The sequence below is a fragment of the Xenopus laevis genome, chromosome 4S, assembly GCF_017654675.1.
Source record: "Xenopus laevis strain J_2021 chromosome 4S, Xenopus_laevis_v10.1, whole genome shotgun sequence".
NCBI lineage: Eukaryota > Metazoa > Chordata > Amphibia > Anura > Pipidae > Xenopus > Xenopus laevis.
The window spans coordinates 5,956,337-6,017,284 of NC_054378.1; the positions used below are offsets into that span (position 1 = coordinate 5,956,337).

The window sequence follows — 60,948 nt, forward strand, 5'->3', positions numbered from 1 at the left end:
CACCAACAGCCCTCCAGTTTAACTCCACCACTTTCGTTTTGGGCCTACCTAATATCACCTAATATATCACCTGAAGATTCATTTACCACCATGTTTTTGCACTGTATACATGTATGTGTCCCCTCTCACACCCCTACCCATCATTGAAATGAAAGTTAGAGGGCACTGGTGCTAGGCACAGAGTACAGCCACACTTCGGACGCAAATTCAGTTTTGGCACCTCTCCCTGGAATGTTTAATAACTAGTGATGGGCAAATTTATTCGCCAGGCGCGAATTTTTGGGAAATTACCATGTTTCGCAGCCGGCGAATAAATTCTCGAAATAGCCGGAAAAATTCCCAAAAACATACAGGCCCGGATTTGTGGCAAGGCCCGGGCCTAGGGCGGCACATTTTTGGGGGCGGCATGCCGCCCAGCCGCTCTGTGGAGAGCCTGTGCTCCCCAGTGCACTGGCGCTCACACGCTGGCGCTTTTACGCCAGCGTGTGGAAGTGCGGGCGGGCACTAGGACCGCGCGGAGCGCACAGCCTAGGGGCTCCCGCCCAGCGAATCCGGCGCTGAAAACATATTTGCGTTTCGCGACTTTTTTAGCATTTCGCGAATTTTGACCGAAATCCGTCGCCAAATACAGTCAAAAGGTTGAACTTGATGGACGTGTGTCTTTTCTCAACCTAACTTACTATGTTACTATGCTGATTGGAGCAGCATTCAAGGGTACTTATTCCAAAAAGATCTTGGTTACAAGTCATTCTGAATCATCTTCAAGAAAAAAACCACAGCAAGTCCAGCTGATTTGACCTATTTCTACAGATGCGCCATGACCTGGATGAATGAGAATCTTCACTTGAATGCAAAATGCTACTTAAATGAACCCATCAGTGTTCTACACTTCAACCCAGGATCATTGTAACTGTATAAAATATATATTTAATACCTACTCACACAGTTCTCAACCATTCTCAACTCCTGGAAGACCACCGGCTGTGCAAGTTTTTAGGAAAGAGCAGAGGCAGTCTAATGATTTCTACTGATGTCTACTGATGTCTACTGATGTCTACTGATGTCTACTGATGTCTACTGATGTCTACTGATATTTGTGCGGGACTGGTGATATCCTGGATCCTTTAACTGCTCCTGATCCTGGAGGAAAAAAGTTGTGAGACAACGTTTGTTCTGAATTTGAGGTTCATTCACCCTTCAATTGTGGTTATATGCCTTTAAAAGTGTGAGTTAAGCTGGGCATACACTATAAGAGGTGTTTTTATGTTATGTTATTATTACAGGAGAAAGATAAAAATGTAGAAATTCTGGGTTTTTTTTCCAGGAATGGTGGCAACCCTAATTGTTTGGCCCACGGGCCAACATTTGGATCATGATTGGAAGCCCAGGGAGATACACTAATGCGGTTCCCATTCGACAGGATAATCTATAGGTGGCCATAGACGTATCAATTATGATCTTTCTTGGAAAAGATGTTTCCAAGAAAGATCGTTCGTTTCAATACACACGTGTAGAGCTGAATGGTCAGATATACATATAGAAACAATAGAATTCTACCTGTATCTGACCATTCAGCACTAACAATGGCCCATGTTCAGGGTGTTTTCAAAGGCACTCGATCAATACCAATATCCAAGTCTTTTGTCGATATTGGTTGGCTCTTCTCCCACCATAAACGCAGCAAATATCATACGGAAATTAGTTTCGTACAATATTATCTGTGCACAGTGTCTGTCACGATCGCCGCCCGGAGCAGGACCAGGAGCTCTGGGCGGCGCAACTACCTCTTCCGACGCCGCTCCCAAAATGGTGGCGCCCATGGCCGCCACGTGGGTAGCGGCGCCGGCGCGAAGACGTCACAACGGCGCGACGGACGCAGGCGCAGCGCGTCGGTCGCAGACGTGCTGACGCCGACGCAAGGGCGCCAAAAAACCCCTTTAAAAGGACGCCTGAGGCGCCAAGATGGCGCCCGAAAATAGGATCTTGTTCCTGAGTAGATTCCTGGGTTCCCTGTTACTATTCCTGTTATCCCTGAGGATATTCTTGATTGATCTCTTGTTGTTTACTACCTGCCTGGACTTTGGACTCTGTTTGTATTCTGCCTGCCTTTTGACCAGTTGCCCGAACTTGACTACCCCTTCTGCTTAATCCCTGGATACCACGTTCCTGATCCCTCCTGAGGGGCTTCCTCCTAGATCCAGACAACCTCCCCAGAGGGAACTCCCAGTTCCCTGACATTATTTTCGGGCCATGGATCCCACTGAGGAAGCTCAGCCTGATTTCGGCAGGGCCTTTCGGGGCCTGCATTCCCGCGTGGAGGCGTATGAAGCCCGGCAGAATTACGTGGGACACACGCTGGAGGCGATCCTGGAAAAGCTCTCCTTGTTGACACCAGCGACCCCCCTGCCGGCACCTCCTCCGCAAGCGGCTGCTGCCAAGGCTACCCAGTCCTCCACTTCTGGTGCACATACCCCTGCTCCGCCTCTCTACGATGGCGATCCTCAAGCCTGTCGAGGATTCGTGAATCAGTGCCAGATTCGATTTGCCCTACACCCCACTGAATTTGACTCTGAACGTGCCAAGGTGGGGTTCGTGATTACTCGTCTGGCAGGGAAAGCTCTCGAGTGGGCATCTCCACACTGGGAGAAGCAGTCCCCACTGATGGATGACGCAGAAGCATTTCTCAAAGAATTCCGGGTCGTCTTCGATGCTCCCGGCCGGGTGACATCCGCTGCTTCCCGCCTGTTCCAAATCCGCCAAGGGAGTCGCAGTGTAGCGGAGTATGCTATCGAATTCCATACACTTGCTGCTGAGACTTGTTGGAACAACGACGCATACCATACTGCATTTTATAATGGTCTCTCCCTCCGCATCAAAGATGACCTGGTCTCCCGTGAATTACCCACGCAAGTTGAAGACCTCATCGCCTTGGCTGTCAAGGTGGACACTCTTCTGAGAGAGCATCAAACCCTGAGAGATCGTGTCAGGAGGTTTCAACCCATGTTGGCACCCCGCTTCAAAAGGCATTTCCTGCAGGCTCCTGTCACCTCACCTGCTCAAGCATCCATTTCTCTCCAGGAGGAACCCATGCAAGTGGGAAGAACTCGCCTCACTGAACAAGAGAGACTCCGCAGACGGATGTCAGGCCTGTGTCTGTATTGTGGCGGACATTCCCACTTCGCCAATGCCTGTCCTGCAAAGGCTAAGAGTTTTGTACCCCAAGGTATGTCTATGGTAACTCATGTAGGGGGCACTACTCAAAAGTCTCGAGATAGGTCTCAGGGGAAGACCCAAGGAAACTCACACAGGTTTCTCCTTCCCTTCCAGATTCGTCTGACTGAAAAGACCATCTTCGGGAATGCTTTCATCGATTCCGGAGCCGGGGGTAACTTCATGGACGCTCTCTTTGCTAAGTACATGGGAATTCCCCTATTTCCTTTGCCTTCTCCCATGAGGATCGTCGCCATAGATGATAAACCCCTGGAGTCTGTAATCACGATGACCACTGGCGAACTACTTGTGCAGGTTGGGACCCTGCATAAAGAGAGACTTTCGTTTCTTATTATTCCTTGTCCCGCTGTTCCAGTTGTTTTGGGTCTCCCCTGGCTGCGCCTGCACAATCCCACCATAGACTGGTCCACAGGGCAGGTTTCTCGTTGGAGCCCATTCTGCCTACAGCATTGCCTTCCTGCTAAACCCCTCAAGAAGGTAACTATCTCCTCAACCGAGTTAAAGTCTCTTCCCTCCTGTTATAAAGAATTCTCCGATGTGTTCTGTAAGAAGTCTGCGGAATTCCTTCCTCCACATCGCTCCTACGACTGTCCTGTCGAACTCCTGCCAGGAGCCATGCCCCCCAGAGGCCGCACTTACCCTCTCTCTCCTGCTGAGACTACCGCAATGAAGGAATACATCCAAGAAAATCTCCAGCGGGGGTTTATCCGCCCTTCCACCTCTCCTGCAGGGGCTGGGTTCTTCTTCGTGGAGAAGAAGGACGGAGGCCTTCGGCCATGCATAGACTACCGGGGCCTGAATAAAATCACTGTAAAGAACAGGTACCCTCTGCCCTTGATCGTAGAGCTCTTCGACCAGCTGAAGGGGGCGAAGATATTCTCTAAGTTGGATCTCCGGGGGGCGTACAACCTCATTCGCATCTGTGAGGGTGATAAATGGAAGACGGCTTTCAACACTCGTGACGGGCACTATGAATATCTCGTTATGCCCTTCGGCCTCTGCAATGCCCCTGCCGTCTTCCAGGAGTTTGTTAACGATGTGTTCCGGGATCTCCTAGGAAGGTTCGTAGTCGTGTACCTGGACGACATCCTGATCTTTTCTAAAGACCTAGAAAGCCATCGCTCCCAGGTGAAGGAGGTACTCTCTCGTCTGAGGAAGAACTCTCTCTTCGCCAAGTTGGAGAAGTGCGTCTTCGAGGTGTCCAAGATCCCCTTCCTAGGATACATTATCTCTCCTGAGGGATTTGAGATGGATCCCGTGAAAGTGTCTGCCATCCAGGAGTGGCCTCTCCCGCTGAGTACCAAGGCAATCCAGAGATTTATCGGATTTGCTAACTACTATCGGCAGTTCATCCGGGGGTTCTCTTCCCGCATTGCACCTATCCTGGCCCTCATCCGGAAAGGGGGTAAACCCAGCTTGTGGCCTCCATCTGCCATTGAAGCTTTTCAGTCCTTGAAAGAGGCCTTCACGTCCGCTTCTGTCCTCCGACACCCCAATCCCGAACTACCCTTCTGCATCGAAGTTGATGCTTCTGAAGTCGGAGCCGGAGCCATCCTGTCTCAGAGACACCCCACTGATGGGAAGTTGCATCCCTGTGCGTATTTCTCCAAGAAGTTCTCGTCCGCGGAGCAGAACTACGATGTCGGGAACCGAGAACTCTTGGCTGTTAAACTTGCCCTTGAAGAGTGGCGTCACCTCCTGGAGGGTTCTCTGATTCCTGTTCAGATTTACACCGATCATAAGAATCTCGAGTTCATCCAGTCCCTCAAGAGGCTAAACCCCAGACAAGCAAGGTGGGCTCTCTTCTTCTCTCGATTTAATTTTATCTTGTCTTATCGCCCAGGCTCCAAGAATCAGAAGGCCGATGCCTTGTCTCGTAGCTTCACTCCGGTGGACCGCTCTCCTGAGAGACAAGAGACAATCATCCCTCCAATCAAGATTATTGCCTCCCTGTATCCACAGTTTGCTGACCAAATCCTGGCTGGTCAGTCTTCTGCTCCTTCAGATACACCCATTGGAATGGCATTTGTTCCTCCTGAGCTGCGTCTGCCTATACTGCAACAGACCCATTGCTCCAGGCAAGCCGGACATCCAGGCCCAGCTAAGACTCTTGAACTCTTACGACGCCTGGTTTGGTGGCCTGATATCCGCAAAGATGTGAAGGACTTTGTTGCTGCTTGTAATGATTGTGCCACATCTAAGTCAAGCCACTCTCGCCCCAGTGGGTTACTACAGCCTTTGCCGGTTCCTTCCCGTCCCTGGACCCACCTGTCCATGGACTTCATTGTCGAACTTCCTCCCTCTTGTGGGAACACTGTGATCTGGGTTGTCATTGATCGATTCTCCAAAATGGCCCATTTCATCCCTTTGAAGAAGTTGCCCTCTGCGGTGGAGTTGTCCCAGCTATTTATCCAGTACATCTTCCGCCTGCATGGTTTCCCGGTGGAGATCGTCTCCGATAGAGGCACCCAGTTTACTGCCAAATTCTGGCGTTCACTATGCAAAGACTTGGGAATTGTTCTTCAGTTTTCTTCTGCATACCATCCGCAGACGAATGGGGCAGCTGAACGTGTCAACCAAGCCCTGGAACAGTTCCTGAGGAACCACGTATCCCTCTGCCAGGATGACTGGTCTGATCTCCTCCCATGGGCGGAATTCGCTCATAATAATGCTTGTCATTCCTCTACAGGAAGGTCTCCGTTCATGTCGGTGTATGGTCAGCATCCTCAAGCTTTTCCCCAAGACTTTGTGTTATCTGACGTCCCGGCTGCTGACGATTCCGCAGTCCATATGTCTGCTATTTGGGCTGCTACCAAGTTGAACCTAGAGAAGAGCTCTCTTGTTCATAAGACTTTCGCGGATCGTCGTCGAAGATCCTCCCCTCCCTACAAGGTGGGTGATAATGTCTGGCTCTCTTCCAGGAATATCCGCTTGAAGATACCATCTCCCAAGTTGGGTCCAAAATTCGTGGGTCCATTTCCCATCTTGGAGATAATCAACCCTGTGGCTGTCAGACTCCAGCTTCCACCAGAGATGAGAATCCCCAACGTGTTCCACGTGTCTCTGGTGAAACCCGCCATCACCAACCGGTTCTCTGGCGGTCAGTCTCCTCCTCCTGCCATCTCTGTGGAGGGTCAACTCGAGTACGAGGTGGAGAAAATCCTAGACTCCAGGATCTCCAGAGGGTCCCTTCAGTACCTCATTCAGTGGAGGGGCTTTGGCCCTGAAGAATGCTCCTGGGAAGGACACCGTGATGTTCACGCTCCTCGTCTGGTGAGGGATTTTCACGCCAAGTTTCCCCAGAAGCCTTGTCCCGGTGGTCCTGAGGCCCCCCGTGAGGGGGGGGTACTGTCACGATCGCCGCCCGGAGCAGGACCAGGAGCTCCGGGCGGCGCAACTACCTCTTCCGACGCCGCTCCCAAAATGGCGGCGCCCATGGCCGCCACGTGGGTAGCGGCGCCGGCGCAGAGACGCCTGCGCGCAAGTGCGCAGGCGCGAAGACGTCACAACGACGCGACGGACGCAGGCGCAGCGCGTCGGTCGCAGACGTGCTGACGCCGACGCAAGGGCGCCAAAAAACCCCTTTAAAAGGACGCCAAGATGGCGCCCGAAAATAGGATCTTGTTCCTGAGTAGATTCCTGGGTTCCCTGTTACTATTCCTGTTATCCCTGAGGAAATTCTTGATTGATCTCTTGTTGTTGACTACCTGCCTGGACTTTGGACTCTGTTTGTATTCTGCCTGCCTTTTGACCAGTTGCCCGAACTTGACTACCCCTTCTGCTTAATCCCTGGATACCACGTTCCTGATCCCTCCTGAGGGGCTTCCTCCTAGATCCAGACAACCTCCCCAGAGGGAACTCCCAGTTCCCTGACAGTGTCGGACTGGGACACCAGGGGCCCACCCAAAAATCTTAGACCAGGGGCCCACTCTCAGTACTAATATAATTCCTCTCCTCACTCAACCTCATTCTCCTAGTCTCTTTTCTTTACATACTATAACCTATTATTCCATCTATTTCGTCTCTTTTTTCTCATAGAAATAGGGAATGGCCATGAAATAGCTCAAACGTTTTGAAGCAGGAGGGTCCACTGACACCTGGGCCCCCCGGGAGTTTTCCTGGTTCCCTGTGGGCCAGTCCGACACTGTCCGTGCATCTATGGCCACCTTAACCTACTGAAAATCAGCAGGCTGTTGGGAAGGCACCATACACAGGCCAACATGTTGCCACCAAAATTGCAGAAAAATTGGTAGGACCAATGCTTTGGTGAGTAGACACTTTTACCAAAGGGGCCGATAAAAGCTGCAGACCAAGTTGGCAGCTTATCGGCCCATGTGTAGAGCCCTCTAAAGGCCTTTCCCGATCAATAAGTCGGCCAGATGCTGATTGGGCAGGATAAAAAATCCCGTCGGATCGCAGCCACATCTTTTCGTTGGTGCAGTCCCGGTTTTCATTGGCCTCCATTCTGATCCTATCTTTGGGCCCTAAGGCCCATGATTGGATCAGCCTATCACCCACTTCAATTTGGGCATATCGGGGAGAGATCCGCTCATTTGGCGACCTTGGCAAACGAGTGGATCTCCCTGTGTCTGGCCACCTTAAGGCAATAATGCAAGGGGGCTTTGGCCAGATGTGTTAAGGCCATCATATTGTCTTTCGTTTGACATGGGTATGGTAAAACAAAATTAGCATACATATTTTTGTGAAAGTTTTAAGCTGGTGTCACATAATGCCTAAATGTTATTGTTCATACTTATTCAGTGCAGTGTGGCCTTTATAGAAAGTCACTAATCTCTGTAAAAGAACAAAATACCCTCCAAAATGTGTCACTGGGGTTAATGTAAAGAAGTGTTTTTGGTTTTTTTTTTTGCAGGAATGTGACTAACAACACTCTGGACTGGAGAAAGCTGGAGTGACCTGCAAGTTAAATTCCGAAGCTCTTGTTTGTGAGCTGCACCAGGGGTCAATACACCGTGCCCCTTTCTCTTTCAAAGCTTTTGTGTCCTTGGATGCGATTGTTGTTGTTGAAAGGACACGATTCTTTCAGTTATATACAAAGAAGATCTGGTTTGTACTGGTCAGATTTTTAAACCTTCTCATCTCTGCTGAGGAGAAACAATTGGAGTAGTTTAACGAGGCAATATTCCCCTTCAGTCAGTTCAATGGACGGGGCTTTTGCTCAACATACTTTCCTCAAATATACACATCCCAGTTCACAAGTATTTGCATCTGATTCGCCAGGACAACGCTAAAAATCCGAAGTTGCGTCCAGGGCGGAATGCTGGCGAAGTTGCGTTAGAGTTACTGCGCCAATCGAAGGGAAGTTTCGCTAGCGTTGCCTAATTTGCATACTGCGGGAAGTTAAAGTTGAATGGACGTAGCAAATACATTACATTACACAAGCCTGGGAAACCTTAATAAAAATAAATAAAGTCGTTATATTGCCCTACACATGAGCCCAGTGTATAGTTTATGTGACGTATGTTAGGAAATGTAGGGGGGAAGCCGATTACCCCAAAAAAGAGTTTTAATGTTTCTCTTTTTTTATTATTTCTTATTGTTTGACCTTAGAAAATCAAGATTCACTCACGATCAGCATTTGGAAACTGCCTTCTGCCCCCAGCATTCCATGTGACTGCATATAACCCGCATATAACCCGCCTACATGAAAAAGCTCAAGTCAGAAAATGTGAAACAAAAGGGGTTGTGTGTCTGGTGAAAGTTAAGTTTCCAGGCAACATGTGAAAGTGGAGGCCTTTAACAAAAGAGTAAAACCGGCCTTAAAGGTCCAGATTTTAATAGAGCTTCTTGGTGGTTTGGGCACATATGTGACCTAAGGGTGGAGACACGCGCTGCTACTTCGGGAGATCAGTCGCCCAGCGACAAATTGATTCTTCTTCGGGCAACTTATATCTCCTGCCTTTCCGTCTGGCTAGAATGTAAATTGGCAGCGGGGTGGCACTTGGAGCGATTTCGCTTTCTGAAGTTGTCCGAAGTTTCCTTTGGGCGACTTCGGAAAACAAAGCAAAGATTTAAATTCTAGCTGGCGGGAAGGCAGTTCTGGGAGATTAGTCGCAAGAAGCGATTTGTCGCTGGGCGACTAATCTCCCGAAATAGCAGCGTGTGTCTCTACCCTAAGGGAGGTACTTTGCAGACTGCAGTTGGTCTTTCAAAATCATTTTTCGTGCATGATTTATGGCAACAATGGTTTTTCCCTATACATAACATTGGCATCAAGCAACATTTTTACCAGCCAGGCCGGTAAAATACTAGCCAGGTGGCAACCCTAATGCCAACGAGGAAACATTTCAAGCCCTAAATCCACAGTCCCACCAGATAGAATCCTCCCCCTATCTGCCCGCTTTCTGTCCAATTCTACCCATTCAACCTTAGCCACAAGATTAAAACCCATTAGGTATTTACCCTAGAGGTGGCCATAGACGTAGAGATCCACTCGTTTGGCTGATCCAAGCATGGACCCTAGGGCCCAACAATCGGATCATAATGGATCCGATACGGGCTGTTGGATCACGGGACTGCATAGACGAACAGATGCGGCAGCGATCTGACTGGATTTTTTAACCAGCCCGATCGAGATCTGGGGATCAGATATCGATCGGGGAAGCCCATTAGATGGCCCCACATGGGTCAATAAGCTGCCAATTAGGTCTGTCGGCAGCTTTTATTGGCCCATGTATGGGGCGTTTAGGCTAGAAGCAGAGGCTATTTGCATGCCAGGGATATTAGCCAGCCTTTAGCTGGCTTATATTAGGCAAAAAATTAGGCAATTTAGACCTGATATTTCACCAATCCAAAAATAGGTAAAACGGCAGAAAATGCTAACACAACCAGACCAGATATTACAAAAGGGTTTTCTGACAGACGAACTCCAAACTGCAAGTTAGAAATGTACTTTATCACATATTTAAGTAAACATTACATGTGTGGACCATTACATGGACTTTGCTCAGATATCGGCTGTTAGTAACTCAGTTGATATAGTCAGGTGCACATAGAAACTATGGTTTTAAAAAAAAACAAACTCACGGTTGTACATTGATGTATAAAAACAAACTAAAGGGGTAGTTCACCTTTATGTTTATTTGTTGTAGCAACTCTTTTATTGATCTTGTTTTTTTTTTTAATTTATTTGTCTTTTCTACCCTTTTCCAGCTTTCAGGGCAGAGACACACGCTCAGATTCGGGGATATTAGTCGCCCAGCGACAAATCTCCTCTTCTTCAGGGCGACTAATCTCCCCGAACAGCCCCCCGCCGACTGTAAATTGATGGCGGGATGGCAATCAATGTGATTTGTTTTCCCGAAGTGTCACTAGGAAACTTCGGGCGACTTTGGAAAACGAAGCGCTCCGACTGCCATGCCGCCGACGGTTTAGATTCTAGCCGCCGGGCACTAAATCTCCCCGAATCTGAGCAGGTGTCTCTGCCCTCAAATGGAGGTCACTCTAGCAGACAATAAAAGCTCTGCTTGTTACTGGTCATTCTATTACTATTTTAAACACTAGGAGACATCAAAAGAGGCCGGCACAAGCCTGGATACCCACAAAGTAGAAGAGCCAAAGTCAAATTGTAAAAGGTTAAAAGCTTACATTTTATTCTCCATAATTAAGAACCAAGGCCTGACGCGTTTCGTGTCTACCAAGGACACTTAATCATAGGCTATGACTAAAGGTGGCCATAGACGAAAAGATCCGCTCGTCTGGCGACATCGCCAAACGAGCCGATCTTTCCCCCATATGCCACTAACGGGCATGGCTATATTGGGGGTAATCTGGCAATGTTGCCAAACGAATGGATCTCTCTACAACCTTGAGGTTGATCCAATCGTGGGCACCAGACTTGATAAAAGGCCACATGGCCTGAAACGTTGCTGTGATGCCCCAAAGCTGAAATAAAGGCTTTTTAACAAGAAGGCTACAAGTCTGGTATTGTTCTTAAAACGTTTTTCATCCTGAAATCCGTTATCCAGAAAGCTCAGAATTACGGAAACGCCGTCTTCCCATAGACGCCATTAGAATCAAATGAATTTTTTTTTAAAATGAGTCCCCTTTTCTGTGTAATAATAAAACAGTCGCTTGTACTTGATCCCAACTAGGATATAATTAATCCTTATTAGATGTCAAATAATCCTATTGGTTTTAATCAATGTTTACATGATTTTCTAGTAGACTTAAGGCATGGAGATCCAAATTATGGAAAGATCCCTTATCTGGGTCCCAAGCATTCTGGATAACAGGTCCCATACCTGTAATGCATAAAACAGAAGGGCTGCTAAGTGTACAAGTCAGTTCTGTAGACAGGTGAAGATTTAGCAGCTAATATCTACTGACCTTCCTGTCCCTGTTATAGGGTATCAAGTCCTGTTTTTATTGGCTGGTCTGGAAAAATATGTCAGATGTCATCCCTAATGCAGCTCTGCCGGCCCAGAATCCAAACCATTATAGGTTTCCCATGCGTGTTGACTGCAGAATGTGCAGACACAATAAAACTGCGATAGACTGATTTAATTGGAGACTTACAGCAGATTATGCCCATAGATCTTAGCAACAGCTGTCCTCTGAAATAAGATTTAATATGATTCTCTAAGCTTCTTTCACCCATTGACCTTTTCCACTCACTTTCTTAGGTCTCTATAGATGTAACAACTATGTACAATAAAAGAAAATGGTCCTTATTATTTTAATACAGTTAAAAGTGACTGGCCTGACTACCAACCCCACTTTCAACTGCACCCCCCAATCAGTCTGTAACATATAAACATTTATTTGTATTATTTTGTATTGTAGAGCACTTGTGGGTCTTTGTGTAGTCTGTGGGATCTTATGCTAGACAAGGTTGCCAAACAAGTGCATTTTTGCTCAATTTGGCCAAAATACTGGACTCTTTTGTGCCAACTGGCAGATTTTAATTAAATGGAGCATTGGAAGACGTGTGCAAATGCAGTCGTTGATTAGCTACGGGTATGTGCGGACAGGGGGCAGGTGATGGTGTGTGCAGCAGGGGGCCTAGGGGCAAAAAAAGCATTTATGAGCCATTGTGGCCACTTTTGTGCTGAAGCAGATCATAGAAACCGGTGTTCCACTTGGAGCCATTGTAAGGAGTCCTTACCTGTGTTCCATTGTCTTCCATCGCCATAGACAAGATGGAGGCACCCAGGTCTTCCACGCGACTCGTTCTGACGCCAATGCGTCAAAACGTGCGCAACTTCATGACGCCAGCGCGTCAAAATGTGCAGCGTGATGCATGACGTCATCACGCTCCTTTGGCGCGAAAATAGGCCTATATAAGACGCCAGAACCTTGCAGACCTTGCCCAATAATAGGTTCTACTTATTGTTTTCCTGGGTGTGATTTCCTGATTGTTGATCTTGATTCCTGTATTTGACTTCGGCCTGTTATATCGACTAAGAAACCTTGTATTGATTGACAAAGTTGCCTGTATTGATCGTTTGCTTGAACTTGACTATTCTTCTTCTTCAACCCTTCGGATACCGTGAACTGTGTTGGACTGCTTGCTTCCTCCTAGGTCTGCAAATCCTAGCGGAGCCTTCGGGCCAGGGCAGCCATTAAAGAACGAATATCTCAGCATTATAAACAAAATTATAAACATCATTAAGGGGCACCAGAACTGTAGGGCCTGAAATCTAGGGTAGCAGATGTTAATAAATTTAACAGAGGGATAAGTTTAATGCAAGGGGCTGTATAGTGTACAAGCCAGCTCTGCACATAGGCCTGGATTTGTGGAAACATATAATAATATATTGTACTGGCAACTGTTGAGCAATAACATTAAACAATGAAAAAAAAGCAGATAACAAGAACTGATCTAATGTATTCTTTAGTAACTGGGTAACAGGCTTCAGGTATCAAGCAGAGAATTTAGGCTATCCATAAGATCTGTGTTCCAAGACTGTGGAGTTGCCCCCCATGTGGTGTCTGAATCAGTGAAGTGGTGCCCAAGCCAGGTAGAGAAAAATGTATATTATCTGGGAAATTTCTGGATGACAATGATTTCATTTTTTTTTTTTGTTGCAATCTTGACAAATCTTTGGGTTTGATTCTACAAACCTGGAAACTATTCTTAAATGTGCCTGACATGCCAAGATTTTGTAGGAAGTTTTGGTCTATTTTGATCTTTCTCCCTTGCCATCATCTGCCTGCAGGAATGGCCACCTTCTATCCTGTAGCTTAGCTGGCATAACACTATCCAAAATTCTCTCTAATTTCCAGTAAGTTGTGTGTACGGGAGATATATATTCAGTATTCATACTTTTAAAATATAGCAGATATCTCATACCTCCCAACTGTCTCATTTTCTGCAGGACAGTCCTGATGTCGCCAGTTACGTATTTTTATTAAAAAGTCCCGTTTCTCTTTGATCTCCCGCACTGATGCCAGAAAAAGATGTAAGCGATCTTAGAGGTTACATTAGTGATAGTTGAAACAGTTTGCCCTTTGCTATGCTTTTAGCAGAAATGTGCTCCGTATACAGGCCCGGATTTGTGGCGAGGCCCTAAAGGCCCAGCCCTAGTCGCCGTTCACCAGTGCATACTCTCTTGTGCTCATGGGTAGGGGAGGGGCTTAGTGCTGGTGGGCGCAAAGACTGCGCACCTGGGCGATAGGATGAAATTAAAAAGTTAATCCATGCAGTAAATGAGGATGGCATGCAGGTCCACCATCAGAAATCATGGTGCCCCATACAACAAAATGATCTAGGGTGAAACTGTGCTCCATCTTATAGTGAGTGACATAGAGGCAGGGGCGATCCTGCCCAATTTGCCGCCCGAGGCGGCTGTAGTTTTTGCCAGCCTCCGGCCTCTCACCTTCAGCACCAGACAGGTCCTTGTCGCTAGTGCAGAGAGTGCAATTGAAATTGCGCTCTCTGCACTAGCGAAAAATTGAAAACCGGAAATTCGGTTCTTAGTTACCAGGAGCGCCATTTTTGCTGCCCCTGGCAACCAGGGGGGTGCTGCCGCCTGAGGCGAGTGCCTCAACTCGCCTCATTGGCGGAGCGCTCCTGCATAGAGGGGCAGATTTTTAACTGGCTCAGTGCTGGGGGGCAGTAGCCTGTGTTATTGAATCATTATGGTCTCAGTGGCACAAAAACTTTGAGGGTCCAGTGCACAGCGATACCTGCCCAAAGACTTAGGGTCAAAGCAGATTCGGGGAGATTTGTCGCCTGGCAACTGATCTCCCCGAATCTGCCTGTGTGCACTGACCCTTACAGGCATATGAAAACATATATAACACATAAAAGGCATGGGATAGTGGGTTGTGAGTTAACTCAAAAGCTGCAGGAGCTGTTTGTTTATCCACCATTTGGGTGTATTTGGCCAAAAAACAGAATCCAGGTTTGGGTTGCAGACATAACTGTAGCATGGGCCACAGTCCATATCCCATCCCCACTGATGACATCACCGTCAAACCCTGGCCATCTCTGACATCATTTTAGAGGGCGGGCCTGGCTTTAAAACATCAGGAAACACTGGTCCAGGTTGGTTGGTGGTTGGGAAGGAGAATGGACAGGTTGACTTTACGTTATCTGGTTGCTAGGGTTTGTAACCCTAAACATAACGAGACAGGGAACAGACTGCTAATGAATAAAAAGCAATAGTAAACATAAAAACGACCTTTTACCAGAAGTACACTATAAGCTGGACCTAGAGGGAGAGTTAATGTTTACAACACTACAGTGAAGAAGATTGTGTCTGGCTGTAGAGTAGCGATCAGAACGTTCTGACAAAGATGCCCGGCAGCACGTGCCCCTGGAACGTTTCTTTTTATTCCCACCCTTAGTGGCCCATTCACATGCTGAGGGCAGGCACAGTGTTGCTTGTTTATTTCTGTCAGGCTCTCACTGCCAACTCTCACTGCCAACTCCAACTGCCAGTTCCCCGCCCGCTGCTTGTTGTACAGTGTCACCACCAGTCCTTCACATGCACCGTCTGTACTGCCCAACAAGGGGGATCTCTGCCTTATTAAGAACTGGGACTGGTAACCACAAAGCAGCAAACCCATAACAACAACACTAACAATACAATCAAGGTCACAAGCTGGGGCCATTAATCCAGTAGCTCTTGTTGTGACACACACTAGCGGCTTTGCTGAATGAAATTCCAGCCCTGTACCACTTTGCCTGTAGGGGGAGGAGGAAACAACTGTCACATTTCAGGAAACCGGCTTGGCTCCTCCCCTCTGAGGGGCTGGTACTGGCAGTTTCCAGTTTCCATTCTGTGAGGAGGAGAGAGGCTGGGGATACACAGAGGAGCAGCTCACACAGGTAAATGGGACTCTTTTTCTGCACAGCAGCGTATTGTGAGTGTGAGGGTCATTCTACCTCTGAGCTTGTGTCATAATAACAATAATAATAATAACTTCCATATGGCAAAGTGGGTTCTATATGTGCAGGGGGTTATTATGGATCAACCTGTTTATTCCTATAGATAGAGATATATACTTATTTATAGAGATATATTCCTATAAATAGAGATATATTCCTATAGATACCGATATATACTTATTTATAGAGATATATTCCTCTAAATAGAGATATATACTTATAGATAGAGATATATTCCTATAAATAGAGATATATTCCTATAAATAGAGATATATTCTTATATATAGAGATATATTCCTATAGATAGAGATATATTCTTATAAATAGAGATATATTCCTATAAATAGAGTTATAAAGTTATATATAGAGATATATTCCTATAAATAGAGATGTATTCCTATAGATAGAGATATATTCCTAAAATAGAGATATATACTTATATATAGAGATATATTCCTATAAATAGAGATATAGTCCTATAAATAGAGATATATTCTTATAGATAGAGATATATTCCTATAGATGCCATTGCAGCACTGAATCATGGGATATTTAACCTCGGCGGGGGTGGGGCACACTTTACATTTAATAACACACAGCTGACGCCTGTATCTGGGTTCTACGTTAAAGGGAAAGTCTGCTTTCATTTCATTACTGTGCGTACTTAAGCCCCATTTTAGGTTTTTTTCAGGGGGCCGGAAGAAAATGGTGTAAAATCTGGGAAAATGTAAAATCAGGGAAATGTATAATATATAGGTGGGAACACAAAACAACAATGTAAAATGAGGGAAAACTTAAAATCAGGGGATGTAAAATGGGGGTTCTACTGTATTTATCTTTTTTTACCCTATTAATAACATTGGGATCAACCGTCATTTTTAAAAAATAAATACCGGCCAGGTGGCAACCCGAGCTGTAGATCATTATGGGGATGTTCGGGATTTCGGAATCAAGAAAAAGGATTTATTATAAATGTTTAGTCTGTGTTCATTGATACGGAGAGGGAGCTGCCATACTGCTTATACTGCATGGTAAAGTCCATCATAGAATATTGCAGAAGCATGAAAAGGCATGCAAAAAATATTGTCACTTGTATTCGTGTCTTTTCTATCAGGGTCGGACAGGAGCCTTAAGGGGCCCACTGGGGCTGCAAATCCAATTCCCTGCGCTTCGCAGATCGCATGCAATAACTTGGTGCGCTGCACGCATGCACAATCACAGTGCGCTGCATGCATAACACGGTGCGCAGCACACATGCACAAACACAGTGTGCTGCACACATGCAATAACATGATGCGCAGCACGCATGCACGAACACAACAGCGCCGTTCATTACTTTATGGGGAGCTGGAGGTCTGGGTTGGCGGGGGCCCATGAGGACAGGGTTTTTTCCCGGTGTCCCGCCAGCCCAGTCCGACCCTGCCTTATATTCATGTCCCTTTAATAATGTTGTAACCTCAGAGGAAGCAGACCCTGCGGCTGCAGGGGAGGGGCCAGGAGGTATAGGGGCCACATGAGGCCCTAAACAGGACAACCTCTGGGTACTTTGGGGGCCCTAAAATGTATTTCTTGTGGGGACTGGGAAACTCTAGTTACACCACTGAATGTATGTACCAAAAAACTCAGTATTTTCATGTACAATCTGCAGATAATTGTCGGGGCAGACACAAAAGGAAGGCGACGCGCGGGGCTGTTGAGCTTTGCACTGAATCCAATGTTCTGTCTCTCTGCAGAATGAGACGTCCCACAAGCAGCAGGGCTATTTCCATGCAGTGACCTTTTACCTACTTTCTCCCAGGCAGCTGGTCATGTGATGTAGTAGTGGCAGTTTGGGGGTTGGGAGTAAAACTGACAGTTGGGGGCGGGTTTTTGAATGGGGAAAATCTGATGGCTGAAAATGCAGTGTGTACGGACTGTGTGAGGAGGCGACATGTAATAATAAAGATCTGTATCTTTGCTACATATACGGGTATGGGATCTGTTATCCAGAAACCCGTTATCCAGAAAGTTCCGAATTACGGAAAGACCGTCTCCCATAAACGCCATTATAATCAAATAATCCAAATTTTTAAAAATGATTTCCTTTTTCTGTGTAATAATAAAACAGTCGCTTGTACTTGATCCCAACTAAGATATAATTAATCCTTATTGGAAACAAAACCGGCCTATTGGGTTTATTTAATGTTTATATGATTTCCTAGTAGACTTTAAGGTATGAAGATCCAAATTACAGAAAGACCTGTTATCCGGAAAGCCCGGATATTCTGGATAATAGGTCCCATACCTGTGTATTTCAGCAAACACCCGGCAAGCCTGTCCTCCACGTGAAAGTAATTGTGAAATTATGGACCGAGAATATTTGGGTGGAAAAAAGAAAAAGCAGCGTTCCTTCTGGATTTTTGTTTAATCGTGGATTTTTTTTCTATTGTAGATTCTAATGATAATTAATAAACCATAATTAGACACGGTCGAGTCATAGAATCTCCTATCCAGAAAGCTCAGGGTTTTCCGGAAAAGAGATCTTTCCATAGTTTGGAACACTGTACCTGAAATATCATTTAAACATGAAATGAACCCGATAGGATGGTTTTGCCACCAATATGGATACATGCGGCGTAGTTAGGATCAAGCACTAGGTAGTGTTTTATTATTAAAGAGAAGGAACTTTTTCCCCCTCTGAGGCAAATTGGAGAGGATTCAAATGTTTTTTTTTGTCTTCCTCTGGATCAACTGACAGTTAGGCAGGTTAAAAAAAAAAGTTAAAAGGTTGAACTTGATGGACGTGTGTTTTTTCAACCTAACTTACTATATTACTATGTGAATTATGTGCTTAAAGTGATACTGATACTAAAAAACTAAAAGTTGATTCATGTTGATTGTATTTAAAATGTTGATTGTATTTAAAATGGACTCTCTGAGTGATGGACTGTAGGCAGCCTGGTCATGTGCTTTCAGAAAGAGCCAGCACTTTAGGATGGAACTGCTTTCTGGCAGGCTGTTGTTTCTCCTACTCAATGTAACTGAATGTGTCTCAGTGGGACCTGGATTTTACTATTGAGTTCTGTTCTTAGATCTACCAGGCAGCTGTTATCTTGTGTTAGGGAGCTGCTATCTGGTTACCTTCCCATTGTTCTGTTGTTAGGCTGCTGGGGGGGAAAGGGAGGGGGTGATATCACTACAACTTGCAGTACAGCAGTAAAGAGTGACTGAAGATCATCAGAGCACAAGTCACATGACTGGGGGCAGCTGGGAAACTGACAATATGTCTAGCCCCATGTCAGATTTCAAAATTAAATATAAAAACATCTGTTTGCTCTTTTGAAAAACTTATTTCAGTGCAGAATTCTGCTGGAGCAGCACTATTAACTGATTCATTTTGAATTTTTTTTTTCCCATGACAGTATCCCTTTAACTCAGCTGGAATTCTCCACGCATATTGCTTGTGTCAAGTGACTCTTGTGCTCTATTGATATTAGTGGGACGGTCACATTTCCACTTTATTGAGTTTGAGAATCGATAGCACTTTTAATTAACGTACGGCGCAAGGTCAAAACATATCTTAGCAAAGTACTTCTGGGCATCTGTGTGTGTGCCAGCTCTTTCCAAGATGAGTTTGCTTGGATGGAATCATTAGGAAAACTGTAAAGTCGTGTTTTGGACTGATCGGAAATATTCCCTGACTTTTACTGCAGATAGAAGTGAGTTCCTACAATTAACGGACAGAGTTAAAGCTGTCTTATCTAGAATCCAGGATTCGGTTCAGGGTTTGGCCAGGATTTGGCCGAATCCTTCTGCCGGCCGAACCAAATTTGAATCCTAATTTGCATATGCAAATTAGGGGCGGGGAGGGAAATTGCATGCCTTTTTGTCACAAAACAAGGAAGTGAAAATGTTTTCCCCTTCCCATCCCTAATTTGCATATGCAAATTAGGACTCGGATTCGCCCCGAATCTTTCGCAAAGAATTTGGGGGTTAGCCCAAAAAAGTGGATTCGGTGCATCCCTAGTCTTATCATACGAGGCCTTCAGTGAACTGCAACTTTTTTCAAATAAATAAGGGTGGCTAAATGCACTGCCAATTAATCTAAAGCCTGGATAACCCAAATCTGGGAGGTGCTAAGGCTGGAAATCAATTAGTAGTAATTTAACTTTTGGTCACCAGCAACCAAGCACAGAAGCCATAAATACAGCACTCTCCAGGGTACCTTTAAAGGGAATGTAAAGGCAAAGAAATAAAATCCCATTTTTACTTTCTTGAAAAAGAAACCTATCTCCAATATACTTTAATTAAAAAATGTGTACAGTTTTTATAAGAAACCTGACTGTATGCAGTGAAATTCTCCCTTCATTTACTGCTGTGGATAGGAATTGTCAGACGGTCCCTAACTGCTCTGCAGGGAAACAATCATACTTATGAACAGCAGGGGGAGCCCCCGCCTTACTTCCCAGCCAGGCAGAACTCAAGCAGCTTTGTTTGATTCCCTGTAGAGCAGTCGGCGACTGTGTAGAGATTTTTATTGGATTTTATTTTTGCCTTTTCATCCGCTTTACTGTTTCCAACTCCAGCTACAGGGACAAAGATCATGGAGCCAGATTTAAACAGATAAACTGGGATTCTATTTGGAGGATTATTTTGCTGCAGCCACTGGTTCTGCAGAGTTGGAGAGTGTTTGTATTAAACAATACAAAAACTATAAAATCCACATTAGATTACATGAAAACACAGGACCCAGTGCAGTCTGTATATTCTGATTATTAATCGGTCTTGTTGTATCGGCTTCTGGCAGATATTATTTGACTTGTGCTGTTTTGATCATTTATGACGATCCCTAAGCAGCCCAGACGACACTGAGCATGTGCAGAGTCTTGGTCTTGCAAAGATGTATAAGAAAGTTACAAGATGGTGACCCCCTGAAAGCATAAATCATTTGTTTGTTTGTGGTGCAGTAAGTTCATGTTTATGTTTATTATACAAATACGTCCTCTACTGGTTGAAGCTCAAGAATAAGAAAATTATATATTAGATGAGGTTAAAATAAGAAAAAAGATCCATCAAGTTAAGTGAACGTTTCATTGTTGTTTTTGTATAAATACTGTTTTACTCATAGCATTCTGCTTGCCAAGCTGTATTATCTGATTCAACTCTTTGCTGTGCCCGAGGTCAAGTGGGTAATTACAGTATTCACTAATAAATATATACCTTTGACCGATTTCAATTTTAGTCAAATATCTTCTGTGTTTTAAAGGAACAGTAACATCCAAAAATCCAAGTATATTAAAGGAGAACTAAAGCTTAACTAAAGAAGTAGCTAGACATGTTGTACATGATGTTTTGTCCTTCTGTACCAGCCCAAGGCAACTACAGCCCTTTAGCAGTAAAGATCTGTGTCTCCAAAGATGCCCCAGTAGCTCCCCATCTTCTTTTCTGCTGATTCACTGCACATGCTCTGTGCTGCTGTCACTTACTGAGCTTAGGGACCCACTCACAATATACAGTACACATAGAATAGAAATGGAACAATATAAGGCTGATTAGTCATTAATACACATAATTAGTGCTGAGTCCTCTATGGAACGAATTAAAACGTAACTTTTAATTCCACTCTACAAAAGTGTGTCCAGATTATTAAAACTGCCTTAGGCAATGGCACCTAAGGAAAATCACGCTGGGGCATAGGGTCAGCTGCTATGAAGTGCTTGAGTAACTAATTGTACCGCTAAAAGGATCCGGGCAACATCCGGTAGTCTCGACTGGAAGACTGGCCGGCTGCCTAATGCATTCACTGGGTCCAGCCACAGTCCCCCGCCAAGTTCCGACGCCCTGCCTATTAGATCTAAAATAACAGAGTTGCGCCTGACACGCGTTTCGCTCTGTGTACCCGAGCTTTATCAAAGTCCCTTATCAAAGGTGGGTGCAAGCAGCCCTATCCCCAAATGTTACTGGGGCCCCCAACATATCCAGAGGTTACTTGTATTACCAGTATATATTATTAATGCTCATTAATTAGGGCCTCATGGGGCCTACACCTACTAGCTCTCCTAAACCAGCATGCCTTAATGATGCACGACCACATGTTCTATTTTATAAAATCAAAGTATTGACGTTAATTAAAATTATTTCCCTCTGCCGCTTTAAAAAAAAAAGAAAATTGCGTGAATCATTTGTTTTTGTTATTCTTAGGTGCGGCAAGTAAAGATGGCAGAAGCTCACCAGGCCGTCGCATTCCAGTTCACAGTAACGCCCGACGGAATCGATTTAAGGTTAAGCCACGAAGCTCTGAGACAGATCTATCTCTCCGGCCTCCACTCCTGGAAGAAGAAGTTCATTAGGTTTAAGGTGATGAGAGCATTGAAAGATTAGTATTTTGAAGACATTGATCTGATTTTACGTTTCAGGAATCAAAAAGCATTTAAAGGGATCCTGTCATCTGAAAACATGTTTTTTTTCTAAAACACATCATTTAATAGTGCTGCTCCAGCAGAATTCTGCACTGAAATCCATTTCTCAAAAGAGCAAACAGATTTTTTTATATTCAATTTTGAAATCTGACATTTTGTCAATTTCCCAGCTGCCCCCAGTCATGTGACTTGTGCCTGCACTTTAGGAGAGAAATGCTTTCTGGCCGGCTGCTGTTTTTCCTCCTCAATGTAACTGAATGTGTCTCAGTGGGACATGGGTTTTTACTATTGAGTGCTGTTCTTAGATCTACCAGGCAGCTGTTATCTTGTGTTAGGGAGCTGTTATCTGGTTACCTTCCCATTGTTCTGTTGTTAGGCTGCTGGGGGGGAAAAGGGAGGGGGGTGATATCACTCCAACTTGCAGTACAGCAGTAAAGAGTGATTGAAGTTTATCAGAGCACAAGTCACATGACTGGGGCAGCTGGGAAATTGACAATATGTCTAGCCCCATGTCAGATTTCAAAATTGAATATAAAAAAATCAGTTTGCTCTTTTGAGAAATGGATTTCAGGGCAGAATTCTGCTGGAGCAGCACTATTAACTGATTCATTTTGACCCCAAAATGACCACAAATGAGAGAATGGCTTGGAACAAAATCCTACCAGGGAACCCTAGCTGAATAATAATATAGTAAATAAAGTCCCCCCTCTTGTAAAATATAAGGATATTCTAAATTACCGAGGAGTTTCATGACCATATTATACAGGTCAAGGAACGCTGAGGCGACTTCTTATATCCTCATATTTTGCAAAAGGGGGTGTTTATTTAGTGAGTCATCTGACACTAAGCTCCAATTATAACTGATGACATCACTAAGTGCTGTTTCCAAGGATATAAATGGCAGGATAGTCATGGCTCTTGTGTATTGTACATATAAAACATATTCCCTTTTGAACGTCACTATTTTTCACATTGAATGATTAATGGAAGATGCAGGACAAGGCTTTACTTATATACTTTTGGCTTTAGGGTTGGTCATCAAGACTTTCGGCCACTGCTGGGCCCATTCCTACTTATTACTAGGGATGCAGCAAATCCAGGATTCGGTTCAGGTTTCGGCCTTTTTCAGCAGGATTCGGATTTGGCTGAATCCTTGTTCCTGCCCGAACCAAATCCTAATTTGCATATGCAAATTAGCTGCAGGGTGGGAAATCACATGACTTCATATGCCATTGCCCTTTAAAATATAGTATCTGGTTTAACCTTTTGGTCTTTATTACCCCAAAATCTGTTTTTGATTATTCCATATATCGATATCAGAAAAATTAAACTTTTCTTTTTTTTGTTTTCCTAACTGACAGAATGGAATCCTTACCGGTGTGTTCCCATCAAGCCCCTCAAGTTGGCTAATCGTAGTCGTCGGTGTAACGTCAGCATCCATGTACACCAAAGTGGATCCATCGTTTGGAGTAATTGATAGAATTAACAATGCGCTCAGTGCCACGTAAGTATTATAAATGCTTGGTGACTTATTGTGGCAGCACCGTAATACATTGGCCATTCATTGGATGATACTGTCAGGAATGTCACCAATCAGCCCGTGGGCTAAATAGACAAATACTGTATATATATGGCTGCATATGTATTGTCCAGTTTGTTCGGACCGACAGCCCAAACAGTCGCATTTGCACATGCACTGCGCACTGGTGAATTGTACGCTGCCAAATTGTGCACTGGCGAATTGTGTGCTGGCTAATTGTGCACTGGCAAATTATGCACTGGAGAATTGTGCGCGGGAGAATTGTGCACTGGCGAATTATGTGCTAGAATTGTGCACTGGCGAATTGTGTGCTGGCGAATTGTGCACTGGCAAATTATGCACTGGAGAATTGTGCGCTGGCGAATTGTGCACTGGTGAATTGTGCGCTGGCGAATTGTGCACTGGAGAATTATGTGCTAGAATTGTGCACTGGTGAATTGTGCGCTGGCGAATTGTGCGCTGGCGAATTGTGCACTGGAGAATTGTGCGCGGGAGAATTGTGCACTGGCGAATTATGTGCTAGAATTGTGCACTGGAGAATTGTGCACTGGCGAATTATGTGCTAGAATTGTGCACTGGAGAATTGTGTGCTGGCGAATTATGTGCTGGCGAATTGTACACTGACATATTGTGTGCTGGCAATTGTGCACTGGCGAATTGTGTGCTGGCGAATTGTGCACTGGCATATTGTGTGCTGGCAATTGTGCACTGGCGAATTGTGTGCTGGCGAATTGTGCACTGGCAAATTATGCACTGGAGAATTGTGCGCTGGCGAATTGTGCACTGGAGAATTATGTGCTAGAATTGTGCGCTGGTGAATTGTGCGCTGGCGAATTGTGCGCTGGCGAATTGTGCGCTGGCGAATTGTGCGCTGGTGAATTGTGCGCTGGCAAATTGTGCACTGGCGAATTATGTGCTAGAATTATGCACTGGTGAATTGTTTATTGGCAGATGAAATTCTCAAACACAGCCAATCACCTAAAGTATGATCAGCCAAAACTGCCCCCAACCTGGCATAAATGTTGAAATGGTTGAAATATTTTAATCGCATTCTTTAATGATATTTCCCCTTTAACAGACTGCTAATTGAAAATGAACCATCTATTTCTTTTTATATAGGGGAAAGCGATTTTCCTGTTTTCCCCTTTTCTTTGCAGGTAGCTGAAAAACACGATTTATGGCAGTTGTACGAGTCCTGCATCGATCATTAAATCTGATATTGCTCCTTTAGCTTTCCAGGTGCAATGAGTCTGTTTCAAGGCCCATTCCGTAGGCTCAAACTTTGAGCTTTATTGTGTCTGCTGGCGAGTACCTTAGATAAACTTGGGGACTTTTGTAACACTTGGCTGGGAAAGGCCTGGAGAATTTCTAAGAAAGTGTGGAACACTAATTATCTACTCCTTAATTGCATGCTTTATCAATGATTTGCTCAATAAAGTATTGATTCATTTGTTATTTGTACAAATACAGATTAACAAGTGACCTCATTTCTTTCATAAGAAACATAAACCATTATGACTAACTAGCCTTTGAGTCATAGTAACTGAATCAAGCCGGGTGAAGCAACTGAGATTTATGTACAGACTAGGGATGCACCGAATACACTATTTTGGATTCGGCCGAACCCCCTGAATCCTTCACGAAAGATTCGGGCGAAAACCGAATCAAATCCGTATACGTAACATTTTTTACTTCCTTGTTTTGTGACAAAAAGTCACGTGATTTCCCTCCCTGCCCCTAATTTGCATATGCAAATTCGGATTCGGTCTGGCCGGGCAGAAGGATTCTGCTGAAAAAGTCTGAATACTGGATTCGGTGCATCCCTAGTACAACCATGTGTCAAAGATGAAAGTAATTCAAGTAGTTAGTTCAGTAGCTACTCTAAATACTCTTGAGCAGATTAGGGTCAAGAGTCAATATTAGGGATCTTCCATCCCTCTCATGGGGGCATGGGGTACAGAAGCAGCCATCCCATTAGTAGGAATACTGACAGCTATGCTCTATGACCCCAGGCAAAATAAATTCAGCATGCCGGATCTACCCAAAACCGCATCCATTTTCCTCCAAAATTCAAGACTAATTCCCTACTGGGAAATTTGTCTTCTTTGTGTGGGCTTTCTCCAGTGTCGGACTGGCCCACCGGAATACCAGGAAAACTCCTGGTGGGCCCAAGTGTCAGTGCTTCTAACCAGTTGGCCTGTTACATGGTCATTGCCTACTTCTGTATGGGAACGAAGAGGCTAAATAAATAGAATTATATATTATAGAATAGAAAGAAAAGAGACTTGGAGAACAAAAGTTGAGTGAAGAAAGGAAGAGGAGGAACAGTTTGGAGAGTGGGCCCATGGTCTAAAGGTGGCCATACATGGAGAGATCCGCTCGTTTGGCGATGTCGCCAAACGAGCGGATCTCCCTCCGATATGCCCACCTTGAGGTGGGCAATATCGGGCTGATCCGTTTGTGGGCCCTAGGGCCCAACGATCGGATCCTAGCGAACGCGAACGGGCGGTCGGATCACGGGACTGCATCAACAAACAGATGCGGCCGCGATCCGACGGGATTTTTAGTCCCATCCGATCGAGATCTGGCCAACTTTCGGCCAGATCTCGATCGGGGAAGCCCGTCGGGGGCCCCCATACATGGGCCAATAAGCTGCCGACTCGGTCTGTCGGCAGCTTTTATCGGCCCGTGTATGGCCACCTTAAGCCAGTGATCCCCAACCAGTAGCTCGTGAGCAACATGTTACTCACCAACCCCTTTGATGTTGCTCCCAGTGGCCTCCAAGCAGGAGCTTATTTTTGAATTCCAGGCAAGTTTAGTTGCATAAAAAACCATGTGTACTGCCATACAGAGCCTCTTGTTGGCTACCAATACCCAATCACAACCCTTATTTGTCACCCCCAGGAACTTTTTGCATGCTTGTGTTGCTCTCCAACATTATTTTATACTTGAGTGTGGCTCATGGGTAAAAAAGGTTGGAGGACCCCTGGTCTAAGGTTTTCTGGTGGACCTCTGGCATCCAAGTCCGACCCCTGCTTCCTCTGTTCCACAGTCCAAAACCATAATGGCAGATTATTTGGCTTCTTTTGAACGTGACCCTAGCATGTGTGTTTATTTTCATGCATTCTGATAAGGACATTATCTTGCATTTAAGATGATAATGTACAATATACATGTATAAGAGAGGTCAGTATCTGGAGCTTGAGGATACTATTAAAACTCACTAGCTGGTTATCTCTTCAACATATGTGTCAGGACTTACCCTGGTGGTCTAGTGGACAGCGGGGTCCACCGCCGCTCCTTTGGGGTGGACGCCCGCTGCGCAGTTCCTTCTCTCTTCCTGGTGCCGGTTTCTCCTAAGGCGTGCGCGCCGCGCACGCTCGTTTCTTAAAGGCGCAGTGACGCTGGCGTGTGACGTCAGCGCGCAATGGTGCCAAATTCAAATGTGTTTAAGGGGAATTTAGGTTTCAGCAAGTTGCCCGTTGTTAGGTTCATATTAGCTTGTTCCTGAGTGCTTATTCCTTGAGATTCCTGATTGATCTACTGTGTTTGACCCTTGCCTGCCTGATTTACTACGCTGATCTCTCTAATCCTGACCTTTGCCTGTCTGTTAACTCCGTACTCTCCAATCTTGATCCTGCCAGTCTGTGACTATTCTGACATCTCCAATCCTGACCCCTGCCTGTCCATTGACCATTCTATTCTCTATCCTGATTTTGGCCTGTCTGATTATTCTACCTGCTTGTGCTGGCCCGGCCTGCCGGTTCCTGGTGGCTTCCTATCTTCCAGTCGTGCCCCATTGCCTGCCAGAACTTATGCCTTGCACCTCTCGTTAAGTCCAGGTGGCATCTGAGTAACCTGAGGGCTCCTCCCGAGGCCAAAGGTGGTCACTTAACTGGTGAAGTCGAGCCGAGACCAGGGTGCTTAGTTTCTGTTCTGGTGTAGGGTGCCGACCGTGACAATATGCGGGTGGGGTCTGCATCTGCGGACGATGTCCACTTCTGGTGTGTTTTATTCACAGTACCAATTTAGAATGTTTTTTTATTTTAAACAGAGGATATATGACGAGGCAGACGCAGAACCTTGTAAGCGGAGTGCTTTTTGGCACTGGCTTGTGGGTGGCACTCATGGCAACCATGCGCTACTCTCTGAAGAAGCTTCTTTCTTACCATGGATGGATGTTTGAAGAACATGGAAAACTATCTGCTTCTACAAGGATTTGGATGGTTAGTAGATCTTCAGTGATGTGCAGGTCACAAAAACATGACCCACCCCTTGGGAACACACACCCACCTGAGCATGTAGACCCCCTTACTTTTAACTTTAGCTTTTAACTCTACCTGAACATGCCGGTGGCTTGTTCCTGATCTAACCAACATGGAGAGCTTCCCAGAGGTAACACTTAGGGGTTCAAGGTGGTAGGTCTGGCAATACCAAAAGCTGGACCCATCTGAACCTGAACCAGCAACCCCACTTTGCAACCTGGACATATGTTGAGTCCCACAGTTTTGCAATAGGTCTTGTAACTCATAGCAACCACTTCAAACCTGGATTGCTTTAGTTAACAAATGCACTTGGCTAACTGGTTTTCCCAATGCATACTGCTGTGCTTTCCAGTTCCACTACTACTTGCTGATAGCAGTATAATAGTCCACTAAAGCAGTGTATTTAATACAAGAATGAAATAAAATGGGTAATCAATTCTATTTTATTTAGGCCATGCTCTAATATCCTCATAACCCAGTAGGAGAATTAATTTAAATGAATCCAAACAGGGTGGGTTAGTAAGGGTTTCCTTCTGGTGTTTGATCAGAGGTATATTTTGGTTTATGTTTAAACGCATAGTAAATGTGAATTACTATAAAGGAGAACTAAAGATGAACTAAAGAATTAGAGTAGAAATGTTGTACATGATGTTTTGTGCTTCTGTACCAGCCCAAGGCAACCACAGCCCTTTAGCAGTAAAGATCTGTGTCTCTAAAGATGCCCCAGTAGCTCCCCATCTTCTTTTCTGCTGATTCACTGCACATGCTCTGTGCTGCTGTCACTTACTGAGCTTAGGGACCCACTCACAATATACAGTACACATAGAATAGAAATGTCACAATATAAGGCTGATTAGTAATTAATACACATAATTACTACATGGCAGCACAGAAACCAGTGCAATTAGCATCAGAATTGAATAATCAGCAAACCTGTAGCATCAGCTTATATTACAGCCAGGGAAGCTCATTTTCTGCTGGATAATTAGTGACGAGCCCTAAGCTTAGCTTCGCAACAGCCAATCAGAGCCCACTGAGCATGTGAGTGTCACAGACACTTTCCAAGATGGTGACCCCCTGTGACAAGTTTGAAGTCCTGGATCATTGCTGCTATTGACAAGCTCAAACTTTAGCCTCGTGCAATAAGTTCACTATAGAAAATAGGACATTTTTAGCCATGTTCATTTTTAAGGTTTAGTTCTCCTTTAAGCCCTAACATAATTTAGATGTAAAAAATGTAGATATCACCAAGCGCACAGAAGGAATTAATTCAAACATATTTACATGATTCTTTCTTTTTGCCTCAGGGAATGGTAAAGCTTCTCTCAGGACGGAAGCCGATGTTGTACAGTTTTCAGAGAAGTCTTCCTCGCCTCCCAGTGCCGCCTGTTAAGGACACAGTTAAAAGGGTAAGTTTTCTAGTCGGTATGAGATGTGGATCTCTGTCTGTTACTGAACATCTCTGAACAAAGGGACCGGGTTAGGCATTAAATACTATTTCATGAACACTTAGTACAGTAAGTTTCTACACTTTGTAGGTCATGGCTTTGGGACCATTACAATTTTTCAGTGTTTGTAAAGTTATTGTAATTTTAGTAGCATTTTATTTGTCCATTCCTGATCTCTGGTTGTGACTCTTGAAACAATGGGGCAGAAGCCATTTTCTCCCCATGTCTCTTCAGTTGGTTTCTGCTACATTGTTTCAGTTGTTAGAATAGGAGTGCAGAGTAGAGTCCTGGAGCGGGTCAGGTACCCGCGGGTTACCCACAAAAATGTGCGGTACCCTGCGGGTTGCTGGTAGAAGTTTCGGGAGCGGGTATACACGCGGGTCGGCATTTCTCCGGGTTTGCGGGTCTTCTCAATAGTGAGTTTTACTCCTTTTTAGGCCCTGATTTACAAATGGGGCGCCCCTAGGCCATCTCTGCTCATCGCCCCCTTATTCATCTCCCTCTGTCTCCCCCTCCCACGTCGTCCTCCCGTCCTTTCCCCTTCCCTTCAGCGTTGTTCTCCCCATCTCCTTGCACCTGCACGTATATGCATATTCAAGACGTGCGCATGTGTATATACATGCAGGTGCAAGGAGATGCTGAAGGGGAACAACTAAATTGAATGTGGCTGGGCGGCATGCCGCCCCCGAATTTCTGCCGCCCTAGGCCTGGGCCTTTGTGGCCTTGCCACAAATCTGGGCCTGCTCCTCTTTTTCTGATCACGCCAACTTCCAATGACATCACTTCCAGTTTACAATGACAACACTTCCTGTTTCTTGATGGTCAGCGGGTCGAGGATCAGGTTGCAGATAAGGTACTTTGCGGGTTACGGGTCCGGGTGCAGGTTGGGGGTTGCGGGTCGCAGGTCGGGTTTAACAAATCGGTTCGGCGCAGGACTCTAGTGCAGAGAAGATAAAAAGGGCAGATATTACTTTCAGTAGTAGTCGCATTTACTCATAACTATAAAATCACGTTCTACTCTCTGCACTTTGCTGTGGGGGGGAATTGTTAAGAGAGAGAGACATCCTGCAACTGAATTGCTCCAGCTCAACATCTTTATGGAAAGTTAAACCCTTTTTCATCTGGGGAAAAGTTGAAAAAAGAGAGAAAAGGGTGTGGCAAAGGGTGTGGTACCCCCCGCAAACTCATGGGAACAGGGTCGGACTTGGGCCGGCAGGACACTGGGAAAAAAATCCGATGGGCCCCGGCGACCCAGATCCATGATCTTCAGGCGGCTTCTTGTTGGGACCACACGACAAATGAAGGGGGCGGGGCAGTGCGCACACACTCGGCAGTACGGTGGCGCAACAGGGGAGTTCAGAGGAGGGCCCTGGACAGAAGTCCCAGTGGGCTTACGAATCCTCTGTGAAAGATTCAGCCGAATACCGAACCGAATCCTAATTTGCATTTGCAAATTAGGGGTGGGAAAGGAAAAGGGGGGAAAAATGTTTTTTACGTTCTTGTTTTGTGACAAAAAGTCATTGCGATTTCCTACACCTAATTTACATATGCAAATTATGATTCGGATTCGGTTCCGCCATGCACAAGGATTCAGCCAAATCTGAATCCTGACGAAGAAGGCCGAATCCTGGCCGAATCCCGAACCGAATCCTGGATTCGGTGCATCCCTAGTTAAAAGTAAGTAAGCTTTATCAGACAGGTCTATATAAATACACCAGTAAACCCTCAAAGTAATGTTGCTCTGAGTCCTCTGTCAAAGGAAACACAGTATTTCTTTCCTTCTATTGTGTACTCATGGGCTTCTGTATCAGACTTCCTGTTTCCATCTTAAACCTCCAGGGCTAGGGCTTGAGCATGCTCAGTTTGCTCCTCCTCCCCTTTCTGCTGTAATCTGAGCTCAGAGCTATGAGTGAACAGGAAGAGACTCAGGCAAGAAGTGATGTCACTACAAGCTAATATGGCAGCTGCTATCCTAAACAAACAGAGACCGTTTCTAGAGCTGTTTACTTTTTCTATTGGCAATAAACTGCCTTGGTAGCTTTCCTTCTTCTTTAAGAGGTTAAGCAATACCTGGCATGAACTGAACACTGCTTCCAATTCTTTATTTTTATTTTTTATGATCTTTCTATATTTTAATTAATTGCTGATGACCAGGCCTTGATATTTTAGTTTTCTTTAACAGAAAATGCTATAAATAGCTGAATAACCCACCATTTTTCCCTTTATCCATCTTTAGAACCTTAAAAGCAAATGTTAGCATAAGTGTTTATATTCCTAATACAAGAAACATATCACTTAAGCACTGCTGAATAAACTTGTATGCGTTGTAAAGTATCATAAAGCATTTCCAGAAGTCATTTATCAAAGGCTGAGGGGCAGATTTACTAAGCTCGAGTGAATATCTCGAATGCAAAAAAATTCAAATTTCGAAGCATTTTTTTGGGTACTTCGACCATCGAATTGGTCAAATTCGATCGAATCGAATGATTGGAACGATTCGAAGTAAAAACCGTTCGACCAATCGATAATCGAAGTACTGTCTCTTTAAAAAATCCTTCGACTCAATACTTCGCCAAATACAAGCTACCGAGTTGAATGTTAGCCTACGGGGACATTGTAGATGGGTTTCGGGCACTTTTTATGATCGAATAAAAATCATTTGATCGATCGCTTAAAATCGTTCGAATCGTTCGATTCAAAAGATTTTATCGTTTTTATTCGATCGAACCTTTTGCGCTAAAATTCTTCGAATTCGATATTCGAGTTCAAAGGATTTTACTTCGTGGGTCGAATTCGAGGGTTTTTTAACCCTCAAAATTCGACCCTTGATAAATCTTCCCCTAAGTGTTTGAATTATTCTTGGCTTCGATTTCTGTAAAGACGCATTAAATAAGGATGACTCTGCATTAACAATTACCTGCTTGGCCTGACCATGTTCTTTTTTTTTTTTGTCTTCTTCTTCCAGTTTCTGGAGTCAGCTAAGCCATTCATGGACAAGGAACAGTTTGAGCGAATGGAGGGTCTCGCCAAAGATTTTGCCAACAACCTGGGACCAAGGCTCCAGTGGTACTTGAATTTGAAATCTTGGTGGGCCACCAACTATGTAAGTGACAGTAATGCAGAATATATGATTTCTTTATATAGTAATGCAGAATATATGATTTCTTTCTGATTTATAGCATGAGATCAACATATTAGACTCAGGATAACTATAACCACTGCCTGTCAACTCCCTGTTCTGTACAGCAAAGATATAGGCGTGAAAACAAAACAAAATACATTCTTAATCGGGAGATGATATAGTCTGGTTTTAAAGGAACACCAAAAAAAAAGTGTGTTAAAGTAATACAAACGGGTGTGTTTGCTTCAGAAACACTAATAAAGTTTGTATAAACAAGCTGCTGTGTAGCCATGGGGGCAGCCATTCAAGCACAGGATACACAGTAGATAACAGATAAGTACTACTATAGTTTATATAAACAAGCTGCTGGGTAGCCATGGGGGCAGCCATTCAAGCACAGGCTACACAGTAGATAACAGATAAGTACTACTATAGTTTATATAAACAAGCTGCTGTGTAGCCATGGGGGCAGCCATTCAAGCACAGGATACACAGTAGATAACAGATAAGTACTACTATAGTTTATATAAACAAGCTGCTGTGTAGCCATGGGGGCAGCCATTCAAGCACAGGATACACAGTAGATAACAGATAAGTACTACTATAGTTTATATAAACAAGCTGCTGTGTAGCCATGGGGGCAGCCATTCAAGCACAGGATACACAGTAGATAACAGATAAGTTCTGAAGAATCCCATTGTATACTACAGAGCTTATCTGTTATCTGCTGTGTATCCTGTGCCTTTTCTCCTTTTTCAGCTGTGAATGGCTGCCCCCATGACTACACAGCAGCTTGTTTATATAAACTATAGTAGTACTTATCTGTTATCTACTGTGTATCCTGTGCTTGAATGGCTGCCCCCATGGCTACACAGCAGCTTGTTTATATAAACTATAGTAGTACTTATCTGTTATCTACTGTGTATCATGTGCTTGAATGGCTGCCCCCATGGCTACACAGCAGCTTCTTTATATAAACTATAGTAGTACTTATCTGTTATCTACTGTGTATCCTGTGCTTGAATGGCTGCTCCCATAGCTACACAGCAGCTTGTTTATATAAACTATAGTAGTACTTATCTGTTATCTACTGTGTATCCTGTGCTTGAATGGCTGCCCCCATTGCTACACAGCAGCTTGTTTATATAAACTATAGTAGTGTAAAGCAAACACATCAGTTTTACCAGTGCAGGGCACCAGTATAATAGAATGTCATTCCTTTAAAACGCTTTCATTTTTTGGTGTTGCTGTTCATTTAATAAACGTAACTATTAACTCCTGATGCTTTGTAAGTAAACAATATATGTGGACTAATGAATAAATGTTTGTCGTGTTTTTGGATGTACTGAATTGCTGTTCCTTTTATTCCCCTGTGTTCAGGTGAGTGACTGGTGGGAAGAATACATCTACCTCAGGGGACGAGGGCCGATTATGGTGAACAGTAACTATTTTGCAATGGTAAGTTTAAAACACCTGAATTGCTTCTCGTCCTGTTCTTGCGCATCACAAAGAAAGTCGAATCCTTGGCTACGAATGACTTTGTCGGGAATCTTGAAAGTCTGTAGTATCAGATATACAGATGTATACAAGTACAATGATGAGAAATGACTCTGGGTACTGGCAGCCGGGAAAATCATATGCTAATCACCTCTCCATGTTTCATGTTAGAAAGCCCAGGGTCAGACTGGGGGGCTCAGGGTCAGACTGGGGGGCCCAGGGTCAGACTGGGGGGCCCAGGGTCGGACTGGGGGGCCCAGGCTCGGACTGGGGGCCCAGGGTCGGACTGGGGGGCCCAGGGTCGGACTGGGGGGCCCAGGGTCGGACTGGGGGGCCCGGGGTCGGACTGGGGGGCCCGGGGTCGGACTGGGGGGCCCGAGGCCCACCGGGACTGGTGTGTAGGGCCCCCCTCTGGCCCCCCGCTACCTACTGTGAGGCGAAGAGCCGCTCGGCATACTTGCCCAGGCAGCGCATTGCGCATGCACAAAGATCACTAGGCGCGCATGCAGGGGGAAAGGGGGTCTGCAATAAGGAAAATGATTAGTGAATCTGTAAGGGCAGAGACACACGCTGCTATTTTGGGAGATTAGTCGTCGCCCATCGACAAATCACTTCTTCTTCGGGCGACTAATCTCCCTTCCTGCCGGCTAGAATTGCCTCACGGGAACTTTGGGCGACTTCAGAAAGCCGTAGCGATCCAAGTGCCATCTCGCCGGGGTTTTACATTCTAGCTGGCGGGAAGGCAGTTCATGGAGATTAGTCGCCCGAAGAAGAAGCAATTTGCCGCTGGGCTGCTAATCTCCTCTTGTTTGGGGCGACTAATCTCCCCGAACTGCCTCCCCTGCCTTCCCGCTGGCTAGAATGAAAATCGCCGGTGGGATGGCACTCGAAACACTACGTTTTCTGAAGTTGCCTCACAAGGAAACTTCGGGTCGACTTCGGAAAGCCAAAGTGATCCGAGTGCCATCCCGCCGGCGATTTATATTCTAGCCGGCTGGAAGGCAGTTCGGTGAGATTAGTCGCTTGAAGAAGGAGCAATTTGTTGCTGGTCGACTAATCTCCAGAAATAGCAGTGTGTGTCTCTGCCCTAATGAAAATCGGCGGCGGGATTGCACTCGGAGCGCTTCGTTTTCCGAAGTCGCCCGAAGTTTCCTGGTTACATAGTTACATAGTTACATAGTTAAATTGGGTTGAAAAAAGACAAAGTCCATCAAGTTCAACCCCTCCAAATGAAAACCCAGCAAACATACACACACCCCTCCCTACTTTTAATTAAATTCTATATACCCATACCTATACTAACTATAGAGTTTAGTATCACAATAGCCTTTGTATTATGTCTGTCCAAGAAATCATCCAAGTCCCTCTTATAGTCATTAACTGAATCAGCATCACAACATCACCCGGCAGTGCATTCCACAACCTCACTGTCCTGACTGTGATGAACCCCCTACGTTGCTTCAAATGAAAGTTCTTTTCTTCTAGTCTAAAGGTGAGGCCTCTGGTACGGTGATTCTCTTTATGGGTAAAAAGGTCCCCTGCCATTTGTCTATAATGTCCTCTAATGTACTTGTAAAGTCTAATCATGTCCCCTCGCAAGCGCCTTTTTTCCAGAAAAAACAACCCCAACCTTGTCAGTCTCCCCTCATAATTTAACTCTTCCCTCCCTCTAACCAGTTTAGTTGCACTTAGTCTCTGCACTCTCTCCAGCTCATTTATATCCCTCTTAAGGACTGGAGTCCAAAACTGCCCCCATACTCCAGATGAGGCCTCACCAGGGACCTATAAAGAGACACAATTATGTTTCATCCCTTGAGTTAATGCCCTTTTTTATACAAGAACTTTATTTGCTTTAGTAGCCACAGAATGACACTGCCCAGAATTAGACAACGTGTTATCTACAAAGACCCCAAGATCCTTTTCATTTAAGGAAACTCCCAACACACTGCCATTTAGTGTATAACTTGCATTTATATTATTTTTGCCAAAGTGCATAACCTGCATTTATCAATGTTGAACCTCATTTTCCAGTTTGCTGCCCAGTTTTCCAGTTTAGACAAATCACTGTGCAAAGTGGCAGCATCCTGCATGGAACCTATAGTTCTGCACAATTTAGTCTCATCTGCAAAAATAGAAACAGTACTTTCAATGCCCACCTCCAGGTCATTAATAAACAAGTTGAAAAGCAAGGGACCTAGTACAGAGCCCTGTGGTACTCCACTAACAACACTGGTCCAATTAGAAAATGTTCCATTTACCACCACTCTTTGTAGTCTATCTTTTAGCCAGTTCTCTATCCAGGTACAAATACTATGTTCCAGGCCAACATTCCTTCATTTAACCAGTAACCTTTTGTGTGGCACTGTATCAAATGCTTTAGCAAAGTCTAAGTAAATCACATCCACTGCCATCCCAGAATCGAGGTCTCTACTTACATTCTCGTAAAAAGAAATTAAGTTAGTCTGGCAAGATCTATTACGCATAAAACCATGCTGGCACAAACTCATAGTATTATGATTTGCTATGAAGTCCAGTATCTTATCCTTTATTAACCCTTCGAAAAGCTTTCCTAATACTGACGTCAGACTAACTGGCCTATAGTTTTGAGGCTGAGAACGGGATCCTTTTTTGAATAGAGGCACCACATTAGCAATTCGCCAGTCTCTCGGCACAATGCCAGATCTCAATGAATCCTGAAAAATTAAGTAAAGAGGTTTGGCAATCACAGAGCTAAGCTCGCTAATTACCCTGGGATGAATACCATCTGGCCCTGGACCTTTGTTAATCTTAACATGTTCAAGTCTCTTTTAAATTTCTTCATGTGTGAACCATGCATCATTAGTTGTATTACTAGAATTGGGAGTGTTAAGAAGGAAACCTTCACTTACTGGTTCTTCATTTGTGTAGACAGATGAAAAATACGAGTTCAGAATCTGCGCTTTTATTTTGTTTTCATCAACCAGCTGACCCCCCTCTGATAGTAAGGGTCCCACCCCTTCCTGCTTCCTGCTGGTGAGGCAACTTTGGGCGACTTCGGAAAACGAAGCGCTCCGAGTGCCATCCCGCCAGCAATGTTCATTCTAGCCAGCGGGAAGGCAATTCGGGGAGATCAGTCGAGAGGAGATTTGTGGCCGGGCGACTCATCTCCCCGAATTGCAGCGTCTCTGCCCTAATAGGCAGGAGGATTAGAGTTTCAATATCTGTCATTAACAACATTATTAGAATTACAATTAGTCACTGGTTAATTAAAAGCCCAGCATCTAATCAAATCCAACAATTTAGGTTGGGCTTGTATGTAAAGTATGAAAACCCCACAATAAAATTTTCTGCACAGAGAGACCAAAGGGCACTTTGGTGCCACACAGACGTAATGATTAACTGAACTAACAGCCGCCACTTTAATTTCAGGAAGTTACAAAGTGCAACTGCCTATTTGCCGGTTATCTTATCACGAAAATTAAAATTTAATATAAGGTTCATCGTGCTGTGGTTATAAACTTTCTAAATACAATCAATTACATTTTCTGCATTGTTTCTGAAATAATCAAGTTTATGTTCACTATTCCTCTCTCAGCATCTGTTTCTCTTCATTCTGTCTTCATGCGGCAGTTGGGTGTCAGATATTCACTGACAGTTAGATCCAATATATCTTATAGGGGGGCTCCTTTCCTAGCAGATGTATTAGAGCTCACTCAAATAACTGATTCCAGTACAAACAAAATGTAACAAAATAACTGCCTTTTGCACAAATTCTGCATGTAGAGAGACATGATGTCTGGTGAGTTTAATAGAGTGACCTCTAATACATCTTCTAGGCAAAAGGAGCCCCCCTATAAGATATATTGGATCTATCTGTCAATTAATATCTAACACCCAACCTCCTAGCAGATGTATTAGATCTCACTCAAATAACTGATTCCAGTACAAACAAAATAACTGCCTTTTGCACAAATTCTGCATGTAGAGAGACATGATGTCTGGTGAGTTTAATAGAGTGACCTCTAATACATCTTCTAGGCAAAAGGAGCCCCCTATAAGATATATTGGATCTAACTGTCAATGAATATCTGACACCCAACTTCTGAATGAAGACAGGAGTTTTTTTCTTTTTTTTTTAACAAAATCATTGTGGTCATATTGTGATTGACACAACCTGCTATGGAGAACCTAGAACTGTAGGGTTCCCACGGTATCAATAGACACAATTAGACTCAATTAGATTCCGCTGCATTTCGGAAATGGACCCTTATGATGCGGCGCAGCCAGACACCCAATTGCGCTGCTGTAATACAAAATATATTGCGCTTTTTTTGCTGTTGTCAGTGCAAGCAATATGGCATCGCATTTTCATTTGTCGAAAGACAATGTGCACTCAATGGGGCTCATTTATCAACACTGGACAATTTGCCCATGGGCAGTTACCCATAGCAACCAATCAGTGATTAGCTTTTTAAAGCCAGCTGCAAGTAGAACAAAGAAAGCCACAATTTCATTGGTTGCCGTGGGTTACTGCCCATGAGCAAATTTGCCCGGTGTTGATAAATGAGCCCCGAAGACTAGTGATGGGCGAATAAATTCGCCTAGCCCCCACGGAAATTCGCAGTGGAAAATTCGCCGGCGTCCAAAAATTTTGGACGCACGCCGGAAAAGTCACTCGCGTTGAAATCACCGCGCGTCAACACTATTCAGACGCCCATTGACTTTAACACCTGTGTCGAAATTGATGCGATTTTTCGTGGGAAATTTGTGAATTTTTTGGGCGAATCTGGAGAAATTCGCCCATCACTACCAATGACTTATAAAATGAACTGAAAATATATTCTCTGGCCTAATTTTTTCTCATATTTACGAGAAGGCCACCGTTGTTTTTCTTTATTTCAGACTAATTTGGTAGCCCTTACTAATCGTTCTAAAACACGGCATATTTATTTTGGCAGGATTTCTTATACGTGTTGCCGACTCATATACAAGCAGCCAGAGCCGGCAACGCTATTCACGCCATTCTACTCTACCGGAGAAAACTGGACAGGGAGGAGATAAAACCGGTATGTTTTTCTTGAAAATGTAACATGAGCTGAATGTTTTATGGAATTGATTGAGATGGTTCCTAAAATTGGTGTTGGGGATGGAGGGCTCGTCATGATTAGTACAGGTATGGGATCCGTTATCCAGAAAGTTCAGAATTACGGAAAGTCCGTCTGTCATAGTCTCCATTTTATCCAAATAATCCGGATTTTTAATTTTAATAATAAAACAGTAGTTTGTACTTGATCCCAACTAAGATATAATTAATCCTTATTGGAAGCAAAACCAGCCTGTTGGGTTTATTTCATGTTTATATGATTTTCTAGTAGACTAGTAGATCCAAATTATAGAAAGATCCATTATCTGGAAAGCCCCAGGTCCAGTGCATTCTGGATAACAGGTCCCATACCTGTATACATATGTGCTTGGGGGGGATTGTTAGTCCTTTCAGGATTATCATAGACTTACTTTTGCTGTAGGATCCCAATAAGAAAATGCATTTATCTAGACTTCCATTGGAGCCAATGTTTCTATGTGACACATTTTATTGGTATCCCTCAGGCCAGATTAAAGGACCAGTAACAGAAAAAAAATTGTTGAAACATTGAAGGGACACACTGGCATAGGATCATGTGCCCTTAGCCTTAAAGGATAAGTAAACCTTTAAAACAAGTTAATGTAAAATTGATGAGGGGGCTATTCTAAGCACTTCTATAATTTACATTCATTATTTATTTTCTTTTTATTCCAAGATATTAAGAGATACATGTACTGTTAATATGAATGAATTTTGTTACAACAGCGCCACCTGCTGGTCAGTTTCCCACCAGTCTGACCACCAAGCAGTCAAGGAAGTTGTCAGGAGAAAGAAAGAGGCTGCACTGATGTTCTTCTGCTTAGGAAAGATGGGAGAAAGGTTTCTAATTGTTTTCCTAAGCAGAAGAACATCAGCCTCTTTCTTTCTCCTGACAACTTCCTTGACTACTTGGTGGTCAGACTGGTGGGAAAATGACCAGCAGGTGGCGCTGTTGTAACAAAATTCATTCATATTAACAGTACATGTATCCCTTAATATCTTGGAATAAAAAGAAAATAAATAATGAATGTAAATGAGAAAAGATGCCTAGAGTAGCCCCTCGTTAATTTTACACTTGTTTTAAAGGATTACTTATCCATTAACCTAACACATTGAAAATTAGATGAAATGCTACTGGTAGGAAATTTACAGAGGAAAATGACAATGCTTCTAATGTTATTGAGCGTATATTACAATGGCGTCTGTATTAACTAGGGATGCACCGAATCCACTATTTTGGATTCGGCCGAAGCCCCGAATCCTGTGTGAAAGATTCGGCCAAATACCGAACCGAATCTGAACCCTTTATTTGCATACTCAAATCAGTGAGGGGGAGGGAAAAAGAAAAAGCCGCGCACGCAGCACATGATTTTAAGGATTCGGTTCGGGCAGGCACAAGAATTAGGACAAATCTGAATCCTGTTTAAAATGGCCGAATACCGAACCGAATCCTGGATTCGGTGCATCTCCAGTATTAAATGACTGTTATCCCAAGACAATATGTTGAATTGTTTTTTAAAATACAATTCCAATGCATTCAGCACACTCTTTGGTATACGGTATAGATTCAGCTGATGGGATCCACTGTTCCACTGTGTTCGGCTCAGTGGGAAAGAATGTACAACACTTCCCGAATTCCCGGTGAAGAGACAGGTAAGAGCAGCCAAAGGCGTAAAGTCACTCCCAGCGGCCGATATCTGACTAATATTAACCATGAGACATTTGTTTGGGTTCTAAGGATCCCTCTATGCTGTTGGAAAAACGAGGACATGTTTTGGCTCAATTTTCTGGTCATCTACATCGTCATTTATTTATATATTTTATTTTACTGCACGGTATGGATTTAATACATTCTTAAAGGATAGGTAAACCTTTAAAATAAGTGAATGTAAAATTGATAAGGGGGCTATTTTCTTTTTTTCCAAAGATATTAAGAGAAATATGTGCTGTTAATATGAATGACTTTTGTTCCATCGGCGCCACCTGCTGGTCAGTTTCCCACCAGTCTGACCAGCAAGTAGTCAAGGAAGTTGTCAGGAGAAAGAAAGAGGCAGCTCTGATGTTCTTCTGCTTAGGAATAAAATTAGAAACCTTTCTCACGTCTTTCCTAAGCAGAAGAACATCAGAGCAGCCTCTTTCTTTCTCCTGACAACTTCCTTGACTACTTGGTGGTCAGATGGTTTAGAAAATGACCAGCAGGTGGCGCTGTTGTAACACAATTCATTCATATTAACAGCACATGTATCCCTTAATATCTTGGAAAAAAAAGAAAATAAATAATGACTGTACATTGCAAAAGTTCTTAGAACAGCCCCCTCATCAATTTTGCATTCACTTATTTTAAAGATTTACCGATCCTTTAAGTGAGACTTTGTTGTTATTGTAATATTGCAATTAGGGATGCACGGAATCCACTATTTTGGATTCGGCCGAATCCTTTGCGAAAGATTCGCCCGAATACCGAACCGAATCCTAATTTGCATGTGCAAATTATGGGTTGGGAAGGGGAAAAACATTTTTTTACTTCCTTGTTTTGTGACAAAAAGTCATGCTATTTCCCTCCCCGCCCCTAGGTTTCGGATTCGGTTTGGCTGGGCAGAAGGATTCGACCGAATCCGAATCCTGCTGAAAAAGGCCAAATCCTGTCCAAATCCCAAACCGAATCCTGGATTCGGTGCATCCCTAATTGCAATGCCTCCTGTCTGTAGAGCTGGGGATGGACCACAGACAATACAAAAGAGTTAGTACTGGCAGACCCACTGGCAAAAGAGTAATGCCAAAGGTAAATTAAATACAGTAGACTTAAAGGGGACCTGTCACATACACATAAAAAAGTGTATAATAAAAGTCCTCTTAAAATGAATCATGAAACCCAAATTCATTTGTTTATTAAAACAACCATACTGGTTATAAACGCGTTTAAAACTCTCAGCTGTCAATCATATAATGCCTGCCCCGCCTCTATGCCTTAAGCATAGAGGCGGGGCAGGCAGTTACTTTCACTTTCCATTCTGCAATTCCTACATGTCTCTCCTTACATTCCCCCTCCATCTCCAACATTAAATCTTGTAGCCAGTGCACGGGCAACCAGGTGCCCCATTTCGGTGCACAAACAAGATTTTGCCATGATTCGGCAAGATTTTAGCTTGCCTCAATAACAGTGTCCACAAAATGGCTGCTGCCTGCTTGATGTGATTGTGATTTACAAGATTAAAAGAAAGACGATTGAAATCATTGATCTAGTGTAAGTGAACTTTATTTCGCTTGACTAACATCATAAAACGAGAATTGGAATTATTTTCAGGGTGACAGGTCCCCTTTAAGGTATGAAGATCTAAATTACGGAAAGATCCGTCACCCAGAAAACCCCCAGCTCCCGAGAATTCTGGATAACAGGTCCCATACCTATAATTGTCAAAAAAAACATCTCACATGTTGTGTCTTCTGATTGGATCGGTGTCCTCCTTTGTTCTGCTCAAATTGTTTCCATGGTTAATATTTTAGCAGATATCTTGGCCTTCATCTCCTCATCCACAAAGCTGCTTTGCAATGTCTGTTTTTTCCATTTCCATCGGTTTCATTTTATGTTTTTTCATTTGCTTTTTTTCGTTTTCCCATTTCTCTCCATCGTTGTTTTTACACTTTATTTTTCCTTTTAGCTTATGGTTAGTAAAACCATTCCAATGTGTTCCGCACAATACGAACGCATGTTCAATACTAGCCGTATACCAGGCATTGAGACAGGTACAGTTTAAGTCCTGTCCTTCGTGTTATGAATTACATATAAAACCCATTTTTAAAACAATGTGCATGTTGCAACTTTGTTTTGATATGCTTTGTATTGAAAATTTAACGAATATTCTGGTTATCGGACACAGTAAACCACTTGCAAACTGATATTTATGTCTAATATTATTTGGCTACAACTAACTACTCTTTTTTTCTTTTCATCTTTTGGTGGTTCTGAGGGTCATTTGGGTCTTGATGGATCCTGTTCTGTCAAGTTTACCATAACCCCCAGTGGTCTCCTACAGTGTGGCAAAGTATAGTAGATATTCAAAGCTACAATTCTGCTTTATTTCGGGAAAAACATGCCTTATTCATATATAAATTTTGCTCAAAGGCTTAGATTGATGGATATGCCTCACTATACACCAGCCTTGTGAAGTCTCCTTAGACCTTTCTTGGCAGAGGTTTAATCTGAGATTGCTGGATATGCCTAGATATGCACCAGCCTTGGAAAGTCTCCTTAGACTTTTCCTGGCAGAGGTTTAATCTGAGATTGCTAGATATGCGAAGCCTCCATAGACCTTTCATGGCAGAGGTTTAATCTGATATTGCTGGATGTGCCTAGATATGCAAAGCCTTAGACCTTTCCTAGCTGGGGTTTAACCTGAGATTGCTATATATACCAATATATGTATTGGTATGGTACCAGACTTTTGAAGCCTTCTTAAACCTTTTCTGGCAGAGGTTTAATCTGAGATAGCTGGATATGCCTAGATATGCACCAGCCTTAGAAAGCCTCCTTAGACCTTTCCTGGCAGAGGTTTCATCTGAGATTGCTGAATATGCCTAGATATGCAAAGCCTCCTTAGACCTTTCCTGGCAGAGGTTTAATCTGAGATTGCTGGATATGCCTAGATATGCACCAGCCTTTGAAAGCCTCTTAGACCTTTCGTGGCAGAGGTTTCATCTGAGATTGCTGGATATGCCTAGATATGCACCAGCCTTTGAAAGCCTCTTAGACCTGTCCTGGCAGAGGTTTAATCTGAGATTGCTAGATATGCGAAACATCCTTAGACCTTTCCTGGCTGAGGTTTAATTTGAGATTGCTGGATAAGCCTAGCGATGCACCAGCCTTGTGAAGCCTCCTTAAACCTTTCCTGGCAGAAGTTTAATCTGAAATTGCTGCATATGCCTAGAAATGTACCAGCCTTGGAAAGCCTCCTTAGACATTTCCTGGCAGAGGTTTAATCTGAGATTGCTGGATATGCCTAGATATGCAAAGCCTCCTTAGACCTTTCCTGACAAAGGTTTAATCTGTCAGAGGTTTAATCTGAGATTGCTAGATATGCGAAGCCTCCGTAGACCTTTCCTGGTAGAGGTTTAATTTGAGATTTCTGGATATGCAAAGCCTCCTTAGACATTTCCTGGCAGAGTTTTAATCTAAGATTTCTAGATATGCCTAGATATACACCAGCCTTGCGAGCCTTCCTCGGACTGCAAGCTAAGATTTCTAAGATTGTGCCTGGATGTAGACCCATCTGAAGCTTCCTTGGACCCTTCTTTTCGTAGAGTGTCCATTCCCCAATGTTAGTGCAGCTTTGAGGGTTTCATAGTACAGGGAACCGGATTATTTATGTAGTGTAGACCTGTATTGTGAAGTCCATGTAAAGCCCCATGATGACATGATGGACAGCAGTCTAAGGACATTGGCACACCACTTGCTGTGACCACCACAGTGCTCATAGGGCAAACAACAGTTATTTTGTTCTTCTCTGCCTGAAGTTGCTTTCCTTCGAAGTGATATCAGAAATCAATGGACAATTTTACAGTTGAGGTTCTTCAAGGGCACCTGTGGTGGTCAGTCCCTTGTGCCCATAGACCCTGCAGGCCTACCAGTCTGATATTGAAGGAACCAATTAGTCAGGCCAAACCACTACAATTAACTCTACTGATGTGCACTTGCTGAGATGGTCAGCAATTATTGGCCAAACTTTGGGCATGTATGGCCACCTTAAGATAGCAGCTAGTCATCTATATGCTCCCAGGTGTATTCCAGGGGTCTTTAGTTTTACCCTCTCTTAACCCTTATATTTCCCAATTTCCCCTTTCTCCTCTGTTTTTGTATGTAACCTCTGTCGTCTAATTCAAGTTTAGAGCTGGGAACATTCTTTTAGATCACAATTACATGGGTTATGCATCTTCCGCTCTAATTAAAAACTGCATGAAATTCTCTGGGCACGTTTTCCTTTAAGAAAAACGTGAAAACCAGTTCAGTAATAATAGACAGTGGTGTTTGCAAGTGGTTAATGCTGTGTACGTTCTACAAGAGAAATCGTGTGAAAAAAAAAAGATTTATGATTAAATCCCACAGTGTTGATGCCTGATTGTCGCCCTAATGTGGCTGATCCAAACAATAAAGTGTATTCCTTTTGGCTTTTTATAGTGATGGGCGAATTTATTCGCCAGCCGCGATTTCGCTGCGATTTTCCGTGTTTGTCTGCCGGCAAAGTTTCCAGGAAAATTTGGACACCGATTAATGGACGCCCATTGACTTTAATGTAGAGGTTGTCGCCGTTGTCAATTTTCGTTTTGCACATTTTTCGGCTGTTTCGGGAAATTCACAAAGCGAAACGGGACAAATTCGCCCATCACTACTTTTCATATCTTGCTCGGCTTCCCTTGCTTGCGCTTGTCTATTTATTAACCCTTCCACTAGCGACGACACTAAGGGGCACATTTACTTAGCTCGAGTGAAGGAATAGAATAAAAAATACTTAGAATTTCGAAGTATTTTTTTGGCTACTTTGACCATTGAATTGGCTACTTCCACCTTCGACTTCGAATCGAACGATTTGAACTAAAAATCGTTCGACTATTCGACCTTTCGATAGTAGAAGTACTGTCTCTTTAAAAAATACTTCGACCCCCTAGTTCGCTACCTAAAACAATGTTAGCCTGTGAGGAAGGTCCCCATAAGCTTTCCTAGCTTTTTTTGATTGAAGGAAAATCGTTTGATCGATGGATTAAAATCCTTCGAATCGTTCGATTTGAAGGATTTAATCGATTTTTTCTTCGATCGTACGAACGAAGGAAATGCGGTAAATCCTTCGACTTCGATATTCTAAGGATTTTACTTCGACTGTCGAATATTGAGGGTTAATTAACCCTCGATATTCGACCCTAAGTAAATGTGCCCCAGATCATTTGGCACCAACACAATTAACCGCATTTAAATGTATTTTACCACATCTTAAATAACCACATTAAGCTGCTAATTGTAACACGATAGTGAAAGTGATATACAGTATGTTCGCTCAGTACAGGTAAGGGATTCATTAACCGGAAACCCATTATCCAGAAAGCTCCTACTTACGGAAAGGCCGTCTCCCGTAGACTCCATTGTATCCAAACTTAGAAAAATGATTTCCTTTTTCTGTGTAATAATAAAACATTAACTTGTACTTGATCCCAACTAAGATATAATTAATCCTTATTGGAAGCAAAACCAGCCTATTGGGTTTATTTAATGTTTATATGACTTACTAGTAGACTTTAGGTATAAAGATCCAAATTACGGAAAGATCTGTTATCCGGATAACCCCAGGTCCCAAGCATTCTGGATAACAGATCTCAAAATGAAATGTGCCTTCTGGGTTCATCTAGCCCAGCACCGCAGATCACCACCAATATCATAATCACTTTACTCTAGAACCCCAACCTTTTTTTACCCATGAGTCACTTTCAAATGTAAAAAGAGATGGGGAGTAACACAAGCATTAAAATAAGTCCCTGGGGATATCAATTAAGGGCAGTGATTGGCTATTTGGTGCCTCCATGAAGACTGGCAGCCTCCAAGCCAGGAATTAAAAAATGGAGGCAACACCCAGTTGGTGGGAGAGCAACATTTTCCTTGCAAGCCACTGGCTGGGGATCACTGCTCTAGAAGAACACTGGAATCTGCATAATATGTGAAGCTGCATGGGCTGGGTTCCTATATTAGGAAACATATATTACAGTTTCACAATAATTCCCCTTTAAAGGGGGAAAATGTGTTTTTCAAAATGAATCAGTTAATATTGCTGCTCCAGCGGAATTCTGCACTGAAATCCATTTCTCAAAAGAGCAAACAGATTTTTTTATATTCAATTTTGAAATCTGACATGGGGCTAGACATATTGTCAATTTCCCAGCTGCCCCTGGTCATGTGACTTGTGCTCTGATAAACTTCAGTCACTCTTTACTGCTGTACTGCAAGTTGGAGTGATATCACCCCCTCCCTTTTCCCCCCAGCAGCCAAACAAAAGAACAATGGGAAGGTAACCAGATAACAGCTCCCTAACACAAGATAACAGCTGCCTGGTAGATCTAAGAACAACACTCAATAGTAAAATCCATGTCCCACTGAGACATTCAGTTACATTGAGTAGGAGAAACAACAGCCTGCCAGAAAGCAGTTCCATCCTAAAGTGCTGGCTCTTTCTGAAATCACATGACCAGGCAAAATGAGCTGAGATGCACCTACACACCAATATTACAACTAAATACACTTGCTGGTTCAGGAATGACATTTTATATTGTACAGTCAATTATTTACAGTGTCATTTAGAAATAAAAACGACATCATAAAAATCATGACAGAATCCCTTTAAGTAAAACCAATAAAAGCTGCCGACAGACTGAGTCGGCAGCTTATTGGCCTGTGTATGGGGCCCCCCGATGGGCTTCCCCTGATCGAGATCTGGCCGAAAGTCGGAAATCGGATGGGACTAAAAATCCCGTCGGATCGCGGCCGCATCTGTTCGTTGATGCGGTCCCGCGATCCGACCGCCCGTTCCCGTTCGTTAGGATTCGATCGTTGGGCCCTAGGGCTCACGATCGGATCAGCCCGATATTGCTCACCTCAAGTTGGGCATATCGGAGAGTCGCCAAACGAGCGGATCTCTCCGTTTATGGCCACCTTAATGCAGCTGATTGGCTGCTGAGGATCTGCTGGACCAGGACACATATTGGCCCTTAACTCCAATTCGGAGTCTGACACGGAAGTGCGTTTTTATATTATTCTCATATCAACGTCTTTCCTCTGTAGACACAATCCAGCATGTAAAGGACAGCAAACACATTGTTGTCTACCACAAAGGGCGTTACTTCAAAGTGTGGCTGTACCACGACGGAAGGTTACTCAAGCCCAGAGACATTGAGCATCAGATGCAAAGAATTATTGACGACACATCCAGTCCGCAGCCTGGGGAGGAGAAACTGGCGGCTCTAACTGCCGGGGACAGGTAATGTTGGTTCTCTTTGACAGATAAACATGATCTGAACTGCCAGATATACTGGAAATATATATAATACACAAAAGCCATGAATATCCTGTAAATTATATCCTTATAAACGTTGAGTTCTGATGTCATCAGTTATAAACGGTGAGTTCTGATGTCATCAGTTATAAACGGTGAGTTCTGATGTAATTTCTGTCACATGACTCACTGAAACTTGTGTATTATAATAAATAAAGTACCCCCAGTTGCAAAATATGAGGATATTAGAAGTTACCTCGGAGTTCCATGACCTGTATAAAAACACTTTTATATGGTCATGAAACTCCTCGGTAACTTATAATATCCTCATATTTTGCAACTGGGGGTACTTTATTCACTATATATATATATATATATATATATTAGGGATGCACCAAATCCACTTTTTTGGATTCGGCCGAACCCCCGAATCCTTCTCAAAAGATTCGGCCGAATACCGAACCAAATTCTAATTTGCATATGTAAATTAGAGGTGGGAAAGGGAAAACACTTTTTACTTCCTTGTTTTGTGACAAAAAGTAATGCGATTTCCCTCCTCGCCCCTAATTTGCATATGCAAATTCGGCTCGGCCAGGCAGAAGGATTCGGCTGAATCCGAATCCTGCTGAAAAAGGCCGAATCCCAAACCGAATCCTGGATTCGGTGCATCCCTAATTCAAAGACAATGTTATGATAGATCATAAAAAAAATTTATTTTTTGATGTCAGTATTTCGTGTGGCCATACACGATAAGATACATTCGTTTGGCGAGGTCGCCAAAACGAGCGGATCTTTCCCCGAAATGCCCACTAACAACAGTGAGATATTGGGTTAATCTGAACGTTTGGCCCTAGGGCCAAATGATCAGATTATTCGAAGGATGTGGGTAGGACGGGTCGTAGGATCACATCAACTATCCAATGCGTCCTCGATCACAGGAAAAAATCAAACCTGCCCGATTTTTGGCCTGATATCAATCGGGGAGACCCGTTGGGACACCCCCACACACGGGCAGATAAGATGCCGAATCTCGGTTTAAAAGACCAATATTGGCAGCTTTAATTTGCCCGTTGTTTGTTTGTAATGGGGGGAATAGTCCCTGTGAATTAGAGGCAGCCTATCATGCTTCCCCTTTCGGTCTGAGAAATCAGGATTTAAAGGGCATGTAAAGGCAAAAAAATAAAATCCCATTTTTACTTTCTTTAATGAAAAAGAAACCTCCAATATACTTTAATTAAAAAAATGTGTACCGCTTTTTATAAGAAACCTGACTGTATGCAGTGAAATTCTCCCTTCATTTACTGCTGTGGATAGGAATTGTCAGACGGTCCCTAACTGCTCTGCAGGGAAACAATCATACTTATGTACAGCAGGGGGAGCCCCCGCCTTACTTCCCAGCCATGCAGAACTCAAGCAGCTTTGTTTATGACGATCCCTAAGCAGCCCAGACCACACTGAGCATGTGCACAGTCTTGGTCTTGCAAAGATGTTTAACAAAGTTACAAGATGGCGACCCCCTGTGGCCAACTTTGAAAGCATAAATCATTTGTTTTATTAGACTTGTGGTGCAGTAAGTTTATGTTTAGTATACAAAATACAGCATTTCTAGCCTTATTCTATTTTAGACTTTACTTCCCCTTTAACTGCATGAATTTATGGGAAGGAGGAAGCTTTTATTTCCCTTTAGAGGACTTTATAGAAGCCTTACTTGGGAATCCATTGATTTGTTTTCTGTACAATGTTTTGGATGTTGATTTTCCAGGGTGCCCTGGGCTTTAGCTCGTAAATCTCACTTTGCGAATGGGAAGAACAAGCAGTCGCTGGATGCCGTTGAGAAAGCAGCTTTCTTTGTCACCTTGGACGAGACAGAACAAGGATATCGAGAAGATGATCCGGTCAATTCTCTGGACAGTTATGCCAAATCTCTCCTTCATGGGAAATGCTATGACAGGTATCAGTGAGCTGTTCTTGTACTATAAGGGCAGAGACAGACGAGAAGATTCGGGGAAATTTAGGCGTCCGGCGACTAATCACTTCTTCTTCGGCTACTAATCCCCCCCCGAACTGCCTCCCTGGCAACTAGAATCTAAATCGCCGGCTGGGTGGCATTCGAGCGCTTCGTTTTCTGAAGTCACCCGAGGCAACTTCGGGCGACTTCGGAAAACGAAGTGCTCCGAGTGCCATCCTGCCAGCGGTTTAATTATTATTATTATAATTATTATTAATTATTTTAAATATCTTAGTCTGGATCAAGTGCAAGCTCCTGTTTTATTATTACATAGAAAAAGGAAATTGTTTAAAAAAAATATGGATTATTTGGATAAAATGGAGTCTATTGGTGACAGTAGAATTTGGATCTTTCTGGATAACGGATCCAAAACTTGTATTGGGCTGAGGATTTAGAAACTTAAGAGCTGCTCTTTATGGAAATTAACAACGCAGTGCACCAGGTTCTAAATATTATTATTATTATTACGTTGAAAAAAGACAATTTGGCTTTGGAAAGGGTCAACATAATCCCCCTGAAGAGGTGCAATGCCCTCCTATAATAGAAAATTAGTAGGGATGCACCGAATCCAGGATTCGGTTCGGGATTCGGCCAAGATTCGGCCTTTTTCAGCAGGATTCGAATCCTTCTGCCCGGCCGAACCCGAATCCTAATTTGCATATGCAAATTATGGATGGGGGGGAAATCACGTGACTTTTCGTCACAAAACAAGGAAGTAAATTTTTTCCCCCTTCCCACCCCTAATTTGCATATGCAAATTAGGGTTCGGATTCGGTTCGGTATTCGGCCGAATCTTTCACAAAGGATTCGGGGGTTCGGCCGAATCCAAAATAGTGGATTCGGTGCATCCCTAAAAATTAGTAATTGAAACTGGTTTTATAGCAGTTTTTGTCCAATGAAGCTGATTCTTTGCTTCAAGGGGGTTATTTATCAAAATCGGAATTTTTAGGATTTTTTTTTTAATAAAAAAAAGTTTGACCAAACTAGAGTCTACGATTTACCCTTATTTACCAATAAAAAAAAACCCCCGAAAAAAATCAGATCGACAAAAACCTGAAACTATTTCGGATTGTCGCACGAAACCCACAATTTTTTCGGATTGTCGTGTGAAAAATCAGAACTTTTCGGATTTTTTTTTGCCGGAAAAGCCCGAAATCTTTGGATTATTGTCCGAAAACCATCGGACGATAATCCTTGAGCTTGCAAATAAGACCTCTGCCATTGACTTCTACAGGACCTCAACAGGTTGAAGATGGAGGATTGTCGGATTCAGACTTTTTCGTGATGTATAATACATCACGAAAAATTCAAGGTTTTTTTCAACTAAAAATTCAGATTTTATAGTGAAAAAGTAGCATTTTTTGAGTTTTTAGGATTCTGACTTTAATAAAAAAAACAAAAAACCTTAGTCTCCAGAGAAAACGGTCAAGTAACGAATGTCCTAAATACGATTTCAGAGATCTCCTTTAACATATAATCACGTTGGTACCACGTATTTGGGCCAGAATAAGGGGTTGTTCTGTCTGTTAGAGAGCGATAATCCCGGGTATTTGTTTGTGTTCCGCTTCCAGGTGGTTTGACAAAACAATGAGCTTCGTTGTGTTCAAGAACGGAAAGATGGGAATGAACTGTGAACATTCCTGGGCTGATGCCCCTATCGTCGGGCACCTCTGGGAGGTCAGTGAGGAAAGTCATTTTCGCTATTGTCTTTTTTTGAAAGGCACAGAAGAAATAGTATAGGCGTTTGCATCTGTAGTAACATATTTCGGAAATGTAATATTAGGGTTCGGCCTTTTTCAGCTGGATTCAGATTTGGCCTGGCCGAACCGAATCCTAATTTGCATATGCAAATTAGGGGCGGGAAGGGAAATCACGTAACAAGGAAGTAAAAAACGTTTCCCCTTCCCACCCCTAATTTACATATGCAAATTAGGAGTCGGAATTCGTCCGAATCTATCACAAAGTCGAATCCAAAATAGCGGATTTAGTGCATCCCTATGTAATGTACAGCCCTAGCTTTTGTTGAATGGCAGAACAAAAATACTGTTTAAATAAAGAAAATTCTTGCACAGTCCATAACATGAGGTCAGGGTCGGACTGGGCAGGTGGGACACCAGGAAAAAACCCGGTGGGCCCCCGCCAAGCCCAGACCAGCTCCCCTATTGGGCGTAACGAGAAGAAAATATGTGAGGTGCGGTGCATGTGGTTTTTGCGCATGTTAGTAACCCGGTGGGCCCCAAATGCGCCAGTCCTGGCTCTAGAACAGCAGCTGAGATTTGAATTGGTATCACTGAGCCTACGTTACTATTTCCACAGTATGTCATGGCCACCGATAAAATAGAAATGGGGTACAATGAAGACGGACATTGTAAAGGAGATGTGAATGGCAGCGTCCCTGCTCCGAGCAGACTGCAGTGGGACATCACAGACCAGGTAAGGGAATAATCTTATTTTTACAAGTAGGGTTGCCACCTTTTTTTGGAAAAAAATACCGGCCTTCCTATATATTTCGATTTTTTCCCTATAAATAACATTAGCCTCCCGCCGGCTAAAAAGTAAATCACTGGTGGCATGACACTCAAAGGGCTTTGTTTTCCGAAGTCCCCCGAAGTTGCCTCACGAGGAAACTTCGGGCGACTTCGTAAAACGAATCACTCCGAGTGCCATCCCGCCGGCAATTTACATTCTAGCAGGCGGGAGGCAGTTTGGAGAGATTAGTCGCCCCATGAAGAAGAGGAGACTTGTGGCTGATTTTGTTCCCCGAATCTGAGCGCGTGGCCTGACCCGTAGTCCATCAATTCCTTAACAGATAAGACAGCCGCCTTTAGTAAAGGCGAAGGGCGAAGATTTTGTAAAGGCAGCACATAAAGGGTGATCAGACAAAGAACGCGGCCTCCATTCTATTGCTCTGATCATTCGTGCAAGAATAAATGGAACAGCAGGGAGTGAAGAGGAGCTGGGCAACCTGGTGCTTTGGGAGATTCCATTTTTTAAATCTGGCCCCTAGAGCACACAATCTTATCTTTGCGTGACTGCCCACCTTTAGCTCATGGATAATAACTGTGTGTGTGTGAGTGAAGGAAGGAGAAAAAAAAATGACTTTAAAGTGGAAAAGTGCTGAACTTACTGTATTGGGTTTGAAGGGGTTATATTTAAGGTTGTCAGTCAAATACACAATTATATTTGCCAAACTGTGACATCACTAAGGGGCACATTTACTAAGGGTCGAATATCAAGGGTTAATTAACCATTGAAGTAAAATCGTTCGAATATCGAAGTCGAAGGATTTACCGCAAATACTTCGATCGGACGATCAAACGATTAAATCCTTCGAATCGAACGATTTGAAGGATTTTAATCCATCGATGGAACGATTTTCCTTCGATCAAAGAAAGCTTAGAAAGCTTATGGGGAAGGTCCCCCGTAGGCTAACATTGGTGCTCGGTAGGTTTAAAGTGGCGAAGTAGGTAGTCAAAGTTTTTTTTAAAGAGACAGTACTTCGACTATCGAATGGTCAAATAGTCAAACGATTTTTAGTTTGAATCGAAGTCGTAGTCGATGGTCAAAGTACCCAAAAAAAAACTTTGAATCCTTCACTCGAGCTTAGTAAATGTGCCCCTTGGTGACAGATATAAGGCTACGTTTTGCTGTATATTTAATAAAATGTACGATATTTTATCAGAAGCAGAAACACGCTGCAAAGTGCTGAAACGATACAGGGGACCTTTATAGCAGCTGCCGCATCGCTACTGCTTCCGTTCTTAAAAATCTCATTCCTTTTAGTGCCAAAACGTGATCGAAGATTCCCTGGCAGTTGCCAAAGCCCTTGCCGACGACGTCGATTTCCACTCGTTCCCCTTTGATACTTTTGGCAAAGGTCTGATGAAGAAAAGCAGGACAAGCCCAGATGCCTTTGTGCAGTTATCTCTCCAGCTCGCTCATTATAGAGTAAGTGAAGCTTCCCTCCTTGTAATTGTCCTGCCCATTACAATTTATTTGTATACAATCTATACACATTAGTATATATATTAGTACTTTGGCTGTGGACATCTGTACATGAATAATGGGCTACAAGTGCAAAGTGTCATTTCATGTTGTCCTGTTTTTATTCTCCTCTAAGGACAAAAGAAAGTTCTGTTTGACCTACGAAGCCTCCATGACCAGACTCTTTAGAGAAGGCAGAACAGAGACCGTCCGCTCCTGCACCAATGAATCCTGCGACTTTGTTCTGGCAATGTCAGACCCAACGCAAACAGTAAGTTACACTTCTCCTGCACCACAACTTCCATAGGGGCAGATTTACTAAAGGGCAAGGTGGCCGTTGCTAGTGAAAATACTCCAGAAATCCCATCCACAGGGACATCGCCAATTTACTAACAGTCGTAGACGACAATTCACTAGCGAAAGAGCGCAGTTTCGCGCAGGTGAACGATCATTGACCCGCAAAGTGCGAGTTTTACAGAACGTTACCTCTTTCGGCTGAGTTTCCTTCTCCATCTTAGACCTGGCGAACTTATAAGCAGTGTCGGACTGGCCCGGCGGGAAACCGGGAAAAAACCCGGTGGGCCCTGACCCTCATGGGCCCCCGCTGGGCCAGACCCCATATTTCGAATCACCCAAAAAAAAAATTTTCAGCGCCGTTCGGGCATGCGTGCTGGGTGGCGCCGTTCTTGCATGCACCTTGATGCGTGTGTGCGCGCCGAGCGGCGCCTCAGGGAGGCTGGAGGGGGGCCCTGGCCAGTGGTCCCCAGTCCGACCCTGCTGATAAGATGAAGCTCCTCAATCTTATGTCAGTGACATCATATCCTGGATGCCGGAAAGTCATCAAAGTTCTAAAAAACGATTTTAAAGCGAGATTGACTCCAAAAGTCCTAATTATCAAAGATTTTTGTGTCAACTAGGGATGCACCGAATCCAGGATTCGGTTTGGGATTCAGCCTTTTTTTTCAGCAGGATTCGGCTGAATCCTTCTGCCCAGCCGAAACCAAATCCGTATCGTAATTTTCATATGCAAATTAGGGACGGGGAGGGAAATCGTGTGACCTTTTGTCACAAAACAAGGAAGTAAAAAATGTTTTAGGATTCGGTTCGGTATTCGGCCGAATCTTTTACAAAGGATTCAGGGGTTCGGCCGAATCCAAAATAGTAGATTCGGGGCATCACTAGTGTTAACATTTTTTCCCAACCATTTGAGGTCCAGGCCACATTTGTTTTAGGGTGGGCTCAAGTCTAGGGCATTAGAGGATCTTTTGGCTTTATTTTTCTTCCTTGGACATGTGTAATAATAAGTGGCCTCTTCAAGCATTTGCACCAACATCTCTAATAAAGACGTATATATGACCTATATGTACCCGCCCTATTCAAATTGACTTAAAGGAATTGTTCAGTGTGAAAATAAAAACTGGGTAAATAGATAGTATGTGCAAAATAAAAAATGTATCTAATATAGTTAGTTAGCCAAAAATGTAATGTATAAAGGCTGGAGTGACTGGATGTGTAACATAATAGCTAGAACACTACTTCCTGCTTTTCAGCTCTCTTGGTTTACACTGACTGGTTACCCTGGTTACCAGGCAGTAACAATCAGAGACTTGAGGGGGGGCACATGGGTCATAACTGTTGCTTTTGAATCTGAGCTGAATGCTGAGGATCAATTGCAAACTCACTGAACAGAAATGTCCCATGTGGCCCCCCCTTATAGTCACTGACTAACTCAGAGTTAGAGAGCTGAAAAGCAGGAAGTAGTGTTCTGGCTATTATGTTACACATCCAGTCACTCCAGCCTTTATACATTACATTTTTGGCTAACTAACTATATTAGAAACACTTTTTATTTTGCACAACCTATCTATTTACCCAGTTTTTATTTTCACGCTGAACTATTCCTTTAAGCGTAAGAGTAGTATCGACGCTTCGCCAGGCAGAATTGAACATTGGCAAAAGTTCGCTATGAAATGCTCGCGCTGATGAATTAACGCTAATTAAGAAGCAACTTCGCATTTTAGTGAATTAGCGTAGTGGAAATAAATTTTACGCCTGGTGAAGCCGCACAAAGTGTGGCGGATCTTCCGCTGGCGAAAATTTGCCCTTTAGTAAATTTGGCCCAGTCTGTCTGTCCTGTAGTGTTTTCAGTGTAGCCACCAGCATCTTTCTCAGGTCAAAGGGAAACGGGGATTTATAACTGAGCAGCAGAAGGGGTGTAGGTTTAGCTGTGGCAGAAGAATCATATATTTATTATACCTTGTTTATAGAGCACTGGCACATTAGTGTGAATACCCAGAAACCCACCCAACCCGAGGAGAACATACAAACTCCTGGCAGAGACTGGAGGGCTGTCGACAACCTGTTTCAGTTTCGACCCGAACAGTTCGGTTTTTCTAAGGCCTGTTCGGGTCTCAATTTTCTGTTCGGTTTTCAGCCTTGTCAAACCCCAACAATAATCTGGCCAAAAAATAAAAACATTTAAATACTAAGATACTCACCTTAATACGACTTAGTTATTATCAAGTGCAGTTCATTTCTTATTATTACAAAAAAAAAAACCAAATCATAGTTACCTACTCATCAGGCAGGATATAGAAATAGAGAGGGTTGTCACCACTGTGGTTTTGAACTGGAAATCAAAGGGCTGTCTGTTCAAAACTTTCTGTCCGCTTTAAAGGAGAAGGAAAGCTACCGAAGCAGTTTATTGCCAATAGATTAGCCACAATAGTACAAGCTGTAAGACTATATTTATTCTGCAGAATGCTTTACCATACCTGAGTAAACAGCTCTAGAAGTTCTAGAAGGATAGCAGCTGCCATATTAGCTTGGTGTGACATCACTTCCTGCCTGAGTCTCTCCCTGCTCACTCATAGCTCTGGGCTCAGATTACAGCAGGGATGGGAGGAGGGAGGGAGAGAGGAGCAAACTGAGCATGCTCAAGCCCTAGCCCTGGAGGTTTAAGCTGAAAACAGGAAGTCTGATACAGAAGCCCATGAGTACACAATAGAAGGAAAGAAATGTGTTTCTTTTGACAGAGGACTCAGAGCAGCATTACTTTGAGGGTTTACTGGTGTATTTATATAGATCTTTCTGATAAAGTTTACTTAATTTTAGCCTTTCCTTCTGATTTAAAACATTCACAAACCTGAATAGAAATGCACTAACCCCGGCAACCCCGTGTCATAACTCTATTGACTTCATCATGCCCACCCCAACATCACCGCCCCACCCCCAATGCTATCTGCCCCGCCCCCTTTGTTTGGGTTTAGCCACTGGCAAAGGTGGCAGCCCTAAGAGAGTCCATATTAGGGATACACCAAATCCACTATTTTGGATTCGGCTGAATCACAATAGATGCGGCTAAATACCAAACCGAATCTGAATCCTTTTTTTTTTTTTTTTGGGCTGAATCCTAATTTGCATATGCAAATAAGGGGTGGGAAGGGGAAAACATTTTTTACTTCCTTGTTTTGTGACAAAAAGTCACGTGATTTCCCTCCCGATTTGGCTGGGCAGAAGGATTCCTGCTGAAAAAGGCCGAATCCAGAACTGAATCCTGGATTCGGTGCATCCCTAGTCCATGTTGCGCTGACTGATCACTAATGCACATTCACTTCACTTTCTTACTTCTCCTGTAAGCGAAAAGCCAATAACCACAATTTCTTTATATTATTATATTCTCCTGCTCTTTTATTTTTAATTTGGGCACGTAAGTAGGCTATGGAGGGAAAGTTCCTAAAGCAAAAATCTTTATTGTTGTTGATCCATAAATACTTCAGAGAACTCCGAAATAAAAAAAGTCTTAATAAAGCCTTAAAGGGATACTGTCATGGGGAAAAAACATTTTTTCCAAAATGAATCAGTTAATAGTGCTGCTCCAGCAGAATTCTGCACTGAAATCCATTTCTCAAAAGAGCAAACAGATTTTTTTATATTCAATTTTGAAATCTGACACGGGGCTAGACATATTGTCAATTTCCCAGCTGCCCCAAGTCATGTGACTTGTGCTCTGATAAACTTCAATCACTCTTTACTGCTGTACTGCAAGTTGGAGTGATATCACCCCCCTCCCTTTCCCCCCCAGCAGCCAAACAAAAGAACAATGGGAAGGTAACCAGATAGCAGCTCCCTAACACAAGATAACAGCTGCCTGGTAGATCTAAGAACAACACTCAATAGTAAAATCCAGGTCCCACTGAGACACATTCAGTTACATTGAGAAGGAAAAACAGCAGCCTGCCAGAAAGCAGTTCCATCCTAAAGTGCAGGCACAAGTCACATGACCAGGGGCAGCTGGGAAATTGTCAATATGTCTAGCCCCATGTCAGATTTCAAAATTGAATAAAAAAAAATCTGTTTGCTCTTTTGAGAAATGGATTTCAGTGCAGAATTCTGCTGGAGTAGCGCTATTAACTGATTCATTTTGAAAAAAACATGTTTTCCGATGACAGGATCCCTTTAACGAAGTATTCCCCTTTTCTAGAATGAAAAAAGACTGCAGTTATTCAAGGAGGCAGCAGAGAAACATCAGCAAATGTACCGTCTGGCCATGACAGGCTCCGGCATCGATCGGCATCTCTTCTGTCTTTATGTGGTGTCCAAATACCTAGGGGTAGATTCTCCTTTCCTTAAGGAGGTGAGTAGCCCTGCAAGACCATGTCTGTCTGTATAACTTTATTTATATTGAACTACTAGAATACACTGGTGATGGGACCAGCCAACCATTTAATATCTCTCTCTTATAGATCCTTGTTATCCACGTCCCTTTAAATTTGCACCTTTGCCCTTGTAGGTCCTGTCCGAGCCATGGAGACTCTCAACAAGTCAGACGCCCCAACAGCAGGTGCACCTTTTCCAGCTGGAGAAATTCCCAGAAAATGTATCAAGTGGCGGTGGATTTGGACCAGTAAGTTGTTAATATGATGAATATTTTCTACTGCAGTATCATGGCTGCTCCAACTTACTGACTTATCCAAGTGGAAAAACCTCACAGCACTTCCCTAGTTGCTCCCTTTAGCTCTTATTCTGGGTTCAGTATAGTGTATGTATAGTGTATGTATAGTGTATGTATAGTATATGATATCTATAGGGTATGTATAGTGTATGTATAGTGTATGTATAGTGTATGTATAGTGTATGTATAGTGTATGTATAGTATATGATATCTATAGTGTATGTATAGTGTATGTATAGTGTATGTATAGTGTATGTATAGTGTATGATATCTATAGGATATGTATAGTGTATGTATAGTGTATGTATAGTATATGATATCTATAGGATATGTATAGTGTATGTATAGTGTATGCATAGTGTATGTATAGTATATGATATCTATAGGATATCTATAGGATATGTATAGTGTATGTATAGTGTATGTATAGTATATGATAGTGTATGTATAGTGTATGTATAGTGTATGATATGTATAGTGTATGTATAGTATATGTATAGTGTATGTATAGTGTATGTATAGTATATGTATAGTATATGATATGTATAGTGTATGTATAGTGTATGTATAGTGTATGTATATGTATAGTATATTTATATGATATGTATAGTATATGTATAGTATATATATAGTATATGATATCTATAGTATATGTATAGTATATGTATAGTATATATATATAATATGTAAAGCTTGGGGAGCAGACACAGCGGAGCAGTACCAACATGTGAAAGAAAAACAATGTGAGTTCAATCTGAATCGATTTACTGATGTGAATTTCTCGGTTGTGTTTACAGGTGGCGGATGACGGTTACGGAGTGTCTTATATTATTGTTGGTGAAAACCTCATTAACTTCCACATATCCAGCAAATTCTCCAGCCCTGAGACTGTAAGTGAAAGGCTCGTCTGAGTAATAGCAGTTTGTTTATACAATGTCAAGTGCCAAGCGCTAAACAATTCTAATAGACGCACAGGGGGTTATTTATTGAAATCCGAATCGATACAACTTGAAAAATTTTCATTTTTTTACTATAAAATCTAAATTGTAACTGAAAAAGAAAACCTCTAATTTATAGTTAAAAAAAACCTAGAATTTTTAGGGCTTCCAATTTTTTCGACTTGCTGGCGAATTTTCGCAGGAGTTTCTTGACTTTGCACCAGGTTTAAATATCCCACGATGATCCAGCCATCGGATGACCGATATTTCGTTTGTGTAAACAAATCCCTGACTGTGTATCTGTTCAATTTCGTTTGCAGGATTCTCACCGCTTTGGGAAAAATATCAGAGAAGCAATGATTGACATCATCGGTCTGTTTAACATCAGCACAAACAACTGCCATAACGGCAAGAAATAAAGCAAGTTGCTCCGGAACATCATGGAAACCTTGTTGTTGTACCACAATATATTCTGCTACTGTACAGACACACACACTCAGACACACAGACAGACACACACACAGACACACACACCAAGAGTCATTCCTAATAGAAACTACAAAATCCGGCTTTGTACCCTCTGATTTCCTTAAGGGCAGAGACACGCTCCCCAAACTACCATACCGCCGGCTAGAATATAAATCGCCGGCGGGATGGCACTTGGAACGTTTTGTTTTCCAAAGTCGCCTCACGAGCGGAGTGCCATCCCGCCGGCAGTTTAGATACCCGACGGAGCCAGTGCGGGGAGATTAGTCAACCGAAGAAGAGGCGTTTTGTCATCGGGCGACTAAATCTCCCCGAATCTTAGCGTGTGCATTTACCCTTAGGGCAGAAACACACGGTAAGATTTGGGGAGATTTACTCACCTGGCAACAAATCGCCTCTTCGAGCGACTAATCTCCCTGAACTGCCTTTCCGCCGGCTAAAATTTAAATCGCCAACGGGGTGGCACTCGGAACGTTTTGTTTTCCAAAGTCGCCTCACGAGAGGAGTGCCATCCCGCCGGCAGTTTAGATACCCGACGGAGCCAGTGCGGGGAGATTAGTCAACCGAAGAAGAGGCGTTTTGTCATCGGGCGA

The 60,948-nt window shown here is 43.4% G+C and overlaps 1 protein-coding gene across 2 annotated transcripts; it reads left to right on the plus strand.

The window, feature by feature from the left end:
* The first annotated feature begins 15,411 nt into the window (after positions 1-15,411).
* Positions 15,412-60,697, plus strand: LOC108715191 (carnitine O-palmitoyltransferase 1, liver isoform). Of its 2 annotated transcripts, none has more exons than XM_018260102.2 (19): positions 15,412-15,529; positions 21,770-21,925; positions 23,349-23,491; positions 27,582-27,753; positions 29,100-29,201; positions 32,206-32,343; positions 33,742-33,819; positions 38,796-38,903; positions 42,619-42,703; positions 47,775-47,970; positions 49,748-49,936; positions 51,565-51,670; positions 52,310-52,426; positions 53,777-53,941; positions 54,114-54,248; positions 58,461-58,613; positions 58,770-58,883; positions 59,729-59,821; positions 60,190-60,697. In XM_018260102.2, the coding sequence occupies exons 2-19, from the start codon at positions 21,785-21,787 to the stop codon at positions 60,286-60,288; spliced, it is 2,334 nt and encodes a 777-aa protein (XP_018115591.1). In that variant the 5' UTR covers positions 15,412-15,529; positions 21,770-21,784; the 3' UTR covers positions 60,289-60,697. The 2 variants fall into 2 exon arrangements, with proteins under 2 accessions (XP_018115591.1, XP_018115590.1); XM_018260101.2 differs by lacking the exon at positions 42,619-42,703 and adding an exon at positions 40,525-40,612 and having other exon boundaries at positions 15,415-15,529; positions 60,190-60,696.
* The last annotated feature ends 251 nt before the right edge of the window (positions 60,698-60,948 follow it).

What these genes read in the sequence shown, in the direction of transcription:
- LOC108715191 (XM_018260101.2), top strand. Translation starts at nt 21,785, where the DNA reads ATGGCAGAAGCTCACCAGGCCGTCGCATTCCAGTTCACAGTAACGCCC. An exon ending in TCGTCGGGCACCTCTGGGAG is followed by an intron (nt 51,671 to 52,309) that starts GTCAGTGAGGAA and finishes CTATTTCCACAG; the next exon opens with TATGTCATGGCCACCGATAA. An exon ending in TGTCAGACCCAACGCAAACA is followed by an intron (nt 54,249 to 58,460) that starts GTAAGTTACACT and finishes CCCCTTTTCTAG; the next exon opens with AATGAAAAAAGACTGCAGTT.